Source organism: Budorcas taxicolor, chromosome 3 (assembly GCF_023091745.1).
Source record: "Budorcas taxicolor isolate Tak-1 chromosome 3, Takin1.1, whole genome shotgun sequence".
Classification (NCBI taxonomy): Eukaryota; Metazoa; Chordata; class Mammalia; order Artiodactyla; family Bovidae; genus Budorcas; species Budorcas taxicolor.
In genome coordinates this window covers 17,428,940-17,499,099 of record NC_068912.1, presented here as the reverse complement: position 1 = coordinate 17,499,099, position 70,160 = coordinate 17,428,940, and the positions used below count along the sequence as shown (strand labels likewise).

Sequence of the window (70,160 nt, the reverse complement as noted above, 5' to 3'; positions counted from 1 at the left end):
AGGGGGGCATTTCCTCCTCAACCTGGGGGGCCCTCCAGGCAGGGCCAGTGACCCCCCTTCAGTCTGAGGACTCCTGAGGGCAAAGTGCTAGTCTCCAACCTCAGGCTAGGGGGGCCTGAATTCACAGACTGCACCTCCCCTTCCTGGGTTTCTGGTCCCTCCCAGCAGCACTCCCACTTCCCCTTCCCCCTCTTCCCTCCCTGCCAAGGCCTAAGACAACCCACGCAGGTGTTCCTGTGTCTCAGCCCCAACCACCCCATCCCACCATTAAGTGCCTGGTCCCAAAAGAAACCCAGCTGGTCCTCAAACCTCCTCACCACTGAGACCCCGTTTGTCTTTTTCAATGAGCTGCGAGATGTTGCCAAGCAGGTCCTGAAGTCCCTCGGACAGGTGTTTATCTTGTGTTTTATCCCAGGAGGAATCACCTGTAAAGGAACACTCCATTTCGCATCAGCCCTCAGAGAGCCCCAGTACCAGTCCTTTCTGTGGCAGTGGCTCAGGCTCCTCTCCACAACCCTCTGCCTCCCCAGATCTCTGAGTGCTTTCAGAAAGCCCCTCTGGGGCCAGAGGACCACCTCCAGCAGTACCATGAGGCATGGTTTCCTCCAGGCAACGTCCTAGGAAGTTAGTTAAACAGACAAGGGCAGGGGGTCGGAAATATTGTCCTTTTCTCATGTGCCACATACAACTGGCAAAATCAACAATGACAAAAACCACTGGAAATGCATCCAGGCTCTTCAAAACCACAAAGTCTTTCCTTGTATGCATTTTGCCTAACGGAAGCAGTGGGACCGATTGTACCCAGAAGGGACTGGAATTCCCTGCACAAATCAAGTCAGTTCCTCTGGGATTGATTTTGGGGGCATTTGCTATGCCCATGCTCCTGTGGGCGGGACTCTGGGGATTTCAACAGACTCCCACCCTGAAGGAGCTTTCTCTTACTGACAACCATAAACCCCAATCATAGGGTGACATAATATTGCAAATAGAATCATTGCCCCATTGCTCAAGTACTAAGTCTTTCCAGCGCATTTTCCCATTCTATTCTTACAATAAATATAGATCATAACTTTATCTCAGGCTTCAAGTGGGAAAATTAAGCTTTCAAGAGGTGACTAACTTATTTAAAATCATTGCTGGAGGCAGGGCAAGGATTTGCACCCAGGTCTACGGACTCCAAGTTCTGTGCTCTAAATGCAAAGCTGTCTTCCTGCTCCTGCTCTGGCTTCCTACCAGCCTCCTAAGGGAGACCAGGCATTTAAAGATTTCTTGTTATGAGACTGTAGGATGATCCTTCTTAATTACTCTCTAAGCCAATGAAGAAAACTCACCCCAGGCCCCGAGACCCAGAGTAGAGAAGACAAGAAGCCACCACAGCATCTTCACGTGATTCCAGGACACTGACAGGAGAGACCTCGGCTCTACGGAAGACAATGATGTTTACTCCAACTGCGCTCACCCCTCAAACGGAGCCCCCTCCCTACTGCATGGCCCCGTCTGCCCTCCTGAAGGCTAGCACGTGGATAAGCTTCTCTGGGTCCCCAGCACACGTCAGGTGCTCATTGGATGGGGAAACACCCCCCCCCCCCGTTTCCCTGGGCAACCAGATCTCATTGAGTGCCTACCATGTGTGAGGCCTGAGTAGACACTCACATATGCTTTATTTAATCCTCGCACCAAGCCTGCAATCTAGGGTTGCTAACCCTCACTCTTATAGAAGAGGGCTGTAAGGTCCAGGGGTGAAAGTGAAAGTGAAGGTTGCTTAGTCATGTCCTACCCTTTGCGAGCCCATGGACTGTAGCCCACCAGGCTCCTCTGTCCCTGGGATTCTTCAGGCCAGAATACTGGAGTAAGTAGCCATTCCCTTCTCCAGGAGATCTTCCCAACCCAGGAATCGAATCTAACCAAGGTCTCCTGCATTGCAAGCGGATTCTTTACCAGTTGAGCTATCAGGGACAGGGGGTAGGAGAATGGAAAAATACAAACTCACTTCGATAGGTCTAATGCAGAGAATTTCTTCCCAGCTGGGGACAGACTGTGATTGGGAAGAGGATGGGATATAAGAGTTGAAGAGAGGGAGGGTCCTATTTCCAGAGCAGAGCAAAAATACTGATCTTTACACTCCATCTGGTGGAGTCCAGTCCTTCTGATAAGAGAGGGCTTTTCAAGAAGAAACACAGCTAACACACACACACTCAGAAATACCTGTGGGTCCCTTGCTGTCCCAGCTCCGCAGGTCAAGTTGCAGCCGGCTCACCCCTCATTGGCTGGCAGGGCCTCCTTTCAGGCTTGGCCTCCGGCCCTGCCCTCCTCCTCGGCCTTCACCCTCCCAGGCACTAGAGGGCACTCTCTCCCCAGGAAAGAAGACTGGGCCCTGGCTTTCCAGAGAGAAGAGAAAGGCCAGGAGCCCTAACCAAAGAGGGAGAGGAGGAGAAAGAGGAGGGCCAGGCTCTGCTCAGTCCACCGTCTACAGCACGGAGAGGGAATTAGTGAGACCAGAGAGGAGCTGACAGCAGGGACCCGCCCTGTGAATAATCCCAGGTACCTCCTCCCTGGGAAAGGGTGCGGCTGCCCAAGGCTCCCAGGAAGCCCGGCGAACCCAGGGGTGCCTGTGGGACCTGAGGGTCACATCCTGACCTCTGGGAACTTTCCGCCTGTGGGGACAGATCTGCTCCAGGAGTCTGAAGGTTCTGGATGGAGGTTGCTCCCCAACCCCCACTCCCACCCCTTTCCATCAGCCCCACCAGCAGCGGCAGATAAAGTAGAAAGGTACATCCCGGGAGGTGATGCACACACATGTCCTTATCGCTAGAACTGATTCCCACTCTGTGGCCAAGGGGCCCATTCACCCACCACCACCCCCACCTCTGCATCAGACTGTCACCCACCCAAGAAGCCTCCCGCAAGCCAAGACACTCCAGCCCCTCAGCCGCTCTCAGCTCAAAGCCACAGTTATCACCTCACATGTTCTGCATCTACTCACAGTCTGAGGCTCTGGTCTTGGGAGCCCTTGAGTCTTCGTGGAGGAAACTTCAGGAGACACCTTGTGTGCATGCAATAGGACATGTGTCTCCATGGGGACCATGGCTGGAGCAGCCTCCTGAGAGCACTGAACGGACCCTTTTGAGGGAACACCTCAAATCTGGACAGGTTGTCCTGAGTGAAGCTATGGAGTCACCCTGAGGCCTGGGGTCCCCAGAAAACCTCCCTCGAAGGGGCCCCTTGAATACCTTAGTTCCATCTACTGTTCTCCCTTGTGGACCCACAAAGGCCCAGGGCTGGGAAGAAGGGCCCTGGGGTGGTGGGCAGCAGAGTGGGGCGCTCCTGATCTCATTTTGGGCCACCGGTGCAAGAGGCAGCAGCCCCAGAGATACATGAGGGGAGAGAGACCTGCAGCCGGGGGACTCACACTGCAGGGCCTGGGGCTTTCCTGAACCTGTGGACTGTCTCCCAGGCCTCCACCTCCCAGGCCTGACCCAGAGTGAAGCTCTCAGAGAGGAGGCCTGTGGCCCCCAGAGCATCAAGTTAGGGAGAGGAGAATGGTTCCATTCTGCAGACGGGTTTGGGAGGTGGGAACCCTGAGAAGAGACTGGGTGGGTGGTGGCTGCCTGAGAGAGGAGGGCAAGCAGGTGAGCCCAGGTCCATCCTGAGACCAGCAAATTCCTGGAGACTAACAGGCTGAGGGGCTCCCTAAGAGAAAAACCCTGTTCTGGACAGAGGGTGTCAGGAGGGGGAAGAGAGACCTGAGCAGGCAGTTCTCTCTAGTTCTCTGCGCTCAGGACCAAAATCCTAACTGGCCTGCTAAGTTGAACAGCCCCACCCTGGCCATCTCACCCTCCTTGGCCAGAGCAGCTATCTTGCTGAGGGTCCTTGTCTCACTCCTCACCTGGGCCAGAAGGCCCCACATCCAGCCTGGCTTCTTCCAAGAGAACTTCTGTGGAAAAGAAGGAAGGATAAAGAAAAGCAGACAGATACACAGGCTGCTTCAAGGAACGTATTGCCTGAGACAGTGGTTCTCGAAGAATGTTCCAAGGAACCTGAGGGTTCCCAAGACCCTGCCAGGGCTCCATGAGGTCATGACTATTTCCAGTCATGATATAACACTGCAGTCCATAATAATATACCCTGAGCCACCCACCACAAGAAGCCTCCCACCAACCAAGTATCCCCAGACCCTCCCCTTCCTTACCGTGCGGATATTTACACCAGCGGCCCTAAAACAAATGCAGGTCAGGCTATTAGCACGTTAGCGGGCACCAGGGAGGTGGCAGCAAACCGCACCAGCGGCCATTGTATTCCTCATGCTGTATTCTTTCCACACGAAAATGTAAAGCGATGGAAGCTATTCATTTTATTAGATCTCCACCACAATCATCTCAGGGAAAAGCACTTGTGTGATTGAAGGGTAAGTCGAACTAGCCACTTTTTTCATAGAAACACCATTCTTACTTGAAAGAACAAATAACCGCTCGATTATGGATACTCATGCTGCAGTATATAAGGCAGACGTCTAGCCTGGAAATGAACGGAGTTAAACCTTCACTTCAAGGAAAACCAGCAGGATATGTTAGTGCAATAAAACTGAAACTTTCGAGCAAAAATTAGAATTTGAAAAATTTGGCTCAGCTACCATGAGTTTAACAGTCTCTCGAAACGTAAAGATTTTCTTGATGAGATCAGTGGTGATATCAATAAAGGTGATTTTTACATATGTGTATATATATATTAGATAATGAAATGTGCCAGCATTTGGAAGATGTGGATAACCCAGTAAATCAATCTTTTCCAAATGACCAGTATATTAAGTTACAGAATCATAAGAGACATATTTATATTTTGTGATAGACCAACAAATTCTAATGTAACAAAGAATTGATTAATATGGTCTGAGATTCTAGGATAACCCTTTCAAAACGTTTGCTTGTTGAGTTTTGGTGAATTATCAAAGAAGAATATTCACAACAAACTTTATTGTAATTATTTATGTGAGTGTAGGCTGTCATATCTAACTCTTTGCGACCCTGTGGACTATAGCCTGAGAGGCTCTTCTGTCCATGGGATTTTCCAGGCAAGACGACTGGAGTGGTTTGCCATTTCAACAACAACTTTTAAAGACTATTAATATGTTCTCCTCTTTCCAACTACTTATCTGTGTGAGGCTCGATTGTCTTCAAATCTTCAAACAAAAAACAAATATCGCATATTAACACATATATATGGAATCTAGAAAGACGGTGCTGATGAGCCTAATTGCGGGGCAGCAATGGAGACGCAGACACAGAGAGCAGACCTATGGACGTGGGATGGGGTGGGGAGGGAGGAGAAGGTGGGGCGGATGGAGAGAGAAACGTGGAAGCATAGACACCACCATACATAAAATAGATAGCCAATGGGCATTTGCTGTATGACTCAGGGAACCCAAACCAGGGCTCTGTAACAACCTAGAGGCCTGGGATGGGGAGGCAGGAGGGAGGGAGGTTCGAGACAGAGGGGACATATGTACACCTATGGCTAATTCATGTTGATATATGGCAGAAACCAGTACAATATCGTAAAGCAACTATCCTTCAATTAAAAATAAAGTTTAAAAAAGAAAAGAAAAAGAAAAAAACACATACAACACACTGATTACAGAAGTAGGAAAGTCCATTTGTCTTCATAGAAGCCATACATTAAAGAGGTGTGCAAAAAATGTAACAAATGATATCATTTTTCTCACTAGGCTTTTTTTGAAAATATATTATTTCTTACTTTAAAAATGTGTTAGATAATGGGTGTACTGATACTATTTTAAGTGAATTAGTAAGTATTTTAAATTGTATAATATTGTATATAATAGTAGATGTAACCCATATAATCAAAACCCATTAGATACTCAATAATTTGTCAAGTGTGAAAGGGCCTTGAAAACCGCAAGGTTAAGAATCAGCGCCCAAGGAACGCAGCAGACTGTGCTGACACAGGTAGGCCAAAAGGGGGCAGCACGAACTCTGATCATCCCAGGCTACCGTACACCCGCGGAGTCTCCCTCGTCTCCATGTCTCCTTCACCCCTCCCCACTTCCTTACTTGCCTTCTCTGCATTTTCCCGAGCTGCACAACTTCTTAATTACAGGAAATGATCATCTTCTCAGCGTAGTTTCTAGCAAAGCCGTCAGTCACATATTACTCTGCAGCCGTTTATCAGATGCCTCTCCGATGACGTTAATCACCCAGGGATGAGTAAAAGGAGTTAATAAGCTAGCGAGGGAGAGGGACCCCAAGGCCAGCCATTAGAACGCCAACGTGGTGATAATGTGACAGCCCTTTATTTCCTGTTTCAGGGGGATTCCCGCGAGGCAGAGGAAGTCAACAGGGACACACTGAGATATTCATCAGGAATTTCTGGAAGGCTCTGGAACTTCAGCGACACACTAAGAACAAAAACCAGGTTCCGCAAGAGATAGGAGAGGAGAAGGACTGGAAAAATGGGAGCCGGGGAACAGAAAATGGGGAAAGAAAATTCCCCAGAAATCACAGAGATTATGAGTGAAGACAGCAAGAGGGAGTCAGGGGCAAGGATTGAGACTTGGGAAGCCTGCAGAGTGGGGAGAGACACTGACCCCTCTTGGCCATGGCCTCAGGGGACCAAGCTCACTGATAGGTCTCCAGCTGCAGAGCGTCTGCCTCCTCACTTGTTTGCGTGTGTTTTTCACACAGCTGAGGAAGCCATGCCCACTGTCCAGAACCAGGAAAACTATCCCAATTCATGCCCACTCAGGCAGCTCTGAATGTCTCTCTAGAAGACCCCACTTCGCACCACCCTTTCCTTCCAACCTCTGGCCTTGGTTGGCAGTGAGGAGGCTGGGTGGGATCTGGGCACTTATTGACCAAGCCAGAAATAGCCTGCCCAGGTCACAGCCTCTACAAGTCAGCCTCAGCCTCACCCAGGCCTGGGTTAGCCTGGGACCATGAGGTCTGCCAACCAAGGCCTTTTTTTTCCTTTTTCTTTTGGCTGCACAGGCTCTGAGTTATGAGATCTTCGATCTTCACTGGGGCATGTAGTGTCTTTTAGCTGTGGCGTGAGAACTCTTAGCTGTGGCATGTGGGATCTAGTTCCCTGACTAGGGACCAAACCCAGGCCCCCTGCATTGGGAGCATGGAGACTTAGCCACTGGATCACCAGGGAAGTCCCCTGCCACAGCCGTCTGTCATGAGGGAACTCACTGCCAAAGCAGGACCCCCAAGTGTGGACTCCCTTCTGTTTCGATGCCCTGTCCAGCTGCTCACTCCACCAACCACGGACCCTCCTCTCCTCCCACCCAGTCACTTCCATCCTAACCAACACTGCATGGTCTCAGCCAACATCTCTACAGAAAGTCCCCGGGCAACAAACAGGCCTGTGTGTATTTCACACTCATTCATTTCCCCATTCCTGCACTTCTTAATCCAACAACTGTTCATTCTGCACCTACCGAGCAGGCTCTTGCTCCATCCTGGAACCGCAGAGGTGATTCAGGCCACACCCCTGGCTCGGGGAGCCTCCGCAGAGTCAAGGAGAGAGACCTGAAAAACAAGAACTTCAGGCGTTGGCCTGCAACCGTGCTTTGCTCAGCACATACCACGTTCCATAGTTAACGTTTTTATTTTCCTTTAAAAGTAGTTGGCGAGTCTTATAAGCAAGAGTTTTTACAGAAAAAAAAAAAACAGATTTCCTGAACCTTTGGGAGGTCCATTAAATGATCCACTCTCTCACGCGGCTGCCTTCCCCCGAGGATGAGTAACAGCGGCCCCCTCAAGTGAGGAATGCTCTCGTTTGCCACAGTCCCCACCGCTCTCTAGGCTCTCCAACCCTGAGACCCATGTCTGCTGTCACAAGTCGCACTACTGACGGTGCTCTGGGTGCCCTTCAGCCCTCACTGCTTCACCGCTTGGCCCCAGGTCTCTAGCTCCTGCGAGCTTGGGTCTCGGATCCTTGGTCCAGAGCGAAACATGCCCTGAGAGAGGCAGCAGAGGGCGCTGTGGATGCACACGCAAGGGGCACCCAGGCGAACTTGCCCCGACAGCCTAAAACGGAGATTCCCTAACTGAGGAGGGAACCACGCAGGGCGGCGGCAGGCTGTCCTCTGCACTTTCCATCAGTTCACACAGTGGAGGCAGACCCCTCGCCCTCTTAAAAGCCAGGCCAGACAGGCGCAGGAAGGCTCAGCCATCCCTGTTGGGCTGCCACAGCGGGAGCCAGAGTGGGTTGCCCGCCTCAGGGGTCCTCAGGCCACCACCGGTCCCTGGCTATCACAGGTGGGAAGCACAACCTCGGTGGCTTCCGAGGGGTCCCAGAAGAGAGGCAGCCTGCTTCCCACCTCACTCAGGGGGGACAGGGGTGTGGGGTGGAGGGGAAGTGGACTAAGCAACTAGCTTCCTCCCAAACCAGCTCCGGGCCAGGGCTGGGGAATTTCACAAAAAGTCAAAAAGAGCTCTGTGAACACTTCCTGTCCTGGCCCAGCCCCCTTCCTGGCAGTGAAACAGCCCAGCCTGGGCTTTCCACATAGGCTCACCTATGAAGCAATCTTCACGCGACAGGGCTGAGTGTCTCGATCAGTGGTGTATAAAAACTGGGCCCGCATCTTGCTGTCAAACCCTTCTGTGCGGCTCGGCTTGGGTAAGTGAGCTGCCAGCTACCCCGGGGCCGGAGCCTGCCCACTGACTCTTCGCTCCCCTTACCCATCTTCCTTTCAAAGCTGGAAGCCCTCCTTGACTGACTGCTCACTTTAACGCTTCCTTCCCTTTTTCTTAGGTCATGCTCTGCTGCAGTCTCCTATCCTCAAAGGCTCTCTTTGGGGCATTGCCTAGACATTGTATAACCCATTCCTCTCATGTCTGGAACTGGGTCATCTCCCAGTTCAGTTGCAGTCCCCAATTTCTTTTCATTCTGTATGTTCCTCTTCATTCCTGTGTGCAGACAGTAGGAGGGTCAAAGGAAGCTTGACAGTCTTCTAAGCGTCCAACTCCGTTGCTCAAACAGAAGGCAGAAAAATGGCGGACCAATTGTCACAAATGGAATGCAGCATAGAAACCATCATCAACATCTTCCACCAGTACTCTATACGGCTAAGGGACCCAGAAACCCTGATGCGGAAAGAATTCAAACAGCTGGTGCAAAAAGAGCTGCCAAACTTTCTCAAGGTAAGGCTGGATTCCCGGCAGACCTGACTCAGTCTGGGCTAAGGATGGAGAATGGGGATGCAATGTGCAACCATCAAGGAAAATGTTCCTGCCCCTCAACCCAGCCTCCAAAGGCAGTGGGCTCCATGTTTGGAGCAGGATTTGGACCCTGTCACTAGAGGTGGTCCACAGTAGGTGGCTCCAACAGCCTGAGCTTGTACAGGGTGCTAGGTTCCGTCCCAGGCAGGGCACGTAGTGGCCAACAGGGACCCACTGTCTTGAGGGGAGAGACACGTGGCAAACGTGTTGGCCAATCAAGAACACAGATAGATCCACCACCAGTAGAGTGCTGTGGGCAGTGTGGACTGGGCAGGAGAGAGGCAACTCATTAAATACGTGAAGGGTCCCTCCAAGGAGGTGACCTTTGAGCTGAAGCCTGAGTGTTGGGAAGGGGCTAGGGGAAGCAAGTGGCAACGACTCTTGGAAGGAAGCTAATGAGCCTGCAAGCATCAGATGAACTTAGAAGACCCAAGAGGACTTTTCTAATCCAAAGGCTCTCTGGTAGGAAACAAATAAACCGCATGCGGGAAGGGACCCAGCCCAGCACCAGGTTGACAAAGCGCTCCATAACATGTTAGTTTATTTCCCTGATCTGAAAATGATCCGGCAGTTCTAAGAAAAGGAAGATTCATTCCACTGGATCTTTTTGTTTTCTTTCCAAATTTGGTGACTTGGGGGACATAGATGCTGTGCTCAGAAGGCTGGGACATGTAAGTCCCAGTCTCAGTTCCATTTCTGGAGCAGGATAGCCCAAAATAGGTGGCCAGCCCTGCCGGGGGCCCCTTCCCACCTTGGTAAGGTGGAGAATTGCAGTGGACAGAGTCGGGGGGACGCTGACAGCTCCCTGCAGGGGCAGAACTCAGCAAGCCAGACTCTGGGTCCGGGGGGACAAGAGACGATACAGCCAAGAGGTTGTGTGGGCAAGGTTCTCCTCTGTGTGACCCCTACTCCACCCCATCCACCATCCCCCACATACAGAGCAGATAGGCCAGGAGGGAAAGCCAGGCCCCAGCCCGGGGGCTGCCCAGGAGTGAGAGCTCTGCCAGGACAATGGCAGAGGTACAGAAGAGGAGATCGTGGTGAAGCATTGCAAGAGGAGACTCAGCAAAAGTGCCCAGCCAGTGGGTGGCAGAGCTGGAGCCCAGGGGGGCCTGGATCCTCCCCTCATGCCCTTCCTTGCACACCTATCACACCGTCTCATTTCCCTCAGATGCTTCCCCACCCTACAGGCTGAAATGAGGGTCACTAGCCTGGAGAGGGAGGGGAGAGGAGGGCGCGATTCTGGCAGAAGCAGTGAGAACAGGACAAGACCAGGCTCTGGGTCAGATTGTAACATGGGTGTCCTCCCTTCCACTCCCAAGCCTTGGCAATCTGCACGAGCTAGTTACCCTCTGCAAGACCATTTTCTCAAGTGTTCCTCAAGGAAGATTCCAAGTCTCTCTATAATTGTTGTAAGAACCCAGTGAGGAGGCATCACTGTACTCACTGCGTGACCTCGGGCGAGTCACTTGACCTCGGATCCTCTCCTGTATAAGGGAGAGAATTGTGGTGCCGGGGCTGTGTGCAGAAGGCATTAGGAAGTGTCTAATAGATGCTGAAACTGAGGCCCAGAAGCCCAGTGTCCCTATGCCTCTGCCACTGAATCACTTGCAGTGCTCCACCCTGTCCCCAGCCCTGGCCACACCCAGCCCTGACGCCCGTGTCTCCCTCCTGCAGAAGCAGAATAAGGATGAAGAGGCCATCAGCGAGATCATGGAGGACCTGGACACAAACCAAGACAAGCAGCTGAGCTTCGAGGAGTTCATTATGCTGGTGGCCAGGCTGACGGTAGCCTCCCACGAGGAGATGCATAGGACCGCACCCCCGGGAAGAGGGCACCGGCACGGGCCAGGCTTCGACAAGGGTGGCGCAGGCCCGTGCCCTGGCCAGGGCAGCCCCGACCACAGCCACGGCGGTCACGGCCACAGCCACGGCGGTCACGGCCACAGCCACGGCGGTCACGGCCACAGCCACTGATCAGGAGGCCAGCCACTGCCCACCTAGGGCCTCAGGGCTGCCTTCGCTGTGGGGCAGGGCAATGGGGGTGAAATAAAGTCTTCCTCCAAGTCAGTGCTCTGTGTGCTTCTTCCCCCTCCCGCCTCCCAACCTGACCTTCCCAGAAGCCTGGGCGTCAGACAGTCCCGGGCCTTAACTGGGCCCCAACTTCTTCATGCAGTAATAACAAAAGAGAGAAGCAGAGAGACTGTGAGTCTCTTCTGGGTCCCTTGGGCTCATCTCCTGGACCATCTCCTCCCCCACGACTCCAGACTCCACTGCTCAGGTGCCCCTTACCCCACCCCAGCTCAGGACCTCCCAGTGAAGTCGGCCACTGTCACCGCAGAGAGAAACAGGTGTTATGCCTTCCTCTCGGCCTTCCAGCCACGTCCCAACCCAGCCTTCCCCTTCTCTGCCCAATGCCGCCCACACAGCCTTCTCTCTCCTACTAGAACCTCAAGTGTGTGAGTGTTGTGTGCTGTCACATCTGACCTTTTGTGACCCCATGGACTGTAGCCTGCCAGGCTCCTCTGTGCATGAGCTTTTCCCAGGCAAGAATACTAGAGCCAGTTGCCATTTCCTTCTCTGGGGGATCTTGCCGACCCAGGGGTCGAACCCGCATCTTCTGCACTGGCAGGTGGATTCTTTACCACTGAGCCACCTGGGAACCAGAACCTTAGGCCTCTGGAAGTCCTCCAGACACACACGCAGACAGAGTGTGTCTGAGGAGGAACGCTGGAGTCAAGGACAGATGGAGTTCTGAATCCACGGGGGTGTTGGGCATCTCTAGCAGACGCAGCGTCCTTCCCGTGGATACAAGGGAAGGTGTGCACACAGGTAGGGAGCAGGGCCCTGGCTCCAGGAGGATGGGAGCGTGAAAAGGGCCCAGCCTGTCCACTGGAAGAAACCAGAGCCATCCCTGGGTCTGCAGCCATGAGGCCCAACCACTGCAGTGAGGAGGGACACTGGGTCCAGGGAGCCTCTTGGGCCTGCAGGTTCTGATCCTAAGACTCCAGGGCAAGCTGAGCTCCTGGAGGGGACGGGAGTTCCTCCGGGCCTCGTTGGTAGCTAAGAGCGCAGGTCAGCAGAAGCCCTGACTGCCCTATGAAATGCAGCCTGGCCTGGCTCCCAGGTTCCCTGCCTCAGCAGCCTCCAGACCCAGGCACTCACTTCAGAGACACCCAAGTGACTCCCCTGCACTCGCTGCTTGCCCTGAGTGCAGCCTCTCCCGGGTCATCTCTGGCCTGGGGTGAGCCTTCCAAACCCCAGAGCCCAAATCAGGGTCGTCCTCCTGCCTGTGCTTTCAGCAGGGAGAGAACTCTGGCAGGGTTAGGATGGGGCACAGGGCAGGAAAAGATGGACAGCATCCATCCCCTGGGTTACAAGGAAAGAAAGCAAGGCACAGTGTGCAGAAGAGTCAGACAGTGATGGCTGGTGAAGATGGCAGAGAGCCTTGAATCCATCTTCTCTGCAGCCTGGATCTTGCAGCTCCTTCCCTAATGCTGAGCACAAAGCAATGAACCAGGCTCAGATTCCAGCTCCCTGCAGCCTGCCTGCCATGGGCCTTGCAAATCCTGTTTTAAGAGCCTTTGCTATGGCAACAGGGATGTCAGGGCTCCTGCCTGAGAGTATGGGGGTGTTTCCAGGAAGCACTCCAGGCTGTGAGCTTGGGGAGCAGGGTTCAGAGGGTCCCAGTCCCTTTCCTGCCTAGGAGACCCCGTAAGTGGGGAGACATCTCCTGACAGCCATTCTAAGCCACCCTCAAGTCCCTGCTGTGCAGCTTGGTACAGGAGAAAAAGAGCTGGCCTGGCAGTTGGGAGGTTTTTTCAGTCCCTAAGTCATGTCCGACTCTTTGCAACCCCATGGACTATAGCACGCCAGGCTTCTCTGTCCTTCACCATCTCCCAGAGTTTGTTCAAATTCATGTCCATTGAGTCGGTGATGCCAACCAACCATCTCATCCTCTGTGACCCCATTTTCCTCCTGCCCTCAATCTTTCCCAATGTCAGGGTCTTTTCCAATGAGTCAGGTCTTCACATCAGGTGGCCAAAATATTGGAGCTGGAGCTCCAGCTTCAATCCTTCCAATGAATATTCAAGGTTGATTTCTTTTAGGATTGACTTGTTTGATTTCCTTGCTGTCCAAGTGACTCTCAAGAGCCTTCTCCAACACCACAGCTCGAAAGCTCAACTCTTCAGTGCTGTTTCCTTTATGATCCAACTCTCACACCCATACATGACTACAGGAAAAACCACAGCCTGGGTACTGGCCCAGACTAGAGGCCTCGGATAGAGTAGGTTCCCCCCCGCCCCCGCCCCCCATCCCCTTCATCCACCGTTACCTATTGCAATGTGCCAGAAGTATGTCCTTGACTTTGCTTCCCCACTGCATTGGGAACTCCACGAGGGCAAGTCAGGGCATCTGTCTTATTTTCTAGTTTATTCCCAGCACCTGGCGTAGTGACTGATACACAGTAGGCTCTCAACCAATACTGACTTTACAGCTGTCCTAAAATACTCTACATGCTCACGATCCCTTCTTGGGGGGTAATGTGAAGAAAGGAAGGAGAGGACATAGGATTAAAACCAGCAAAATGTGCCCAAAGCCTTGATCACCAGGGAAAAATATTGAGGGTTCTGTATATCATCATGGCATCTCCAACTGGAAGATAAGGGCAGTGAGGCAATGGGACTCTGGAGCCCCTCCCCAGCTTTATTCAGTTCTTACCAGTTCTGCCTTCATCCTCTGCACACTAGAAGCTTCCACCTGAAAAAACGAGTTTTCCTGAAAAGTTTGAACATTACTGGTTTAACCCTCCCTGTCCCACTCTCACACTTGAGTGATTCTCTCCCTGCCAAGCGGTTGGCCCCAGCCTGCCCGAACTCCTCCAGGAAACGGAGTGTCCTCCTTTGGTGCTGACACTTAGAAAGTCTTCCACTACACCAGCCAAAATCTGTCTCCTCGTGCCTGCTGAGCATTAACCCTGTTTTCCTCCCACACCACTGGGGACGCAGAATAAATCTAACTCCATCTATGCACACAGCTACCCAGTCAGTTCTTCAAAACATTTTCCCTAAATCACATCCCGGCCTTCCCCACGCTCTACACAATTACACCAGGAATGCTCTCCTCGCCTTGAGGTCTCTAGTGTGTCCCTGGATGGCCATGAGGGCCTAGAGCCTGTGTCACCGCCCCCCCCCCCCTTTCCTGACCACCCCCTTCCTCAAGCACACGGGGGCTTGCTCCTCCAGGCCCGTAGGACTCTCCGATATGTCTGCACATGCACTAGGGACTGTAACCCCTTATCTAGAGGCAGGGGCAATGGCGATTGCCCCCAGGTGCCAGCATGGAATAAACTCTCAGGAGCACTTTGAATGAGCAAGGGAAGGTATGATGGTCCTAGGGCCCCGTGGGGCTGGAGGGTGACGTTGGGGCTGTCTTGGGGAGAAGGTGACGTGGGGACCGCTTTGGGCATGAGGGGTGTACCGATGGTCTGGCGACCTGAAGGCCGGAGATGGTAGAGCGGCTGGGCTCAAAACAATAGGGGACAGAGCTTCTTAGGTACCAAAGGCTCCACTTTTGCCTTATCTTTTTGTTAGCTCGGTCTGAGAGGGGCAGGCTGCCCTAGATCCCGGGAAGGTGTTACAGCAAACCGCTCTCGCAGAGCCCTGTGGAATTTTGTTAAAAGAGCTGACCTGATGGAAGGGTGACTTAGCCCTTCCAGCTGATTAGCTTCTCCTATTCCAAAGAAGTGGTTCTATGGAGTAGAGGGGAGTCATCTTCTTCCCTCAGACAAAGAATGAGAGCGTCAGGGTCAAGGTTAAGATTCACATTCCAGGTGAGAAATGCTGACTACCTCTATGATTAATGAGTCCTTTCAAGAAACAAATGCTGGGGTTTCCCCAGCATTATGCTGATTGAAGAACAGAAAGCCTGTTGTCAGATGCCATTCCCCCGATTCCTATAAGAGGGAGTTGCCCTCCTTGGCAGTGAAGCCTGAACTTCTGCATACCTTTCTGGGAGGGGTGAGGAAGTACAGGGGCACCCCCAGCTGCAGGACACTGCCCAGAGGCTTAACGATGCTCAGAATATGCTCTGGGACCTGGGCAGTGCCCAGAGGCTTAACGATGCTCAGAATATGCTCTGGGACCTGGGCAGTGCCCAGAGGCTTAACGATACTCAGAATATGCTCTGGGACCTGGGCGGTGTGAAATGCTTCCAGAACTGGGCATGGAGATTAATTTGTTTGTCATTCACTTGTCTTCTTATTCACTCGAGAGAAACTAACTACAGACTTATTGTATGTCAGGCTCTGTATAAGGCTCTGAGGGGCCCCTGCAATAAATAAGGCTTCACTCTGTCATTTAAGGAACTCCCAGGACTGCAGGGCAAAAAAGACAGTCTCTTAAATGAGTCTGATATAGAAAATCAAAGGTCAGAGAGGGATAAAGTTCTGTGGGGCTTTGGTGGGAGGGCTGCCATTCGCCTGGGTGGTCTCCGGGAGGGGTGAGTTAAGGCTGGTGGCTGCAGGCATCCTCATGTGCAAGTGCCTCAGAAAAAGGGCACTTGTGCAAAGGCCTGGACGTAGAAGAGAAGGATGCAGGCGATGAAGAGGAGAGCAGGGAGATATAGGCCAGGGAGCTACACTTTCCAGAAAACAGAGGGCAGATGCAGCAGTGGAGATCTGGGGAGGGAAATGAATACACTCATGCTTTGGAAAAGTCTGCTGGGTGGGGATGATTTGGTGCAGAAATGAGACAGGTTAGGAGGCAGCACGATGGTCCACGTGAGGCTAGGAGAGCCCGAGGCGGTGCTTCTCAGAGAAATGATGCTTTCAGCCAGGGTCTCAAACTACCCGGACCATGTCAACAAGGCACGTATGTCTCACCACCTCTACAGGAAAAAGAAGAGGATTGTGTGATGTTTCCCAAGACCTTGCTGGGAAGAAGGGCCTCCGCTTTCACCAGCCGGCTGAGGCAATCTTACACAAGCCTGACACAAGCCCTGCCATGAAGTAAAGTCCAGAATCCAACCTCAACGCCCTGCCCCCTCCCACAGTTGCTGAAAACCTGTAGTGTGGAAAGCTCTGTGTCATGGATTTTGACACTTCAATTACTAAAGTGACAGCAGGACCGAAACAATTGGTTGCTCAAGTCCTGCTTCCCCTTGGGACTCGGGCGGAAACAATTCCTCTACCCCAAGACTCTGGTCAATCCCCTCACTGAACTAGACCCCTGGCTTCTGTCCTCAGAGGTCCCTGCCTGCACACAATAAACAGGGAAAGTGGTCCCCGGGGTGGGAGGAGAGACTGGCTTCCAGTGAGTGTTTCCAGGGTCTCCCTTTCCTCTGTGAGTTCCCTCACTCTTGCCCATGGACCCAGAATTGTCTCATGTACCGTGAGACTGCACAGTGAGGAGGGGGATTTTTGCCAGTGTTGCAGGAAAGGGGGACGTCTTCCAGGGCCCTAAAGGGAGCCGTTGTCTAACACTCAGAAATGAATTGTCCAAGGAGTCACACGTTCCGACAAAGCAAGAGACTCTACTGGGAAGGGGCACCTGGGTGAGAGAAGCAGGGCGAGGGCACCCAGGGGAGCCACTCTGCCACGTGGGTTTCATGGTGATGGGATTAGTGTCCGGGTTGCCTCTGGCCAGTGCCTCTCACTCAGGGCCCTTCCTGGTGGTGCACACATTGCTCAGCCAAAATGTATTCCAAAGAGGAGGATTCTCAGAGGTGGGTAGGACGCTCCTCTCCTTTTGACCTTTCCTGAATTCTTCTGATTTGAAGTGGCTTGTTAATTTCATGTTCCTTACCAGGACCTCCTGTCATAAAAGAACTCACAGGAATGGTTACCACAGTGCCTGGCCAGGGGGGCAGTTTCAGCCTGTGTGTTTCCCCTAACACCAAAACTGGGGCGGGCGAGGGGTGAAGCAGAGAGTAGTGGGTGTTTGCACCAGGGCAGCAGGATTCCAGCATGGGGCGCAGGGCAGGGCAGCCCACTTCCCTCCATCCCCCTCCTCTCTTCCTTCTCCTCTTGGTCTGCCTCCTCTCTTTCTCTTCACTTTCTACAATATTCTCTCTGTGTCTCTTTCTGAATCTCCTTCACGTAGTGCTTTCTGCCTCTTGATCTCAGGCCTGAGGTGCAGTCTCAAGTAAGTAGGGTATTGTCAGGGAGGGGAATGCCTCTGAGGTATAATCAGTGTCATATCTCACCAGGGATGACGCCTCCTAAACAAAAGATGCTCAGCTTCTGAAATGCCCGTTAACAATGGAAGGAGATTACAATGGGAAACAGTTATAGATAGGGCTGAGGGTATTGAGCCTGGAAAAGAGAAGCTGGAGGGGATCGTGACAACTCCCTTCGAATATTGCCGAGGTCTGGAGAGAGGGGTCCTCTCCACAGCGAGGAGTCCAAAGCCCTCTGTGATGGGGTGTACTTGCCGTAGGGTCCCCCCACCCTCCCCTCCACCGCCACAAGCATCTCACTTTCATTTTATAAAAGCTGTTGTTCCCCTCTGTTAGCAAACAATAACTTGATTCTACTAAACCAGCAGGCACCCCTGAATAACAGAAGGGGCAGGACACTGCCACAAGCTCACAAAACGGAGCAGGTCCCAGCTCGGCTGGAGTTTCTGTTTAGGGAAACTCAGGCAAGAAGCAAGCCAAGGAAGAAAGAAGAGATCATTGCAGGTGTGGACGAGTGCCACAGTAAGAGGAAGACAAGCCAGAACAGCTGCTAACTGGGCTGGGGACCCAGACAGGGCTTCCCGGGAAGGTGACAATGAGAATGAGACCTGGATGACAAGAAGCGCTGGAGAAAGTCTGCAGGGCCTTCACCAGGTAGTGGAGCAATGTGACTTTTGTTTGGGCGTCACACTGGCTATTGCCTGGACAAGGGATTGGGGACCCAGAGTAGGAGAACAGGCATCAGGCTGGAGGCTGTTATAAGGGATTTGCCAAGCCCGATGTTTGTATCAAACGCTTTGCAGGTCCCCTGCCTGCAAGGTGCCTTCAACCTAACGTGGGCAACAGACACCCAAATAGCTATTTTCCATATTAAGTTGTGGCCGTAAAACAAAGGTGATGAGAAGCACGGGGTGCCTGGGAGCACAGAGGAGGTGCTTTTCATTAGTGTTCTTGGGTGGAGCAGGCGTGGGGAGGAAGGAGGATTAAGGAAAGATTCCTCAGATGAATGCTGAAAGGGCAAGAATTGAACTTCTGCTTAGCTGGGGCTGGGTTAAGTAACAAGGGAAATCAGAGAAGCAGAGGAAGTCAGGTCTTGCCCATCAGATAATTTTCACAATCTGGTTTGCTTCCTTTTAACATTGAAGACTTTTACATATGGGCCAAGTTAAATGACAAGTCCTAGCCATGCTAGCCCCAGGGGCTCTTGGTGGCCATCTCACTGAATCCAGATTCTTCTCCTGACTTCCAAGTCCCAGTGTGCAAGTAAGCTCACGGTGTGTGCCGGCCCAAGACATCCTCCTGAAGGGCAGGGGCGCACTCAGGGCACCTGGAAGAGTGCACTTTGTGTCCCTTATCACATAATACGGGCTCAGTCACACAGCCGTGTCTTACCCTCTGTGACCCCGTGGACTGTAACCCGCCAGGCTCCTCTGTCCATGGGATTTCCCAGGCAAGAATACTGGAGTGGGTTGCCATTTCCTTCTCCAGGGGATCTTCCCAACCCAGGAACTGAACCCACGTCTCCTGCATTGGCATGTGGCCTTCCCATATAAATTAGTATTTTACTACTTGTGTTAATACCTACTGAGTGCTTACATGGCATCAGATGCTGTGCTAAGTGCTTTGCAAGTTTTGCTAGGTTATCTAATCCTCACTTCAACTCTGGAAAAGATGCTGCTGTTATTTCCACTTCATTGATGGGGACACTGAGGTTTCGAGAGTTTAAGTAACTAGTTCAAGGTCTCACAATTAGTAAAAGGTAAAACTAGGATCTGAATCCAGAAATATAACTTTAATCCTCATACTTAGGCCACTACCCTTTCTTTGCCCAAGCATACCCTGATGCCCATCTTTCTAGATCTTACTTAAAGGTCTCCATCCCATCCAAGTATCTCAGAACATTAAAGTTGAATTATACCTGAGTGTTCACCTAGTCTGACCTCTTCAAATGAATTTCCAAAATTCCTTTGAATTCTTCAAAAATGAAGAAGACAGAGATCCAGAGAGGCAAAGTGATTTTCCCAAGGTCAGTCAGCACACGAGGGCTTTCCCTGAGAGGCCCTCCTTTCTCATTCAGTGATGGAAGCCTTCATTCCAAGACCACCTTCTCTGGGTCCCGAATGCCTTCATCTTCTGCCAATCCCACTCCATCCCCATCTTCATCCTCTGCCCCGGCCTCATCTCCAGGAGAGGTCTCCACAGGTTCCTGCCTTCCACAGTCCCCTCCAGCCTCAACTTTGCCCCAGCTCCACATCACAGACAGAGTGGTTTCCTCTGATGGACAGTCCAGCGAACCTCCAACCCTGGGGCCTCTGGGGCCAGGACTTATCACTTCCTGGCCTCAGTACTGAATCCCAGCTTTCTACACATTATCTCTGCCCGGCTTTGCACCAAAATACAAACCCACCCCTGCCCCAGTATGAAGTTTCTCTCCTTGTCATACCTGGGCTCCAGCAAGTTACCTAATCTTTTAAAATGGCGTCATAAACTCTGCCCTCCTGGCCTGTTCCTGCTGCTAAAGAGGAGGCAGGTGGGTCTGTCAGAGCCTAAGGCTGTACCCCAGCCTGCTCAGGCTGCTATAACAAGTACCCGAGACCAGAGGTCCCCAAAATTTTTGGCACCAGGGACCAGTTTCATGGAAGACAATTTTTCCATGAACAGGGTGTGGAGATGGTTTTAGGTTGATTCAAGCACATAACATCTGTTGTGCACTTTATTTTTAATCTAATTCTGCCACTGATCTGACAGGAGGTACCAGTTCACAGCCTAAAGGTTGGGGAGCCTTGTCATAAACTGGATGGCTTAAACAACAGACATTTAATCTCCCAGTTCTAGAGGATGAAGCCTGAGATCAGGCTGCCAAGTGGAGTTGGAGGTGTGGTGAGGGCTCTCTTCCAGGCTTGCAGACTTGCTGTGTGCTCAGATGACCTCCTCTCCATGTGTGTTCATAGAGAGAGAGAAATATTTATTCTTCTTATAAGGGCACTAATCCTACCATGAAGGTCCCACCCTCATGACTAATCTAATTACCTCCCAACGGGCCCATCTCCAAATACCAACACACTAGGGGTTAGAGCTTCATCAAATGAATTTGGGAGGGTACACACACCCATAATGTGGGGGTATTCTGACCTCTTGACAAAATGGACCTCTTGACATCTGGACTAAAGGGCCATGCCATCTATCCCAAACCTGACTCAGCACTCGACAGGGGATGGTGGACAGGGAGGGCCCCACTAACTTTTTCCCATTCAGATGGAATGCACTTTTCACTAGGGAACCCGACACTTGGCCCCTAGGAAGATTATTCCATGCTCCTTCCTGTTTTCCCCTGGACCTTTTATAGGGGATCAGATCAGTATCCTATTAATTTCCATGAGTTTTGAGCAAACTCCGAGAGATAGTGAAGGACAGGGAAGCCTGGTCCACTGCAGTCCACGGGGTCAGAAAGAGCTGGACATGACTGAGTGACTGACCAACAGTGATCTCCATTCATTCATTCTTTCTTTTTTTTTTTTAGCTGCACTGGGTATTTGTTTCAGGATGAGGGCTTTTTGTTGTGAGCCCTGTTGTGAGACCCAGGATGTACCTGGGTCCCCTGCCTGCAATGGAAGGCAGATTCTTAACCACTGGACCACCAGGGAAGCCCCCATACGTTCACTTCTATAAGAGATATTTCTGAAATAAACACTACATTCCAAGCACAGTGCTGATGACAGAGACGCTGCACCTGCTTGCACACACCCCCGTCAATGCAGGAGACAGACGTTAAACAAATAAGCACCCCAGGGGATACAGAATCTCAGCAGGAGAGAAGAGCCCGGCAGGAAAGCAGCACAGTCCTGGGGGAACATGTCATGAGGAACCTGGCCTAGATCAGCGTTGGGGGCAGAGTCTGGCCTGAGAAGTCTTCCCTCCCCCGTACCTCATGCTTGCCTCCCACTCCTGTCTCCCTTTTCCTCACACTTTTTCTAATCGGACCCAAGTTTCATGATCCATACAGGAAGCATAAGTGAAATCATCTCACTTGCTTGCTCAAAACCCCCGTGACTCCTTAGCACGCTTGGCACCAAGTCCAAGGTCCTCCACGCAGACTGTAAGCCCCTGCTCCCTACACCTGCTTCCTGTAGGTGCTCATCTCCCACCAGCCCCACCTCAGCTCTGCACCCGCCATCATACTGGCCATCGAGCAGGTCAGGCTCAAGCCTGTCTCAGGGCCTCCACCTCTCTCTACAGGAACTCTTGACTCCCAGACATCCGCAAGCTGCTCTCCATCCTTTTCAGATCTCTGCCCAGATGCATCCCTCGGTCAACATATTTAAACCAGAAACCCTGTCCTTCCCTCTACCCTATATTCCTTTGCGTCAGGTTTCTACATATCTCTTTTCATTACCTACCAGTGTATCACAGGATGCATTGGTCTCTAATACGTAGTCGCTTGCCGGTTGGTTCATTTTCAATTCCCTCCCTATTAGAATGAAAACCCCAGAAGGATGAGGACTCCATGTCTTTGATCTCTGGCTACTATAGATGCTCACTAAATATTTGTTAAATAAATGAATAAATGAACAAATTAGAGGATTTAATAAATTGTTGGTGAACAAATGAGCAGACAGAGAAGGGGGTCTCAGAGGTCTAAATGGGGCTTGTCGGAACAGCAGGGGTGAGGAAGGATCGAGTTTGGCAAAAGAAAAAAAAGACACAGCTTCTGCGGAGAACTTTGCCAAAGTACGTTTATTAATTCTCTCTTCCCTCAGGTAAGGCAGCCTCAGGGAGGAGAAGGGAAAGTCTTCTTGGGGACATTGCTGGAAGGAGCTTCCTACTCTTTGTGGATATTGTCGTGGGCTGTCTTCAGCACCCTGGACACCAGGACTATGAACTCCTCAAAGCTGACCTCTTTATCTTTATCGGTATCCAGATCTTGGAATATTTCATCAATGGTAGGTTGATCTTTGGTGTTCTGGGAAAAGAGAAAGCAGGGGCAGTGAGTTCCCCTTTCTTCAGGCCTTGCGTCCCTCAGAACTCAGCCCAGGGCAGCCGGGAACAGTAACTCAAGAGCCAAAACTATGTGGGAGAATCCAATATGAGAAAATGGAAGGCAGACAGAAGCAGCTGTCTTGAACCATCCTAGAACCAAGTCTTAACCTAGAAGATGTTGTATTGCTCAGTAATCCAACCCCGCCCGACCCTGCCTCTCTCCACTTTACAGAGAGAGGAAGGCGTGAAGCCTAAGGTGACGGACAGAGCTATTCAGAGAGAGCGGTGGGCCCCTGTACTGCAGCTGGGAGGGGCTGGGGCACATCCTTGGGAGCGCAAACTCGGGTGAACCCACCCCAGTCCTTGCCCCCGCCATCATCCTTCAACCACTGCCCTCAGCGCAAGAGGGTGGGAAACTGCCAAGAGAGGGGCCTCCCATACTTTGATGCAGTTGGGGAGTTCCTTTGTGATCAGCTGCTTCAGCTCATGCTTGATGAGGGTGTCGTAATGCCCCAGCCGAATGGAGTACTGGTGGAAGATGTTGATGATTCCCTCCAGGTGATCTTCCAGCTTAGTCATCCTGCCAAACTACGTTCACCTTCAGGAGACAAGGGAGGTCTAGAGCAGCGCCTCCCCAGCCCTGCGCTTCCACCATCTCCTCCTTCCTCGTTGATGGTTTAGACCAGGGCTACTATCCCGGGTCAGCTGCTCTGTTTGACCCACGGTGAATGTTCTTATTTGTGGATAGAATAGGGGAGAAAGACATAGCATACCACCTAAAGTATCAAAGAATTAGCTTTAACTGCCACCTGTTCCAGGTGCCCCCATCTCCCGGGGAGTATAATTCAGAGAGTACTGGCCACTCAGGCCCACTTGGGAAGGGTTCTGTGGTTGCCCAGGCTGTTTCCTTTCCCCAAGTGATGGTACTTTAGGGCCCTTAAACATGCTGGCCACCCCACCCACCTTGGCCATTCCCAAGTCCTGAGACTGGGTCTTCCTATCAGAGCAAGAGCTGGCACCCTTAGTCCCAAAGTGCAGTCAGCCAGAGGGGGTTCAGATGGCAGGGAGCTATAGCTCCCACCCTCCTGCCAAGTGGCCCCCCGGGGCTGAGTCAAGGAAAGGACACTTACCCCTCTGCACAGAAGTGTGGAACGCCAGAAGTGTGCACAGCAGTGGTGAGGAGCACTGGGCTAGGGAGGTTTTTATAAATCAGGCTGCACCTTTGACCTCTGGTGAAGAAACATCTCTGATTCATTTTGGGGTGAGCGCTGGTGGATACTCTGTTGCTCAAGAGAAGCTTCAGATCTGTGGCTTTGACTGCAATGCAGGCAGCTCAGATTGCACCCATGGCACATGCCACCTACCACCCCCCACTCAGCCTGAAGCAGAATGCCCATCCCTGCCAAACCCACACTCCCCCCAACACACACACACATGCCCATCATGTTTCTCAGCCCTGGGGCAGGACCCAGCCTGCAGGTTGAGCTCTGTTCCCTGCTTCCTGTTAAGAGGCTAAGAAAACAAGTTTCAATGCCTGCATGGCTGCTACCCAGAAAGGGAAGGGCTGGGGAGAGGCGTTTGCTAAGTATCTGTACAACAAAAATGAGCATGGTAATAAAAAACAATCAAAGTGGACGTGTAACCCTGAAACAGGAAAAGGACACTGGTTTAAAACTAAAGAAAGCTAGCTCAAGGGTCAGGCAGGTTGGGCTGTGGGAGCAACAGCTGCCCGAGCAGGAGGGCGCACACCTGTGTGTGCACCGCGGGCGTGGACGCTCCGCTCTCCTCACCTGTTGGCGGCCCCCCTCGTGCTTCCGCAGAGGAGGACCCTGGCCCAGGCTGGCTGCCAATGGCCCAGCATTTGGAAGAATACGTACAGAGTTGTTTCCTTTACGTTGTGTCCTGTTTGGTTTGCTCTGCTTTCGACAGTTTTGATTGATGCCCCCTTTTGGTTAGAACTGGACATGGAACAACAGACTGGTTCCAAATAGGAAAAGGAGGATGTCAAGGCTGTATATTGTCACCCTGCTTATTTAACTTCTATGCAGAGTACATCATGAGAAACACTGGGCTGGAGGAAGCACAAACTGGAATCAAGATTGCCAGGAGAAATATCAATAACCTCAGATATGCAGATGACACCACCCTTATGGCAGAAAGTGAAGAGGAACTAAAAAGCCTCTTGATAGAAGTGAAAGAGGGGAGTGAAAAAGTTGGTTTAAAGTCCAACATTCAGAAAACGAAGATCATGGCATCCGGTCCCATCACTTCATGGCAAATAGATGGGGAAACAGTGGAAACAGTGGCTGACTTTATTTCTGGGGGCTCGAAAATCACTGCATATGGTGACTGCAGCCATGAAATTAAAAGACGCTTGCTCCTTGGAAGAAAGGTTATGACCAACCTAGATAGCATATTCAAAAGCAGAGACATTACTTTGCCAACTAAGGTCTGTTTAGTCAAGGCTATGGTTTTTCTAGTAGTCATGTATGGATGTGAGAGTTGGACTGTGAAGAACACTGAGTGCCGAAGAATTGATGCTTTTGAACTGTGGTGTTGAAGACTCTTGAGGGTCCCTTGGACTGCAAGGAGATCCAACCAGTCCATTCTGAAGGAGATCAGCCCTGGGATTTCTTTGGAAGGAATGATGCTAAAGCTGAAACTCCAGTACTTTGGCCACCTCATGAGAAGAGTTGACTCATTGGAAAAGACTCTGATGCTGGGAGGGATTGGGGGCAGGAGGAGAAGGGGACGACAGAGGATGAGATGGCTGGATGGCATCACTGACTCGATGGACGTTGAGTCTGAGTGAACTCCGGGAGTTGGTGATGGACAGGGAGGCCTGGTGTGCTGCGATTCATGGGGTCGCAAAGAGTCGGACACGACTGAGCAACTGAATTGAACTGAACTGAACTGAACTTTGGCTATGTAAACTATTTCTGGTAATTATATATTTTTATTTATGAGTAAAGAATACCATTTCTTACACACACAAAAAAAAAACCTAAAGAAATCTGAATATAAAGCTTAAAAATCAGTTGATAATAAAGCGTCAAGAGTGATTGATTAATTGTAACATATGTACCACTCTATGTAAAATGCTAACAATAGGGGAGGCTATGAAGGACTATGGGAGCTCTTTATATTATTTTCGCAATTTTTCTCAATTTTTCCATACATCTAAAAATACTTCTGAACTAAAGTCTAACAAACAACTAAAGCTGTTTGTTTGTTTTAAAGTCTGAAGTCTTTGTTTTTGTTTTTTGGCCATGCTGCCCGGCTTCCGGGATCTTAGTTTCCCGACTAAGGGTTGAATCCAGGCTGAAGCAGTGACCAAGTCCTAACCACTGGACCACCAGGGAAATCCCCTCCTTTTAAAAGTGGGCTTGTGTTGGCCACTTACGTCATGCCAGGCACCGCCTTACACAAACCCTCACCTAATTCTCCAAACATTCTTCACTCCAACAGTGGGGTGAGTGCTAATGGTTTGCTCATTTGAAAATGAAGAAAAGGAGTTTGGAGAGTTAAGGAACTTTCCTAAGTGCCAAATTCAAGATTGTTTGCTTTCAAAACCTTTGCCGTTTTCTAATTGTTCCTTAAAATGAGAATGGTTGTTTTTTCAATATATGTTTCTCAATATATGTTTTTAAAATAATACATGCTCATACTTTTTATAGGAAAAAAAACTAATTTTTGGTAAATGATGCCAACTTGTATCAGACTGATCTTTTTCTTCTATTTTTTTTTAACACAGCCAATTCTTGATTCGCCTTTTTAAAAATCCTTTCTTCTGCGCCCCTCCACACCCCCAACTCACTGTGCCAGACTTGGCCACAGAGCAGCATGAATTCCGTGGCTGCCCTCCAGGAATTTGGAGTCTAATGGGTTCAGACACCTTCCTGAATCATAACACACACAGTTCACCGCACATGAAGGTGGGAGATTTCTGAGCACTAATCCAGCCAAGACTAGTGACTTGCATTCCACACTGGAATGGGGCCTTGGGCAAACCAGGACTGCCTGGCAGGCCACAGTGAGAAGGGTGCCAGGGGCCACAGTGTGCCCTTGGGCAAGCCCTTGAGTTCCGCGGGCCTGCTTCTTCATTTGCATGTCAGTCAACTCACCAGCGTCCTTTAGTTCCCAGAGTAGTTCTGAGGCTCGCTGATAAAATACGTGAGATAAGGCTTGAAAACAGTAAACAGCAATCTTTAAGTTGGTTTTTCTTTTACCCTTACCCTCCCAGCATAGATATGGGTCATTTAACCCAGCAGGCATGAACCTGAGTCCAGAGCCAGCCCTCCAGGACCCCGCCACTGGACCCTGGGAGACCTGGAACAGAGGCCTTCCTCGCCTGTGTCCTGACAAGCGTCCACTGATAGGGGAGGCCACACCCCAGCTTCCCCTCTGAGCACCAGCCCCTGCATCTGTGCCTGACCAGCAACGCCTTTCAGAAGGCAAGGGAGCCCATGCAGCAGGCGAGTGGCACGGTCCTGGTGTGCAGGGTGATGCTACTTGCCTTGCCTTCCTCCGTTCTCCCACCTGACCCCGCTGAAAAGGTAGGACTGGCCCCCAGGGGCCAGGCCAAGCCTGGGCAGTGTTCCCTCCTGCCGCTGGCCTTGGTGCTTCCAAGGGTATTCCAGAGACTGGTGGCCTCCTGACTGTCCCTTGGGCTGGCCCTGCCTCCCCATCGACAGGACCTCCTCAAGTCAGGACTGTGTAGGAAGGCTGATGCTCATGGCAGCCAAGGAGGATGAAGAGGATGGGGGGCAACTCCTCTGTTGACAGTTTGACATAGACGATACAGCAATGGTGGATACATGTCGTTATACATTTGTCGAAACCCATAGAATGTACAACACGAAAATGGAACAGTAATGTGAATTATGGACCTTGGTCAAAAACAAGGCATTAATGTTGGCTCATCATCTGTAGCAAATGTTGTTGTTCAGTTGCTCAGTCGTGTCCAACTCTTTGCGACCCCATGGATTACAGCACGCCAGGCTTCCCTGTCCTTCACTATCTCCCAGAGTTTGCTCAAACTCATGTCCGTTGAGTCGGTGATGCCATCCAACCATCTCATCCTCTGCCAGATGTCAGTAACCGTGGAGCTGGGGGAGGGAAGGCTAAGGAGTATATGAGAACTCTCTGGACTTTCTGCTCAATTTTGCTGTAAACCTAAAACCTCCCTAAAAAATAAAGTTTATTAATAAAAAAAATACTACTGCCTCTAAAGTCACTATGTAAAAAAAGTAATAGGATACTGTACTACAAGAAACAACCTTTTCAAATAAATGCTGAGCCAGATAGAGATTCACCCGCACAACTCCCTCTATGAAGTTAGTCAAAATACCATGGCAACAGTGGGAAGCCAGCACATTAAAGAAAATGGTAACCAACAAAACCATGAATTCATTCTAACTCTTCTAACCTCAATGAGAAATAAATACGTGCTCCAAAGTAGAAGATAAGATCTTCAAGAGACTTCAACTGAATGTGATCATGTAAACACCTTGATGATGTATATTCTCATAATGCAAAGAAACAGTGAATTAAGCTGATAAATCTGAGTAAAGCGTATATGGGAATTTCTTGTACTTCACCTGTAATTTCTCTGTGAGTTTGGAATGATCAAAGTAAATTACACCAAACTGAAATTATATCCAAGTCTAAAATTACCCACAAAGTACTCATAGCCGCTGAAATGACTTTGTTAGTCACACTCAAGACATGGGGAGGGGCACACACAGAGCTGAAGGTGAGGCAGCGTGATCTGTAGGGGCAGGTTGCAGCCCACCAAGATGGGATCCCCCTCCAAGTTATCCCAGAGCCCAGCTCTGGTTGCTGCTGCTGCTGCTAAGTCACGTCAGTCGTGTCCGACTCTGTGCAACCCCATAGACGGAAGCCCACCAGGCTCCTCTGTCCCTGGGATTCTCCAGGCAAGAACACTGGAGTGGGTTGCCATTTCCTTCTCCAATGCATGAAAGTGAAAAATGAAAGTGAATTCGCTCAGTCGTGTCCGACTCTTCAGCTCTGGTTAGAGACAATAAATACGAGTGCTTGCTCTCACAGAGGCACCCTCTCTAAAAGATGCTTCTCTGGGAGGGAAACATACTCCCAGGTAAGCAAGGAGAGGGGGAAAAAGAGGATGACATTGCTTTAAGGCAGTGGTCCCCAACCTTTCTGCCATCAGGAGTTGGTTTTGTAGAAGACAATTTTTCCATGGACCAGGGTAGGGGGACGGTTTCAGAATGATTCAAGCTCATTACATTTATTGTGCATTTTATTTCTATTATTATTACATCAGCTCCACCTCAGATCATCAGGCATTAGGTTCCAAAGGTTGAGGACTCCTGCTCTAAAGGATGGAAAGTTCTGGGTCTAAAGGGATTCCATTCCCGGAGATGTGGAAGCAGGCTCAGATCAACTCTAACCTCTGTGCAGTGGTGAGCAGAAGGGCAGCGTGGGTTCCTCCACCTGGCAAACACCTCCTAGCCCTTCATATCTGCTGGTCACTGCTGGCCAGGCACTGGGGGAAGCAGCCACGAACAGAACAGACAGGAACCCGCCCTCACTGAACAGTCTCTGGAGCTCTAGGATGGGAAAGGCTCTCTGATAAGGTGGTGACGGAGCTAAAAAGGGCAGGGAAGCAAGCAATTGCTTCTTGCTGTTTGAACAAAATAAATTATCAGCCTTGTCTTCAGTTTTGGCAAGTGGACAAAATTCTTTTCTGTCTGTAAGGGAAGGGAGACCTCTCCCTCAGTTTTTTCTAGAATGCAAAGCTAATCACTGGAGCATTTGTCAAAAGGGATCCAAGGGTTTTCAGGAACTGAGACACCAATCCCTCTACGCCTTCCCCTGACTTTCCCATCACAATTCCCAAATTTGGCTGTTAGAAAAGCTTTCAAGTTGGGCTATGATGACCAGGATCAAAGCCCCAAGGTAGGAAGAGGTTATCAAGGACTCTGAAATAAAATCTTTTGAAATCTAGCCTAGTGATCTCCGTTCGGTACTCTAGACTCCACTACATGCTTTGTGTTAACATGGTTACCATAGCAACAGGTACTGCCTAAATGAGGACCCAGACCACTCCTGTAGCGCATCTCTGCAGTAGTGGGCTAGCAATTTGTCCCTAAAACTGCCCAGACCAGGAGGTTTCAGTGGCTACACCTTACAAGCGCAAGAAGCAATTGCTTCGGGGGGATAACTAGTGAGACCCTAGCTCCCTATCTCCTTGGCTTGTGGAGGCAGAACAGATCCTACCAATGAAGTAAGAAAGCCACCGGGGTGTTTGGGCATTTCGGGAATGGGAAGGCTGCAGGAGGGGGAGAAACTGGACGGGTAGGAGCATGAAATGGCGATAAAATAAGAGACTTGTAGTGCTGTGTTCATCCTGAACTGAACAAACCATGTCACAATTCTATTTTGAAATCACATCCAGATTACTCAGTGTCATGGGCTACTTTACCCCTTCTGAATTAGACAACCGATGTTGGTACAAGGCTGTGATTATGTTAGGAAATTGGGTGTGGCAGAGCCTGTCCAAGGTCACTGCTCCCTTTCTTTTTACTTTTTCAGGTGAAATTAACTCTATTTTTTAAACAGTTTTATTGAGGCATAACTGATGTACAAAAATTGCACATATTTAATGTGTAAAACTTAATGAATTTAGACCTTTTCAAACACTGGTGATACCACCACACCACACCACAATACCATACCACCATGCCATCAGCACATCCATTACCCCTGAAAACTTCCTTGAGTGCCTTTGGCTTTGTTTTTAATTTTTGTGGTAAGAACACGTAGGGTGAGATTACCATCTTAACAAACATTTAAGTGCACGATGTCATTGTTCAGTCACTCAGTCATGTCCAGCTCTTTGTGACCCCATGAACTACAGCACACTAGGCTTCCCTGTCCTTCACTGCCTCCTGGAGTTTCCTCAGATTCGTGTCCATTGGGTTGGTGATGCTATCTAAGCATCTCATCCTCTGCCGCCCTCTTCTCCTTTTATCCTTCCTACCATCAGGGTCTTTTTCAATGAGTCAGCTCTTCACATCTGGTGGCCAAAGTATTGGAGTTTCAGTATCAGTACTTCCAATGAATATTCAGGGTTGATTTCCTTTAGAATTGATTGATTTTATCTCCTTGGAGTCCAAAGGACTCTCAAGAGTCTTCTCCATCACCACAGTTCGAAAGCATTAATTTTCCGGTGTTTAGCCTTCTTTATGGTCCAACTCTCACATCCATACATGACGACTGGAAAAACCATAGCTTTGACTACATGGACCTTTGACTATATCACCAAAGTAATGTCTCTGCTTTTTAATATGCTGTCTAGGTTTGTCGTAGCTTTCCTTCTAAGGAGCAAGTGAACTCACTCAGTCATGTCTGACTCTTAGCGACCCGTGGACTGCAGCCTACCAGGCTCCTCCGTCCATGGGATTTTCCAGGCAAGAGTGCTGGAGTGCGGTGCCATCGCCTTGCTCTAAGGAGCAAGCATCTTTTAATTTCATGGCTGCAGTCACTGTCCACAGTAATTTTGGAGCCCCAGAAAATAAAATCTGCCACTACTTCTGCTTTCCCCTTTCTATTTGCCATGAATTAATGGGACCAAATGCCATATTCTTAGTTTTTTGAATGTTGAGTTTCAAGCCAGCTTTTTACTCTCGTCTTTCATCCTCATTAAGAGGCTCCTTAGTTCCTCTTTACTTTCTACTTTCTGCCTTTAGAGTGGTATCATCTGCATATCTGAGGTTGTTGATATTTCTCCCAGGAATCCTGCTTGATTCCAGCTTGTGATTCAGTGCGTGATGCCGTCTCTGTAACCGTAGGCACTATATAGGCACTGAAGCTGAAACTCCAGTATTTTGGCCACCTGATGCGAAGAACTGACTCATTGGAAAAGACCCTGATGCTGGGAAAGATTGAGGGCAGGAGGAGAAGGGGACGACAGAGGGTGAGTTGGTTGGATGGCATCACTGACTCAACGGGCATGAGTCTGAGTAAACTCTGGGAGTTGGTGATGGACAGGGAGGCCTGGCGTGCTGCAGTCCGTGGGGTCACAGAGAGTCGGACATGGCTGAGCGACTGATCTGAACTGATTGTGTTGTACAGCAGATCTCTAGGTCTTGTTCATCTCACAGGACTGTCACTTTAAACTGCTGAACAGTAGTAGTCACTGCTGCCTAGGAGGATACAGCTCAAAGGGGCAAGACTGCTTGAAGAACTCCAGAAGAGCGTTTCTTTTTTGTTTTTGTTCCCCCGCTTACTACTGCATTCCATATCATTTTGAGACATGCGAAAGACTATACATAGCTTATAAGTTCATTATAAGGCAAAATAAAGCAGCAAATACCTGTGAATCTCTAGGAAGCCTTTAGTACCCCGGACAGAAACCAAGTGATTGGTAAAGTATTCCAGAAAGCAGAGAAGGAAGAAACTAAATAACTTTTTTGTTTGCTGAAAAATGTAATTCTCTGAGAGTGGCCAGACACACTAGCAGAGTAGCCAAGTATGTTTTAAGAATGCTTGTTACCAGCCAAGACATGTCCATGGACAGATGAGTGGATAAACAAGATGTGGTATGTACATACAATGGAATGCTTCTCAACCATAAAAATGAATGAAATAATGTCATTTGCAGCAACATGGATGGAACTAGAGATTTTCATATTAAGTGAAGGAAGTCAGAAAAAGAAAGACAAATACCATACTGTCTCACTGACATGTGGAATTTAAACTATGACCCAAATGAGCCTACCTATGGAACAGAAACAGGCTCACAGAGGTAGAAATAGACTTGTGGTTGCCAAGCGGGAGGGGTGGGGGAGGCGTGGACTGAGAGTTTGGGATTCACAGATGCAAATTTATGACAAAAACAACAAGGCCCTACTGTGTAGCACAGGGAACTGTATTCAATATCCTGAGAAAAAAATCATGATAAGGGGGAAGAGAATATATGGGTGTGTGTATGGCCGAATCACTTAGCTGTACAATAGAAACTGATACAGCATTGTGAATCAACTATCCTTCAATTTAATAAAATAAAATGCCTTTTAATGAAAATAAAAGTGATTTGCTACTACAAAAAAAAAATCAGTAATTTTTTAAAATTTTCATTTATTATTTTGGCTGCCCTGGATCTTTGTTGCTACACAAGGGCTTTCTCTAGGCTGTGGCAAGCAGGGGTCGCTCTCCAGCTGCAGCTTCTTGTGGTCATGCCTTCTCTTGTTGCAGAATGTGGGCTCTCAGAGCCTGGGCTCAGCTTAGTTGTGGCACATGGCCTTAGCTGCCCAGCAGCATGTGGAATTTTCCAAGACCAGGGATCAAACCCATGTCCTCCACATTGGCAGGCAGATTCTTAACCACTGGATACCAGGGAAATCCAAAATCAGTCATTTTACATAGAGCAAATACTACATTTTATGCTGGGTAGGGCGTGGGGGAGAATGATTTGTTAGCCTCTCTACCTCAGACTGAATTTCTTAAGACTCTGAGCCTCTTCCTAGAAGGGGGCAGGCCCACACTGCTTGAATCAGTGGGTTCTGGGAATGAGGCTACCCTGAGGCTCTGACCCAACCTAGAGTGATTGGTGGAGCCAGTTCGTTGTGAAGAGGGAGTGTGGTTGATGAAAGCTGACATTACAGCCTCAGGGGAGCATGCATTCCAGACAGGACTGGGAACCTGGCTGAAAATTGTAAGAGAAAAAAAAAAAAGAGAGAGAGAGAGATGAAGGAGGTCAAGAGGCTCTGCAAGAACCATATGGGCTTCATGTAGAAAAAGCATCCGTAACTGTGCTGGAGAAGCAGAGGCCACAAAAGGTGTACTTGGAGCTGCGAAGAGTTGCATGGCCCCAGTGGGATTTCCCAGAAACCTGAGAAGGTGACTGTTGTTGCTAGACTGTGCTCCAGAAACTGCTGGAGGAGGCATCAGGGCCCAAGGATGCACCAGGCAGGCTCGACCTGTTCAAGTCAGGGGAAAGGGGGACACCTGTCACAAAAGTCTCTGGGTTGAGGCCCTCCAGACTGACTGGTGTCCCTGAGGCTAGTTCTAGAGGTGGGATGGGTGGGGGAGCAGGCAGGAGTCTCTGGTCCATGGCAGGAGGGAAAAGAGAGACAGACACATCTCATTGGAGAAAGCAGCTAAGGGCCCCATACAGGCCAAGGCACCTGACTGGGACTTTGAATTCCACTCAGGGCATCAGTCAATGGGAAATTCCAAAGCTCTGAAAGTAGGCCTGAGAAGGAGCTTTTTCTGAGACAACTTCTAAAAACCTTGAAAAAATGAAAATGGCCATCCTCTCACCTATCTGTGGACAAGGTGGCTGTTTTCTGGTGACCTGATCCCATATGGTGAATCTGTCTATAGTGTCTCAGAAGCTGAGGCTGACATACACGGGAGATGAGGCCTCTTGGAAAGCTTTCAGCCCTGCAGGATTCAGCTCAGTAATCACCAGGGCCTTTTCCTACTCCAGTGCAGAAACACTAGAGGAAGGCAATAAAAACTCAGGTCGGAGAAAGGCAGACATCCAAAAGAAATTCAGAAGAGGTCTCTGCTTCCTCCAGCTGCATCCCCCATCAGAGAACGAGAGAGGAAGCGAGAGGGAGCAAGGGCCGCCCCTTCCCAGCCTGGAGAGCCCCAGAACTGGAGAATTCCACAACCCTGCAGGTGAGGACTGCATGAATGATGGATCAGCCACAAGTGCCCAAATACAGATGGATTAAAGCCTGAATCAGGAGCTGTTTACCTGTTTTCAGAATAGGGAAAACAGAGAGCTGTCTTGAAGCAGTTCTGCTTTGCTCCGTGGGGCAATGGCACTGAGATATCTGCCCTCTGACACTCCCCACCCGCCCTGACCCTCCCCTACCCCCACCCCAGTAGGCAGTTAGTCAACATCACTACTGGCCCAATTGGGGAAGAGAAATCTCCTAGAGATATGAGGCAAGAGAGACATTTGGCCCCAGTCAAATCCACAGGCAGGAAAACTTTCCTGAAACCAAATTAATATAGTGAGCAAAAGAGGAGATCATGCCAGTGACAAGGAAACACAAGAACAATAAAACTGATGGAAACTCTCCCAAACCCAACCTTCCCGTATGCTTTGGGTGACAGTGTCCTCCATAAAGGTCGCATTGCCTGGCCTTTATAGAGGGCTTCCCAGCAGCTTGCTAGAAACGCATCATCCACAGAATTGTGCAGACTGGCCTTCAACAACAGCTTTTATAACAAATAGGAAAAAACACAAGAGACTACTGCTGTTCATGAGAGCAGAAATTATCCTCAGACTCCCCACTGGCCTGAGTGAGCACCAGGCTCAAGGAGACACCAGACACCCTCTTAGTAGGAGATGTGGAAACTTGAGCAGTTAACTGGGAAAAGAAAAACATGTAGTTGTAAATTATTAAATCATACTTATTGCATTTGGAAGTTCCTTGGAAGATCCCCACCTGCCTTGTGGATCAATTGATTTTCCTGGAATTGGAGCCATTTGCTTTTTGAAACAGTAGCTGGAATTGTGTCAGAAATCTGGTTGATGGGGCAGATGTGATGTTGACTGTCAACTGTCTGTGCTGGAATTGGCTGAGTTTGAAGGATTTGTACAGGATATCTCCAAACCCTTCAACATCATGGAATAGTTGGCAGAATATTTCTGGAGTAAAAAGAAAGCAGATAAAGCATTTTTTTTTTAAATTATTGAAAAGGTAATTCTCTGTGAGACCCAGAATAGGTAACTGAAGAGGGGAGTGCATCAGAAATGATTTCTGAGGTCCTTACCTCAGACTGCAAATTTCTAAATTTCTGAACCTTTTCCTAGAGGAGGGGACTCAGTATTAATATCTGATGACCTCTGGAGTCCCAGAGTATAGCACCCTCTATTCTTTTCCAAGCCTGAGGGTTCCAGATGCAGGCTGCAGAAAAAGCCCTTCAGCCTGCAGAGAAAACTAAGAAACACCAGCTAATCAGTGTGTTTTCCAGAAATGACATTAATAGCCTCAAGAGAAGAACTAAGTCCAGCTTGGCTGGACACATTCCTGAAAAAATGTACAAGAGTAGCAGGTATTCAGAAGGAGAAACAGAGCAGGTAATGAAATGCAGAGACAAGAGTGCCCTGTGGGGTACTGGTTTGCTCTACAAGCTCAGTGTCTCCAGATCTCCCATCACCTCTCATTTAGTTTTTCTTGTCTTATAGCATTGGCTAGGGCCCCACAATACTAATATTAGATAGAAGTGGTAATGGAGGCATCCCTGCGTTTTTCCTGTTATTAAAGAGTAATGTCTGTGGAAACAACTTAAATGTCCATCAGAAGGTGATGGATAAGGAAGGCGTGGCACGTATATATAATGGAATATTACTTGGCAGTGAAAAAGAATGAAATGGTGCCATTTGCATCAACATGGAGGGATCTAGAGATTATCGTACCAACTGAAATATATCAGACAGAGGAAGACAAATATTATACAATATTACTTATCTCTGGACTCTTTAAAAAATGATACTAATAAATTTATTTATGAAACAGAAATAGACCCACAGACATAGAAAACAAACTCATGGTTACCAAAGGGGAAGTAGAGGGGAGGGATAAATTGGAAGTTTGGGATTAACATATGCACACAACTATATATGGAGTAGATGACCGATGAGGACTTACTGTGTAGCACACAGGAACTATACTCAATATTTTGTCATATCCAAGGGGGGAAAGGAACCTGAAAAATAATATATATGTATGTATAACTGAATCACTGTGCTATACGCCTGAAACTAACACACCATTGTAAATTAACTATACTTCAAAAAAAAGATAAATGTCTAATGTTTTCCCATTAAGTATGACACTTATGATGGGGTCTTAATGAATTACATTATAGTGGAGAGTTCTGGGACCAAAGCAGGAAAGGAATCCAGAGCATTTTATTTGTGTTTGGTATTTTGCTCCAGAAAGCAGAGAAGGGAAATGTACTGTAACAAAACAAGATGCTGAGCAAGCTGAACTGATTGGAGCCCTTGCTGGGCTAGGCTGATGAAGACTCTATGACTCTGGATGCAGGATATAGTTCTATGCTTTCTGCTGCTAATGAGGTCCCTGCAGGAGGAAGAAGAAACGTCTGCCCGGTGACAGAGCAATGGTTACAAATCATTTGAAAGAGTTGCTGAAGGTCTATGCCCTGACCTAAGCAGCCAGTTCAGACCATGATTTTGCAAACAAGTGAATTATTCACATGGAAATTTCCACCACTCCTAAAACTGGAAGGAAAACTCCCCAACCCAAAAAGAGGGACAGTCCCTAAGAGCTTATGGAACTCAAAATGCTAATCCCCACTTCTACAGTCATTGTCTGGAGGATTGCTCATACCAGGAAAAAAAATAACCATAGTAATTCAGGCCCAAGTGAGGGTGAGGACCTGGAGACAGGAGAAAGAAGTCCAAGAGAGAAAGTTCATTCTGGTAACTGCAGGGGACAAGGACAAAGAGACCAAGAAGGCCAGAAGAGGAATGGCAGGCCCTCTGCAAACGCAGGTTGGAAATCAGCTAGAAGAGAAGCACTTTCATGTCAGAACCAGGGTTTCCTGCCTGGAGACAACCGCAGATCTAATCCTGGCTTTGCCACTTGCCAGATTAGTAAATTTTGTTGAGTTTCTTAACTTCTCTGAACCTCCGTATGTGCAAAATGGAAATAGCAATTATCAGTCTTATAGGGGTGTTATAAGAAACAAAAGAAATAAGCTATCACAAAGTCTAGTGCTTAAAAGCAAAATTAATAAACAAATATAGTGAGCCTGTGTCAAAATTCTTGCTTTAATTCATTAATGAGAGAATCAGCAAAGAAGATTTTTAAAAGCTGGTTTGAAGAATATTTGAGAATATATAAAGACATTCAGGAAAGGAGTGACTAACTAAGATTCTTAAATATGACTCAACTTTTAATAGGGAAATAAAAATTAAAGCAGCAACCTCAAATGTGAATGTCTTGATTTTATTTTTATGATGACTGTATCTATAACAGTTCTGTTTTCAAAGCTAAACACTGGAATAATACTGAATTGTCACTCAACTTAAGATAAGTAATTGCTTCTAATGACTATTTTGTTTCAGTGTCATGTATATATTTGAGTTTCTCTCTTCTGCATAATATTATTTGAACAAATGTAGATAGTTTATATGGGGCTTCCCAGGTGGCGCGAGTGGTAAAGAACCCGCCTGCCAATGCAGGAGATGTAAGAGACACAGGTTCCATCCCTGGGTCAGGAAGATCCCCTGCAGGAGGGCATGGCAACCCACTCCAGTATTCTTGCCTGGAGAATCCCATGAAGAGACGGGCCTGGTGGGCTACAGTCCATGGAGTCACGAAGACTCAGACACGACTGAGCCACTAAGCACACACACACACACAGAGCCTATATGCTGCCTTTTTCAGTTCAACTGTGCATGGCCTCAAAGTTGGCTAGGGATTATGTCTCAGGTGGAAATATACAGAGGTTTAACAGCTCTGCCAACCTATAGAATCATAGTACCACACCAGGCAGATGTAAACCGCCTACTTCTTTATCCATTGTGATCTGTTAACCAAACATACTGTGCTGACCATGTTACACTTCCCAAAGTGCCAGATGATGGAAGGTTAAGAGCAGCAGAGACCTGCTTCTACTCAGGCAAACTCTAGCCTGAGATCAAAGATTTAAGCAATCACCATTTTGTCCTTCTCCTCAGGTTTGAGATGAATTTTTTTTTCCCTTTCACACTGCCTTCCAGAAGGATAGCACCTTCCCTCCCCTACTGGACTTCCCTTGTGGCTCAATGGTAAAGAATCCACCTGCCAATGCAGGAGACAAGGGTTCTGTCCCTCGGTTGGGAAGATCCCCTGGAGAAGGGAATGGCTACCCACTCCAGTATTCTTGCCTGGAGAATTCCATGGACAGAGAAGCCTGGTGGGCTACAGTCCATGGGGTCACAGAGAGGCGACACAACTGAGCAAATAACATTTTTTCCCCCTTCTCAGCCCATCTGAATTTAGGCTGAATTCCCTAGGTCAGGAGGCCAGAATCTAGGCTGATATCTGGACCCAGCCAGAATCACCGTGGCTCCCAAGTAGAAGGATGTAGAAGGAAGTCTTCTCCGCTGGAATAAGCTGTGTGTTCAGCTTCTAGACACCAGTTGCCCAATTCCAGATACTCCCCTGCTCTTTAATAATTCCGTCACAACTGCAAGGCACTTGGCTGAAGTCAGGAGTCTTGGGTCTTGGGTAGGGAACCTGGGTGGAGAACCTGGGTGGAGAAGTGGGATTTCAGACAGGTCATCCTTTAAGGCCGGATCTGCCTCAATCGGTGAGCCAAGTTCTCCTTTGTGGGTTCAAAATGACATGAGGCTTCCTACTAAACCACCTATTTCTCAACTTTCCCCCACCTTGTTCTTCTTTTGTTGCTGCGGCAACAGGAGCCCGAAACACCTTGCTCTGGGCTACAAGCCCTGCCTGACTCTGCCCAGTAGGTCCTGTGATGGGCACAGCCTTGTTTGCACATTACAATCTGCAAGCCTGCCTCCTCCACAGACCTTCCAACAATGGCTTCTCTCATCTCCAGCTCATTCTTCAGGTGGCCAGCTGGTCTACCTCCCACATTCAACCATGAGCTCGGGTATCAACCATTTGACATCTCAGGGTCAATGCAGTTCTTCACAGTCACTGGCCCATCACTTACGGTGAAACTCCAGAGGGCATTCTGGGCTGCCTTCCCCAGGGTCCTCTGAGAGGACTCAGAGAAAGCAGACTCATTGGACTTTCAACCAGCAGAACACAGTTAACAATGGTAAATCCCCACCATTACCCCACCCAAAAGAATCCGTTAGCAACAAGTCTAACATGCATTTTCAAGGAGAGTGAAAGGCACTGGGATATGTCGCCCCTCACCCCCACTCAGACACATACAAATATCCACACAAATACACACATACACACATATACACACCACCACCACCAATGTGGATAACTGAGGCAGAATGGGGCTGCCCTCTCCTTTTATCCATTCACCAATTATGTTCCCTAAATATTGAGTGAGGCCTGAAATGCTTCTTGGTGAACCATGACAACCTTTCCCATCTCTTTTTGGCCTGGGCCACATTTGGACCAGCTGCTCACGTTTAAAGGTGCCTCTCAAATCTGCAATGAGAGCCTCCTCGATGTAGAGAGTGCGTTCACACTCCTGAGTTAGGTGAGAGTCAGACACGGCTGACCGACTGAGCACGCACCCACTTGGCTTTGGGGAATAAAGAGATCCTCCAGGAAAACTGAGAAGGAAGAACTTTTGTCCCCAGCCTTCCCACTTCTGCCCAGAGGGAGTCCACCTCCATATTTAGTGACTAGATCCCCCATCCCATTCTATGTCCCAGCCTCAGTTCTCTGCTGGCTGCCAACCATTTTCACTAATACATTAGCTGATAATAATACTAGCTGGTAATGAAAGCCTTGCTCTGTGAATAAGGGTTTAAGCTGTAATCTTTCCCTGTTCATCTGCATTTCTGTATGAGTAATCACTACCGCAAAGGAAAAGCCCAGTGATCTGGGGTGAGTAATCTTCAGCACTGGGACCCAGTTCATCTGAGTGGCATTTTGTTGGGTGAGGGAGAAGCTTGCTCCTCCTGGAATCCGGCAGGGGGCGGGGGGGTAGGGTGGGAGGAATTGGCCAACTCCTTTTCTCCTCCTGGGGTTGAAGCATTTCCGCCTTCACCAAGGATCCCCTCCTTCCCCCACCTCCACCCTCACAGAGTTGGGTGCCTCTACAGCCCAGGCTCCTGGAGTTAGAGGCACGCAATCATCCCAGAGAGGGTTAGAGGCACACAATCATCCCAGAAGGCTCCCTGCTGTTTATGCAGTGGTTCAGTGCCTGATGCCCACAGAGGGACCCCAAGCCAGCATCCATCTCCTGGGACACAGTGCCCCCAGCCCAGCTTCACAGAGCAGAAGAGTTGTGCAGGGGTGGGGCAGCCGCAAAGAAACTAATTTAGCCCTTAGCAGCACATGTTCCCCACCCCTACCCACCCCACCAAGTCTAGCCACAAACAAAACAACAATAATGGAAATACACACTCTACCTTTCATTACTAAAACTCCAGAAGCCAGAACAAATGTTCTTAATACTTGAGGGGTGTCTGCATCCTTTTTTAGGGATGAAAGACTCAGGGGAATGAGCATATACGCATACAGTCAGAATGGTGTACTCAACTTCAGTTCTGTTCCAGAGATGTACCATGCATGCGAACTTGCTCAGTCATTCCAGTTGTATCTGATTCTTTGTGACTCTATGGACTGTAGCCCGCCAGGCTCTTCTGTCCATGGGGATCCTCCAGGCAAGAATTCTGAAGTGGGTTGCCATGCTCTCCTCCAGGGGATCTTCCCGACCACGTCTCTTACATGTCCTGCGTTAACAGGCAGGTTATTTACCCATAGCGCCACCTAGGAAGCCCCAGGATGTACCATAGTAAAGTAAAGTAGCTCAGTCGTGTCCGACTCTTTGCAATCCCATGGACTGTAGCCTACCAGCCTCCTCTGTCCATGGGATTTTCAAGGCAAGATAGACCAAGTCAAAATCCCTGGTGTAGAGACTCTGGTGACAGCTCCCAACCCCCTTCTCCATAACTCTCCTGCTAAGTGAGGACAATGGTAAGTAAATGTCCCAAAGACGCCGCGTGGAAGCTCAGCTTGCTAGGTGGGTTCTGGTGAGAGATGCCCGTTCATTTTCTGGCCCCCCTGTTTCACCAGACCCTTGGAAACCCGGAGTAATGACGGGGAGAGTATTTTAGATAAGTCACTGATTATCGAAGCATTCACCCCACAGGGAAACAATTGAACACCCTATTCTTCACACTGAGTTTTATTAATGTATTAGCCTATCTTCCCTTTCCTTTGTTGTTTAGTATCTATTTATTTATTTCGCTGTGTTGAGCCTCAGTTGGAGTGCCAGGGCTTCTCGCTAGCTGGGGCTTGGGAGCCCTAGAGAGCATGGGCTCAGTAGTTGTGGTGCGTGGGCTTAGCTGCCCTGCAGCGTGTGTTATCTTCCTGGACCAGGGATCAAATCTGTGTCTCCTGCATTGGTAGGCAAATTCTTAACCACTGGGCCACCAGGGAAGTCTTCCCTTTATTACTGAATAAAGTTAAGAGGTTGGAAATGGAGAGAGAAGGAAAGCTTCCTAAACCTCTTTAGAAGAAATCACAAGCGCGGAGGCCAGGGGGCTTATTAGTGTTACTTAATGTAGCATCCACCTAAAGTCACACCACAGCATAGAATCACTCTCTCTCTCTCATACACACACACACTTCTACATAGTTATCTCCCTAACTTCCTGAAAGTTACATCTAAGACATTTTGCTGGAAATTAAAATTTAGAGAATACTCTGAGTTTTCTTTATGTCACCCTGTTCTCAAATCACCCATATCATATATTACCCATATCACTTATACTACAGCTATAGCATCTTGGACTTTCTAGAATCCTTCAATCCTGGAACTCAGGACTCGGGACTGTGGGACTGGAATGCTCAGGAATCGCTTGGGAAGAACACGGGGAGGAGAGCAGAGCGGTGGTAAGCACAGAGGGCTGCTGACGGATGGGTAGTGGGGGCAACACTGGTTTGTTTCTCTTCCTTTGGGTTTTCCAACCCTCCCTCCACCCCCACAGGAGCCTCATTCCACAAACGGAAAGCAAGCAATCAGGAGAGACCTGAGGTATGAACTAGTTTATTACTCTGCGGGGACGAGTCCAGGGACCTAGCCCCAGGCCCGATAGCTCTGCTATTCTTTGTGAATGTCTTCATGGGCTGCCAGGCCCACCTTTATCACCAGCACAAGGAACTCCTCGAAGTTAATTCCACCATCCTGATTGATGTCCAACTCTTTGAACCAAGTGTCCGCATCCTTTTTCTGTGAAGATTGGAGAGAGAGAAGTCAGAGGGTAAAGATCTCAGGGAAGCTGAGATATGGCTGTCTGTACAGAGCAACGCAGGAGATCAGCGACCCAGGGCTTCATCAGAGGCAGGCCGAGAACCCCAACCACACCCAGGCCCTCCTCACCTTCAGAAACTTAGGACACTCTGTCTCTAACAGCCTCTTCAAGTCATCCCTATAGACGGCGTGGTAATTCCCTTTCAGCAGGGAGTATTTGTGGTAGACGTCAATCAGGGAGTTAATGGCACTCTCCAGATCAGTCAGCATGGTGTCCAAGGATTTGCCCCACCTGGAAGACAGATGCCCGGGCAAGCCCAAAGTGGGGAAGGTGCCTATGGGGACACTCAGGAAGCTCCTACCCCAGGGGACGGCTTTGTCTTGGATGACACCACCCAAGTAACTAAAGGCAGCAGAAGGCTATGGCTACAAGGGGAAGGGGTGGGACGGTGTAGATGAGGGTGTGGGAGGGAGCAGGGCACCCAAGCACACACAGCGCCTGCCAGCTCTCCCCATGTCCTCATCCTCTGCCCAGGAAGGGCCCAAACGTGCCCTCACTCAAAAGTCCCAGAGCCCTCGGCCCCTTCAACCCCAGGCTCATGTTCCTCTGGACCCTGTCCAGATCCAGCGAGCTTTCTCTCCCCTCCTCGGAGAAGACTGCTGCACTCCTCAGCCCACCCCAGGGGAAGCCTGCAGTGTGGGACAGACCACAGTTTCACTTACCAGGTCTCCCCAAAACAGAGTTGCCAAAGGACATGCAGGGCTCAGTGTCAGCTCCCTTTTATAGCAACCAGGATTGGCCAGCTGCCCAGGGCCTCAGGCCACTCAGAGGCAGCTACTCCCTTCCAATGTTGCTACAGCCTCCAGTTTCCCAACAAGGAGAATGGGGCAATCACGGTGCAGAATGAGAAGTCCTGAGGGGCAGCACAGGAAAGGTAGAGGAGGAAGGCAAGTGCCAGGCAGTGATGCCAGGGAGGAGAAATCAGGAAGAGGGCATGGTAAAGATTCTGCCTGTGGGCTGCTAGCTTCCCCTGGCATGGCCAACCATGGAAGCTCTCTCCCAAGTCCTTCTCACTGTTGCTGTGGTTATTCGCATGGCTTCTCTATGCATCTCAGAAATAGAACTGAAGTTAAATGCCTCATTTTGAGGGCATTCAAATAAGCTCATTCCTCCATAGCATTCATCACATTGTCGAAAGGGTCCAAAGGCCTCTAAAAGGTTAAGAACACTTATCCTAGTTGCTGGATTTTTAGGAATAGAAGGTGGAGTATTTCCATCATTGTTGTTATGTGTGTGGCTGGACTCAGTAGGGATGTGGGCTGCTAAGGGTTAAGTCGGTTTCTCTGCTGCTGTCCCCACACCTTCACAATGCCTCTGTTCTGTGAGGCTCGGGTGGGGCGGCACTGTGTCCCAGGAGATGGACGCTGGCTTGGAGTCCCCCTACGAGCATGAGGCACTGAGGCGCTGCATAAACAGCAGCGACCCTTCCATCCTCTCTGGGATGATTATGTGCCTGTGAGTCTGGGTTATAGAGGAAAACCACTCTGTGGGGGTGGGGAAGGAGGGCACTTTTGGAGAGGGCAGAAATGCTTCAACCCTAGGAGGAGAAGAGGAGGTGGGCAATTCCCCCCGGATTTCAGGAGGAGCGAGTCCTTCCCCTCAACCTGGGTCCCAGTGCTGAAGATTTGTGATCATTTCCTTATACAGAGCACTTGACATTCGTGTAACCTATTCAGACCCACAGAACATGTCTGTCAGAAAGTCGGGGCACAGAGCCCCCTCAGTCTATACACACGGAAGCTGAGACCTAGAAAGGTGAAGCGGTTCACACAGTGCAGACGTGTCAGAGCGCAGACAGGATCCCAGAGCACCAGGCTCCAGGGCATGATCTGACAAGAACAGGACTCTGCTGAGAAAGCCCCTCCCATCTCTCCATCCTTCATACATTGAACCAATATTTTCCTTATGCTTCTCCAAGACCTAAGCCATCATCGCCTCCTAGAGGAAGCAGATGGGATTAGCCTCTCTCTACTTCATGTTCCTGCAGCCCTTTGGGCTTTATTCTGTCATTAACTTTGTAGCTGTGTGACCTTGGGCTAATTACTTACCCTCTCTGTGCTTTAGTTAGCTCAGTTATTAAATAGAGATTACAATAAAGTCTACCTCCAACCTACAGGAGAGAATATTTGCAAATCGTATATATGAGAAAGGGTTAACATCCAGAATACAGAAAGAACTCCTACAACTCAACTCCAAAAGGAAACAAATAACCCAGTGAAAACTGAGGTGGGAGGGAGGTTCAGGATGGAGGGGATATATGTATATATGTATACGTCTACTGCCAACAAAACCAGAAAATAACAAGTCTTGAAAAGGACGTGGGCACTGCTGGTGGGAATGTAAACTAGTGAAGCCCCTGAGGGAAAATAATAGAGTGGTCCCTCAAAAAGTTAAAAACCAAATTACCATTTGATGCAGCAATTCCACTTCTGGGTATATACCCAAAATAGTTGAAAGCAGAGTCTCAAAAAGATGTTTGTGCCTTCATGTTCACAGAAGCGTTATTCACAGCAGCCAAAATGTGGAAGCAACCCAAGTGTCCATCCTCAGGTGAATGGATAAATAAATGTGATATGTACATACAATGGAATATTATTCAGCCTTTAAAAAGGAAGAAAAGTCTTGACACATGATACGACATGGGTGAACCTTGAGGACAGACAGTGAAGTAAGTCAGACATTCAAAAAGACCAATATCTCCATTTATATGAGGTACTGGAGTAGCTGAACTCATAGAAACAGAAAGTAGAGCCGTGGTTGCCAAGGTCTAGGAGGAGGGGGCTGTGCGGGTAATTGTTCATTGGGTACAGAGTTTCAGTTCCAAGAGGATGAGAGTTTTGGAGACTGGACTCACAGCAATGGGAATACATTTAACATGGCTGAACTGGACACTTAAAAACTGGTTAGGATGGTACATTTTATTTTATATATATATATATATATATATATATATATATATATATATATATATATATAATCACCACAATTTAAATATTTTAAAATCCTAAATGCTTTCACTCCCCCAAAATAAAATCTGCCTGATAGTGTTGTTGTGAGCATTAAAAATAGATGCAAAATATTTATGACTTGTGGGCTTTTATTAATAGATATTATGTTTTAATTAAAAGTTTACACACAAAAAAACACGTGAGGCTTTTAAAGCAGCACATAGTAAGCAAGCACTGTATGAGTGTGTACTGTGATCACTGCCTTGTCAATAAGTCTGATTCCCCAGCTGGGCTGTGAACCCTTGAGGACCCAGACTGGGTCACCTGTCTCTGCCTCCCTGGGACCCAGCTCCGTGTCAGCTATACACTATAACAGCAATGACAATCAATAAGAACCAACAATAGCAAAATAATGGTTGGTATTTATTGGGCTCTTATGTGCCAGGAACCATTGTCATTGTTTAAGAGCTTTATTTACATCAATCCATTTAACCCTCACAATAATCCAATGAAGTATGTTCTATCATAATTTCCACCTTACAGATGAGGAAACTGAGGCCCATAGAGACACAACATTCGGAGCCTCAAGTGACCCGGGTGACGTGACCTACTGTGACATCATCCATTTCCTGCACTTGACTGGAATACTTCTTTGCCAATAAAGTGCTTCTCATCCTTCCTGACCCAGTCCAGGCACCATCTGCTCTGGCCCGTTGCTGACTGTCTGTCCCCCACCTCTGTCAACACTGAGTGAATTCTCACCTCCATGCTACGAAGCTCTTCTGCATCACGCATTTGCTCTGCTATATTGGAGTTCATCTGTTTATTGCCTGTCTTTTCTTTGGGACTAAGGGCCCCTTTAGAGCAGAAACCACATCACACCCTGGGGTCTGGTACATACTAGGTACTCAGTTAATACTTACTGAGGGAATAAATGAATGAAGAATTGAACACGTGATCGAGCCCTTATCCCATGCAGAAATTCCCTTTATCATACCCAGCCACTTTTTTTTTTTCACTTTACTTTACTTTACAATACTGTATTGGTTTTGCCATACATTGACATGAATCCACCACGGGTGTACATGCATTCCCAAACATGAACCCCCCTCCCACCTCCCTCCCCATAACGTCTCTCTGGGTCATCACCGTGCACCAGCCCCAAGCATGCTGTATCCTGCGTCGGACATAGACTGGCGATTCGATTCTTACATGATAGTATACATGTTACAATGCCATTCTCCCAAATCATCCCACCCTCTCCCTCTCCCTCTGAGTCCAAAAGTCCGTTATACACATCTGTGTCTTTTTTGCTGTCTTGCATACAGGGTCGTCATTGCCATCTTTCTAAATTCCATATCTATGTGTTAGTATACTGTATTGGTGTTTTTCTTTCTGGCTTACTTCACTCTGTATAATCGGCTCCAGTTTCATCCATCTCATCAGAACTGATTCAAATGTATTCTTTTTAACGCATACCCAGCCACTTTAAATGACAGTGTTTTGGGAACAAAGGAGGATACAGACCCACCCACCAAATACAGGCTGCCTTCCTTGATAGTCAATCTCCTGATAGGAAAATAGGGCTGTTTATGACATCAAATATGACAAGTTTTCAACCAATGATCAAGCACTCGGCGCCTACCTGTGGTTGTCCAGGCCCACTTCTCAATGACCTGCACAATCACATCTTACCTGAAATAGCACATCATATTTCCAGAGTATTTTTGCATCCACTCACTCAGCTGATAGCACTGTGAAGTGGACATCACAGATATAACTCTCCCTATGTGACAGGTGAGGAAACTGAGGCCTGAGGTCCTACGGGCACGTGTCCTGCTTTGTTTCGGTGCTTACGTGCCAAAAGCACACTTTAGAACAAGCTGGCTTTTTCCGAGATTCTTCTTAGGGTTTGTTCACCAGCCCAGGATGGCATTCACGCTGACCTCTCTCAAGGAGGGTGATGGCGAGATTAACGGAGATGATGTTCTTCCAGGCCCCAACCCCTCAGGAGATGCCTGCCTTGAAGCCACTCCTGAGAACGTCTGGGGGAAACAGCTTTCTTCATCCAGAAAGGACGGAAAACAGGCCCCAGGTCCAGGAAGGGAATCATAAACCATGATCCCCTCCAGCATCGTGTGCTTCTCAGTGGAGCCTGCTGGTCAGCCAAGGCCATGAAACGCCGCCCCAGAGAAGCTCTCCCTGGACAGGCAGCCTTGGGGGCTTCCAGGAGAGCAGGAGCCAGGCTGAGCTGACCCGGAAGGAGATAGTGTCAGGAACTGGGCAAGCACAAGGGGAAAAAGTAGCGTCTGTAATCAGACTGACGGACATGGGGCAACCCAGGGGGAACGAAACTTAGTCCTGTTTGCAGGAAAGAGCTCAGCCCTGGCTGTGTGTCTCAACACCAGGCCCGAGCCCGTGGCTGAGGAAATGAGGCCAGAGCATGCAGGGCCGGTGGAGAAACCCCCAGGAAGGGACAGGAGGACTGGGCTGAGCTGCCGCTTTGTAATCAAAAGCCTGTGCAACCCAGTGCATTTCAGGTGAGACAGGCAGGGAGGATCCACCTGGGCCTGAGGCAAGGGTGGCCTGAGTCACCCTGCCAACTGTCTCCCAGTCTCTGGATGTGACTTAGGGTCTGCACGAGGCAACGCAGACCCCAGTCGTGGGATTCCAGTCCACAGGCCCCACTCCTGCACACCCCCTGCTCCACTCTGTGTGCTGACGTTGGGCCGTGTCATGGAGATGACAGGACGGGGTCCCTGTCTTGGTAGAGGATACAGACAGCCACACATAACCTCAGTGCAGCAGGACAAGCACCTCCACAGGAGAGGTCCAGAGGGAAAGTGGGGCCAGTGAGACTGACCCCTAAATGATGAGGATTGAAGATCAGCCTGTATGTGAATGTGGCGTCCACGGAGGGCCTGCTTCTGAGCTCCGCTGATCAGGAACAAATGTCTCCAGTTCAGCCTGCAGGGCGCTGCTTCCCATGTTTGGTTCACAGATCCAGTTGGCAGAGGGTCCCAAACCAAGTTCTTTAAATGATACCCCCAATCACCTGCATAGGGGTGCAGACAATTACCCATCACTCTTTCAAATAGCTCTTTGTTTCTATCACAGTGCACTCAGGACATGGGTTCTCAGACCATCCTCAGAGAAGAAACCCACCAAGATGGACCCAGCAGGACCTAAGGGCAGACGAGACCTTCCCCCAGGAGATTGTGCATCAGCTTCCTGGGCTTCCAGAGAGAGACAAAAACAAACAACACAGAGAGAGGGCAGGGGCAGGTCTGAGCTGGGAGGGATGAGGGAGTCACAAATAGCCCAGAGTCAGAACAACACCCACATCCATCATCATTTATTTATTAACAAAAACAAAACCAAACCCTCCTCTCCCCAGGAAGCCTTCCCTGACCGATAGTCACCCACGTTCCACTCATCATTCTTCCCATTGACAGGCTGCATTGCCAACTTGAAGTTTGACCCATCTCTGACTCAATGTGTGGAAAACCCACCTCACAATCTTCCCTCACCGACTGCCCGTGGACCTGCCACCCATGTCAATTACCAGCATCATCTTCCCCACCCTGTTCTGGCCCCTTCCCAGTCCCGGCTGCTCCGCCTTTGTTGGAGCTCTCTGTTGAAGCTGGGAGAACTTCTGCCCTCGTGGCTCCTGTCCAATCAGGTATGAGTAGTGAATGAGTGACCAGAACATCACTGGTGAGGCCTGGCTTCCTTGTCAGAGAGCTGACTCCCCGAGAGAAGAGACTCCACCCTCTCAGACCAAAAGCTGAGGGTAAGGGCTGTCTCCCCGCTCAGACAGGGGCTCCCGGGGGCAGGGGCTGTCTCCCTGCTCAGACAGGGCTCCTGGGGCACAGACTACCCAAAATGACTGACCCTCCAAGTAGGACCAGACCTTTCTTTCTGGGCCCAGAGCCGATGCATGGAACCAGGAAATGAGCAACACCCAGAAGTCTTTACAAAGTTGCTTTATTCTCTTCCCTCACAGCGTCCACTCCGCGCGCGCGCACACACACACACACGCTGTGTCTTCAGCGGCCCACAGCTGGGTCACACCTGCTCCCTAGGAGGCCCCTGCACCCCCCTAGTAGAGGCTGTGCTGGGTGCAGTGGTGGGCACACAGCTGCCGGTGGTACTGCAAGTGGTAGTCCTTCACCAGCTTGCCCAAGATGTAGAGGAACTCCTCAAAGCAGATCTGGTTGTCCTGGTTCTTGTCTGCCGCCCGGAACAACTGTGTGATGTAGCACGGCTCCTTCCGGCCCTGAGGAGTGAGCAGAGGGTCAACCCCGCACCCCAGCACCACCCCGCAGTGAAGGCCAGGCGCTCCTCGGCCTGCTGGTGGGAGGACAGGGGCAGTCGGTGGGGAGAGTGTGGCCTGGCCCTGTCTGGAGGGGGTTTGCAGGAGACAGCTCCTCATTCAGTCAGTGGCCAGGACCCTCTGCGCTGCAGAATGTTCAGGCAGCAGTGTTGGGGGCACCTCGGCTAACTGGACCTGGGGCTGCATGGGAGACAGAGAGTGCAGGCAGGGCTCCATGTGCTGGTTGACTGGGCACCCCCAACACAATTCACCTTTGCCCATCCTCAGTGGCTGTGGGCTAAGTCAGTTCAGTCATATCTGACTCTGTGCAACCCCATGGACTGTAACTCACCAGGCTCCTCTGTCCATGGGGATTCTCCAGGCAAGAATACTGGAGTGGGTTGCCATGCCCTCCTCCAGGGGATCTTCCCAACCCAGGGATGGAACCCAGGTCTCTTGCATCAGCCAGCCGACTCTTTACCATTAGCACCACTTGCCTATCTCTTCGCTAGCTAAAGTGCCAGCTCCCCTGCAGGGACAGCCCAGCCCAGGGGCGTCAGGGTGGAAGGCTATGCCTCCCTCCTCCACAGTGGGAGCCTCCAGGGCAGAGCCCCCTGCCCCTCGCGTCTGCGTCTCCAGGGCTGCTGCAGGGCCAGCACCGGGTGGGGTCAGGGATCTCCATGCAGTGCCATCTGCCTGGGGACTGTTTAGGACTCTGCCCGGGTCACCTCCAGAAAGAACAAAGAAGGGAAAGGCCAGAGCTAGGGGCCCTGGCGTCGCTGGGATGTCCTGAGTAGGCAGCCCTCAGGGCTGGCAGAGGGAGGAAAGGGGCGTTTGAGGTGGAGGGGACAGCAGGGAGGAGTCCAGCTCAGAGGGTAGGTGCAGGCAGGCGGTTCACTGAGCAGTGCTGGAGAAGCAGGTGTCAGCAGGATTTCGTTGGTGGGCACGGGAAAGCTGGGGTGAAGCTCTCAGAAAGCCTCCAGGAAGGAGGCCGCTGCAATTGGAAGCAGCCGTGGGCCTGGGAGCAGTCCTCATCCCTGTGGAAATTCTCCCCTTCCATCTCCCCCATGGCTCCACCATCTACTTATTACCTTATATCCTCTGCAAATTTGGTTGACCTTAGAAACTGGAGGCCTCCGGCCTGGGACAGGCACGTCCCGGCTTCCCTCCTCTCAGACCACTGCCCAGGCTGCTATGTTTGCCCAGTGAGTCCTCCAGTGCAGGTTCTGGGGGTCCTTGCACAGCCCCCTGACATTGGCAACTGGCCTTGGAAAGAAAAAGTTTTCCCAGAAACAGGGACTAGCCAGTCACCCTGGTCCCACTGCCCTGTGACTCTCGAGGCTGCACTCCAATAAACAGAAGGTGAGGCTCTCTCCTCTGACGTGTCCCAGAGGCAGGCAGGGGACACAACATGAGATGCGACCAGGGGAGGCGCCTCTCCTGGAATGGAGGGCCTTGAGTTGGGCACCACCTGAAGTACTCTGGACGTGACAGTCCAGAGACCCCGGGGCTGGACACCAAGGGCCAAGAGACAAACTTCTGCCAGCCTTGCAGTCCCCAAGGAGCTAGGTAGTCACAGGGCTGGGCCTGATGACAGAGGAGAGGCACAAGCCTGAGGAGGTGGCTGAGCCTAGCCTGAGTTCCGGGGCTGGGCCCCCAGACTGCTCGGAGGGACTCTGTGGGCCTCTCAGATGGGAGAGGAAATGACATTCCCAGCCCCGCAGGTCAGCAGCAGCCACCACAGCCCAAACTGTCCTTCACTGGGACTGGGAGGTGGATGAGGCTTATACAGACCCCAGGAGAAGGGCCTAGGGTTCAAAGGTCAGGTGTGGGGCAAGGTCGCTTGGGCAGAGGAAGGATTTAGGTCCTTTTCTTTCCAGAAGCAGGTCAAGCAGAAGAACAAACAGGTTTGGGGTTAGGACTGAGTTTCAGGGATTAGCTAGCTGTGCTTGGTCTGGAGTGGGGCCAGGCAGAGAGTTTCAGGAGAGGGAAGGACAGGAAATAAAGCTAGGCTGGGCCACACTTCCCCCACCAAACCTCCTGCCCTCCGCCCTCCTGCACACCCCCTCCCCTAGCTGGAAGTGCTCCTAAGAGATGGCTTCCTGTACCTCCACCCGCACCACTTGCTTCCAGCCCCACAAGCAACACCACACTTTACGTATCCCCACCCAACCCCACGCACCAAGGTCTCCATGAAGCGGGGCACGTTGTCCGTAAGCAGGGCTTTCAGCTCCTCCAGCGACAGTGTCTCCACATCCCCTTCCAGGGCAGCATACTCGTGGTAGCAGTGGATGATTTGGAAGAGGGATTCCTCCACTGGTGTGTCCGTCATGGTGGCTGGGCCTGGGCCCAGGATGGGGGCAACTCAGGAGATGCAGGGAGAAGCAACTGGGGACAGTGGAGAATCTGGGGCCAGGGAGCACAGCAGAGCAGGCCAGGCAGAGGCCAGGCCACAACAGGTGGGTGCTTCCTCCAGGAATCTTCTGCCCACTTGTGTAAGGGCCCCTCTCTGCCCTCCCCACCTGATCCCTTGCAAACTTGGCTCAGCCTCCCTGCCCTGCAGGAAACTGCCACAAACTCAGGACAGGGCTCTGTCCCTTCCCTGAGCCAGCAGCCTCCCAGGAGACAGGATCTGTGTCCTGTCCCACCCCCAACCATGCCCTCAGCTTAGGAGCCCTCAAAATCGAGAAATCAAGGAGCCCTCGAAATCAAGAATGAGAAGAAATTAGACTCTTGGAAGCAAGATGACATATCCCAATGGAAATATTTTTAAACCCCTTGAGAAGACAAGATACCCACTACCATAAACTATTTTGTAACACAAACAAAATATTGAGATAATTACCCCACCCAGAACCCCAGACGTGCTCAAATATTGTTTCCCTTTTGGGGCTGAGTACAGACAGCACAGGGGCCCCCATCTTGCTCCCACTCCTGCCCTGACTGGCCCTCTCTGAAGGAGTCTGTGTGCCATCTGCACGCCCCCGGGGCCCCCAGAGTCTCTGTGGTGGGGCTGTTCAGTCCCCAGGGTCAGGAGCAGGCAGGGGTGCCGCGGCCTCTTCCAGTCACCCCAAAGCCCCATCCAGGTGCTCTACATGGGTGAAGGCAGGTGCCCTCAAGCCCCTGCTCCCCACTTCTTTTAGAGACGAGATCCCTGTTTTCAGGAGGCAGGGCTATACTAGAGCATCAGCTGTCCTCCCTGGATTCTGGGCAGATAAGATTCAGGACAACTGGTTCCAGCTCTTACAGAGCCAGTCAGGCCCTAGGCAAAGCAGTTTATGCACAGGATCCCATGCAGTCCTCTCAATGGCCTTCTAAAGCCGGCATCACGCCCCTGCCCCATTTTCCGGAGGAGTAAACGAAATCCAAAAGGCCTAAGTGAATTTTCCCCAAATCACACAACTGACCATCTGGAGCTGGAATCAGTCAGTGTCTTTGGCGTTATAAGACATGTTTTTGATTTGGAAGTCCTTAACCCTTTTGAGGCCACAGTATGCTCTTGGGACATCCATCTACAAGGCACACATCCTCCAAAATGGGTAAGCAACTCCTTTCAGCTATCCCGGACCCACACAACCCAGCCACCCCCGCAGCTCTCTCAGACAAGGCGCTGACCTGTTGCTGCTGCTGATCCACAGTCTTGATCTGTGTTTTATCCTAGAGACTCCTCGGTGCTCAGGCTGGAGGCAGTTGTGAGAGCAGGGGCTCCTCTGCCAAGTCCCACATCCTGCCCAGCCTCAGTACCTCCAATTATGGCAGCCAATGCTGTGACTCTTAACTGGTTCCTCAGCAGCACAACTGACCCTTAATTGCATTCCTGAGATGACATCACAGGACACTGCTTTCTGTGGTTAACTCAGTCAGTTTCAGGGACCCACCTGCCCTCAGAGCCTGATCTAAAGCGTCTCAGAACCACAGAAGATCATGTTATCCATCTCCCCACCTCAGAGCTCATCATCACAGCTCCAGGGCTCATTCGGGGTCAGACACACCACTTAAATACATCTTTGGGGATGTCCTCCCACAATTAGCAGAACCGCAGACTCCAGAGTCAAGCAGCACAGTCATTCATCCAACAAATATTTCTCAAGCAGTAGGCCCTCTCCAGGCAATAAAGAGTAAGACATGAGGCCAAGTCACAGGGTGGGGACGCTTGGGGGGGACAGAGTCACACAGTCAGGGAGCACTGGGAACATGACCAATTTAGTGGCATAAACAGGGTCCCCTGGGCAGCCAAGGAGCACTTCTGCCTGCCTGGAAAGCTGAGGAAGGTTTCCTTGGGAGATGCTATTTGCCATGGCCACTTGATAATATGGTTGCAAGGAGATGCATGGAGAACCAGGCTCTCCAGACAGAGGAAAAGGCTTTGCCCAGGGGCAAAGACTCAGGTGCATGAGAGAGAGTGGCTTGCTTGGGGGGTGAAGTCCACAGGGCATCCGATGAGCAGTTAGAAGAAACAAGACTGGACAAGGCAGGATGGAGACCAAATGTGAAAGGCCTTGTGTGCCAGGCTAGAGCTGCAGCTTTATCCTGCGCAGAGAAAGTAGCTGACGAGGGATTCTTAAACGGGTTGGGTGATGGATGAGAGGTGACAGGAGTAGTAGGGCCACCTTTTTTATAAGGAAGTAACCCACTGCAAAGAGGCGGTGATCTACTGCAAAGGGGTCCTGACGTGTAAGCGTGGGCTCCATTCAGGTGCCATCCAGCTGACAGGTTCTTGAGTGACAGGTGAACTGCCTCACCACCACACTCCCCCACTCCCACCCCCAAGCCTTCTCTCAGCCACCCCCTTCCACTTCTGTCTCACCCATGCATCTTCCATGGGAGGAGGCACACAGGCTGATGAGTAAATCTCCCAGAAGGGAGCGCCAAAGGACAGTTAATTAACCAGAGATTGTGTCTTGATGTGCCTGAAGATTTGAGAGAAAAATAGATATATAGTTAAAGCAAAATGTTTTTCAGTTTACAGGGTGAGCCTTCATCTGCCCAACTTAATGATTTCCTCAGTAAACAAGTGGTTCATCAATACACTTTTATATTTTGAAAATAAAAGCAGGGCTCAAACTTCTAAACGGTAAAACAATTTGACAATGTCAAGCTGAAGTCACAGAGATATGTTTGATCCAGCCATTCCCTGGGAATTGATTCCCATTCTCCTGGGAATTTATTTTACAAAAGTAATCAGAGAGACGTTTAAAAGCAATAAATAAGAAAATGTTCACAACTCCGATATCTATAGCCAAGGGACAATATAGAAGTGAAAACCTTGAAAACAACTACTTATCAAACTTCAGATGGAGATACATCCTTGGACAATCTCCACATGATAATTTGTTACTCAAAAGGAACTCCATTTTTGGCCCATGGCATGAAGTCGGTAGAAGGTCATTTGCACCCCTCTTCACCCTGCCTTTGTTCAACCTGGGAAAAAGCAACTCTCTACACCATCACACTACACAATGATGACCTCCTTCCCCAGCTCTGCTGCAACTAATTTGTCTCTTATTATTATGCTGTGGGCATCTTCTCACACTACTAATCAATGTGAGCCCAGTTTTTAATAACTGTGAAGTGATCATTGGTTTCATGTATCAAAATTTATTTTATTAATCTATTATTGGCAGACATTTAAAAGACTCCACTTTAATCAACTCTTCCTTAATGCTGATATTTCTTCAGAATTTTGGCATGTGTGCTAGGTTCTGGGGAGAAGGGGAACAGAACTGAATTGATATTCCCTTCCCCTGCCAGAGCCAACACTCTGTATCCACCCAAAGCCCACCACCAGAGCCACCACCCACATCTCATGACAACAAGCAAATCCCTAAACACCAGCCCACACATACACACACCTGAACATAGGCATCGCTGCTACAGTGAGATCTCCCATGTACTAGACCCAAGAGGGCTCCCCTCAGCCATGACTTCCTTCTGTGAGAGCAAAGGCCCACCCCAGCAGCCTTCCCCATCTTAATATAAAAATCAGTAGACTCCTTTACAGTGTTGCATCGGACTGCATGTATCTAGATATTTACCTTTACCTGTGAGATTTATGCTGCCCTATGTTTTCACATTGCTGTTTAGTGAGTTGTCATTTCAACTGAAGAACTTTCTTAAGCATTTCTTGTGAGGCAGTTCTACTGACAACCAAGTCCCTTAGTTTTGTTTGTCTGGGAAAAGAAAAGAAAGAAAAGCCTACAATCTAATGATTTCATGGGTGAATTCTACCAAACATTCAGAAAAGAATACCACCAGTGCTTCTTAAACTCTTCCAGAAAATAGAAGAAAGGGGAGCACTTCCAAACTCAGTTCTTGAGCATCACCCCAATACCAAAATCAGGTAAAGAGTCTACAAGAAAATAAAACTACAGGCCAATACCCCCTGATGAATGTATATGCAAAAATCCTGAGTAAATACTAGCTAACTGAATTTAAAAATACATTAAAAGGATCACGTACCATAACTAAATGAGGTTTATCCCAGGGATGCAAGGAAGGTTTCACATGTATAAGTCAATCAAGGTGGTATAATACATTAATACAATGAAAGGAAAAGAAAAACATGATTATTTCAATAAATGCAGAAAAGGCGCTTGACAAAGTTTAACTTTCATTTACAATTAAAACTCTCAACAATGTAGGTATAGAAGCATCTTATCTCAACACAATAAATGGCATATATAAGAAGCCCACAGGTAACTTCATAGTTAATGGGGGAAACTGAAAGCTTTCCCTCTAAGATCTGGCATAAGGCAAGGAGGCTTACTCTTGTCCCTTCTTATCAACATAATAATGGAAGTTCTAATTAGAGAAATTAGACCAGAAGAGGAAATAAAAGGCATCCAAATAGGAAAAGCAGAAATAAAAGTATCTGTTTGCAGATAGCAAGATGATACACATAGAAAACTCTAAAGACTAAACAAGTACAAAAATCCTGTTATAAATAATAAACTAATTCAGTAAAGCTACAGGATATGAAATAAACATGAAGTTCACTGTATCTCTACACAAACAGTAAACTATCCAAAAGGGAAATGAAGAAAATAATCTCACTCACAACAGCAGTAAAAAGAATTAAGTACTTAGGGAACAACAAGAAGCGGAAACCTTGCACTCTGAAAACTCACAAAAATATTTATTAAGAAATGTTTTAAAACACAGACAAAAGGAAAGACATCCTTTGCTCATGGATTGCCAGAATTAATATTGTCAAAATGTCCATTCTAACCAGAGTGATCTATGGATTCAATGCAATCCCTATCAAAATCCTAGTTGTATAGAACTGTAAAGGACCCTGAGTAACCAAAGCAATCTTGAGCAACAAGAACAAAGCTAAAGACATTTGATGACTTCAAAATTCATTACAACACTACAGTAATCAAAACAGTATGATGCTGGCATAAGAACAGACATAGAGATGAATGGAACAGAATACAGAGTTCAGAAATAAAGCCACCTTAAAGTCATCTGATCTTCAACAAGTGCCAAGAGCACAAAATGAGGAAAAATCAGTCTCTTCAATAAATGGTGTTGGGAAAATTGAATATCAACATGCAGAAAAAGGAACCATGATCTCACCATATACAAAAATCAACTGAAAGAAGGATTTAAGACTTAAATATAAGTCCTGAAACTGTAAAAACTACTAGAAAAAAACATAGGGGGAAAGCTTCTTGATATTGGTCTGGGTAATAATTTTTTAATATGAACCCCCTAATCACAGCCAACAAAAGCTAAAATAGACAAATGGGATTGCATTAAATTAAAAAGCTCTGCACAGCAAAGGAAACAACCAACAGAGTGAAAAGGAAACCAGAATAGGAGAAAATATTTGCAAGCCATATATTTGATAAAGGGTTAATATCAAAAATAAATAAGAAACTCATACAACTCCACAGCCAAAAAACTAATGTCCCACGGGCAAAGAATCTGAATAGATACTTCTCAAAAGAATACATACAAATAGCCAGAAGGTATATGAAGAAGCTTTCAACTTCAATAGTTGAATAGGAAATGCACCTCAAAACCACAATGACATGAAACCTCATACCTGTCAGAGTGGTTACTATCAGAAAGACAAAAGGTAACAAAGGCTGGTGAAGATGTGGAGAAAAGCAAATCCTTATATACTGTTTTGGGGAATATATATTGGAACAGACTTCATGGAAAATAATGAAGGTTTCCTCAAAACTCAAAAAATAAGATTACCTATGACCCAGCAATCCTACTTCTGGATATATATTCAAAGGAAATGAAACCAGGATCTCAAAGAGATATCTGCATTCCTGTGTTTATTTCAGCATTATTCATGTAGCCAAAATATGCTAAAACCTAAATGTCCATAGACATGGATTCCTGGTGGTACAATGGATAAGAATCCACCTGCCAATGCTGGGGACACGGGTTCGATCCCTGGTCTGGGAAGATTCCACATGCCAATCAGCAACTAAGCCCCAGCGTCACCAGCTGAAGCCTGTGCGCAGTAGAGCCCACCCACACCCTACAACTACTGCAGCCCACGCGCCTAATGCCTGTGCTCCCCAGCAGAGGGGCCACCACAGAGAAGCCAGGGCACTGTAGTTAAGAGCAGCCCTCGTGCGCCAAACCAGAGAAAGCCCGCACGCAGCAACCCAGCACAACCACAAACAAATAAATGACTTAAAAAATGCCCATGGACAAATGAGCGGACAAAGAAAACATGATATGTGTATGCAAAGGAACACCGTCCGGCCACTAAACAAGAAAGGGAGCCTGCCATTTTCAGCCACATGAATGAGCCTAGAGAAGGTCATGCTAAATGAAACAAAGCAGACAGAGGGACAGACACTGCGTGATCGCACTATATGAGTAATCTTAAAGGGCTGGGATGCGAAGTCAAATGGCCCTTAGGAAGCATCACTACAAACAAAGCTAGTGGAGGTGATGGAATTCCAGCTGAGCTATTTCAAATCCTAAAAGATGATGCTGTGAAAGTGCTCCACTCAGTATGTTAGCAAATTTGGAAAACTCAGCAGTGGCCACAGGACTGGAAAAGGTCAGTTTTCATTCCAATCCCAAAGAAAGGCAATGCCAAAGAATGCTCAAACTACCACACAATTGCTTCTCACACACTAGTAAAGTAATGCTTAAAATTCTCCAAGCCAGGCTTCAGCAGTACATGAACGGTGAACTTCCAGATGTTCAAGCTCGTTTTAGAAAAGGCAGAGGAACCAGAGATCAAATTGCCAACATCCGCTGGATCATCAAAAAAGCAAGAGAGTTCCAGAAAAACATCTATTTCTGCTTTATTGACTATGCCAAAGCCTTTGACTGTGTGGATCACAAGAAACTGGAAAATTCTTCAAGAGATGGGAATACCAGACCACCTGACCTGTCTCTTCAGAAACCTGTATGCAGGTCAGGAAGCAACAGTTAGAACTGGAAATGGAACAACAGACTGGTTCCAAATAGGAAAAGGAGGTCAAGGCTGTATATTGTCACCCTGCTTATTTAACTTATATGCAGAGTACATCATGAGAAACGCTGGGCTGGATGAAGCACAAGGTAGAATCAAGATTGCCGGGAGAAATATCAATAACCTCAGATATGCAGATGATACCACCCTTATGGCAGAAAGTGAAGAAGAACTAAAGAGCTTTTTGATGAAAGTGAAAGAGGAGAATGAAAAAGTTGGCTTAAAGCTCAACACTCAGAAAACTAAGATCATGGCATCTGGTCCCATCACTTCATGGGAAATAGATGGGAAAACAGTGGAAACAGTGGCAGACTTTATTTTTCTGGGCTCCAAAATCACTGCAGATAGTGATTACAGCCATGAAATTAAAAGATGCTTACTCACTGGAAGGAAAGTTATGACCAATCTAGACAGCATATTGAAAAGCAGAGACATTACTTTGTCAACAAAGGTCCGTCTAGTCAAGGCTATGGTTTTTCCAGTGGTCATGTATGGATGTGAGAGTTGGACTATAAAGAAAGCTAAGCACCAAAGAATTGATGCTTTTGAACTGTGGTGTTAGAGAAGACTCTTGAGAGTCCCTTGGACTGCAAGGAGATCCAACCAGTCCATCCTAAAGGAGATCAGTCCTGAATGTTCATTGGATGGACTGATGCTGAAGCTGAAACTCCAAATCTTTGGCCACTTGATGCAAAGAGCTGACTCATTTGAAAAGACCCTGATGCTGGGAAATATTGAGGGCAGGAGGAGAAGGGGATGACAGGGATGAGACAGTTGAATGGCATCACGGACTCAACTAGTGGACATGCGTTTGGGTGGACTCCGGGAGTTGGTGATGACAGGAAGGTCTGGCGTGCTGCGGTTCATGGAGTCGCAAAGAGTCAGATACGACTGAGTGACTGAACTGAACTAAACTGAAAAGGGCTGAACTCAAAGAAAAGGAGTAGAAAGGTGGTTACCAAGAAATTAAGGGAGAGGGAAATGGGAAGAAGTTGGTCAAGGGATACAAAGTTTCACCCATGCAAAATGAGTAAATTCTAAAGAGCTAATGCAAAAAAATGTGGCTACGGTTAACAGTTCTTTACTGTACACTTGAAGTTTGCTTAGAAGGTCGATGATAAGTGTTCTCATGCAGGAAAAATAAAGAAATATTTGTATATATATTTATTAATATTATATATGTGTGTGCTCAGTCGTGTCCGACTCTTTGCAACTCTTTGCACTGTAGCCCTCTAGATTCCTGTCCATGGGATTTTCCAGGCAAGAATACTGGGGTGGGTTGCCATTTCCTCCTCCAGGGGATCTTCTCTACCCAGAGAACGAACCCACACCTCTTGTGTCTCCTGCATTGCAGGCAGATTCTTTACTGCTAAGCCATTGGCAAAGCAAATATATATAATATATATGATTAATATGTTAATTATCTTGATTATGGTGGTTATTTCAAAAATGCATTATGTATATCAAGTCAACAAATTGCACACCTTAAATATATATCATTTTTGTCAAATATTCCTCAGTAATAAATTGTTTAACATTCTGCCTTCTAGAAGCTCATAGTCTGGAGGTAGAGACAGATCCCTACACAAATCTTCAAGGTAGTGTACTTAGAAAAGAACCGCAAACTTGGTGCCAAACACGTATGTCTATCACCACCAGGACACAATCCCAGCCTTCACAAACATCCCGGCTTTCAACATCTTTCCGATTGTGGAGCCCAGTCATTGAAAACGACACCTTGTGGCAGCCAGCAGTCACTGCATCAAAGGACTTGGGTTGAAAAAGATTCACCCCCATTGGCATTGAAGGACTCAGGGTTTTAGACAATTCAAGGATAGGTAAAGACCCCAAGGGAATAATACTAGATTTCTGGTTGGGTGAGGAGAGGAATTCAAACAATTACTTTTAAAAGTAAATAAATATGGCCACTTTAATACCCAAGATGATGAATCTGATTACACTGGTTAAGTATGAGGCTCCGTTTGGGATTTGTGCCAGTTCTCATTATAAATGAATGAATGAACGAATGTTAATCACTCAGTCGTGTCCAGCTCTTTGCAACCTCATGGACTGTAGCCCACCAGTCTCCTCTGTCCTTGGAATTCTCCAGGCAAGAATACTGGAGTTGGTTGCCATTCCCTTCTTCAGGGGCTCTTCCCAACCCAGGGCTCAAACCAGGGTCTCCTGCATTACAGGTAGATTCTTTACTGTCTGAGCCACCAGGAAAGCCAAACTTTCTATTTTACAGGCCAATTTTATGTTTATAATTAAAGCAAACTGATATCATAGTCAATGACTTCACTGGTACCTGAAACGTGGGATGGGCTGTGCTTGAAGGGAGATTACAAGATGGTTTGGAATCAGGGGGAATGCTTAGGATGAAAGAGAACAGAAGTGTGATAGTGAAAGGCAACTTAGTTTCTTTACTATATAGAAAGTAAGAATAGTATCAGAGTAAGGGGAGTGCCTTCTGTAGGATTGAGAGGTTTCTGCTGCTGCTGCTGCTGCTGCTGCGGCGGCGGCGGCGCTTCAGCCGTGTCCCACTCTGTGCAGCCCCATAGACGGCAGCCCGCCAGGCTCCGCCGCCCCTGGGATTCTCCAGGCAAGAACGCTGGAGTGGGTAGAGACTGGCGAAATAACTAAAAGTACAAAATAACTTTACAAATGCCTCCTCTGTGCTGAGTACTGTCCCCATGGACTTTCCATTTGTCTCATCTTTATAACAGTTGCTGATCAGGAATCTAAGGAAAAACAAGGTAAAGGAATGTGCTCAAGGTGACTCGGCTAATAAATGCAGAAGCATGATTCAAACGCAGCTCCACGTACAGCTCCATGGAGCCCATACTTCAAAAAAAAAAAAGCTTCATTGAGATATCATTGACATATAAAAGTTGTATATATGTAAAGTATACAACTTGATGTTTTGATACACGTACACTTTGCAAAATGATCACCAGAATCAAGCTAATTCACACATCCATCACCTCACATAGTTGCTATTGCTTATATGTGTTAAGACTTAAGATTTATCCTCTTGTAGTATACCTGTGACTACAAGTATACAGTACAGTACTGTTAACTATTATCACCATGTGGTACATTAACTACATTACCTTGCTTCTAAACAACGAGAGATCCAGCCGGGGAAGAGTCCTGCCATTAGAGTGTAAATGTCATACAAAAGCACACTTGGATGGGAGCCAGTCTGACGTGTTCAAGGGACAGAAAGAAGGGCTGGAATGATGTAAAAGAAAAGCAGAGAGAGAGAGATGAGAGATAGGCTCTGGTTTTAACAGAAAGTCAGAGATGAGAAAAGGTCAGAGAAGGGGGGACTTTGAAAATTTGGAGTTTATGCTCAGTAGCATGGGAAACTACAGAAAGACATGCTGTGGTCATGAACTAGAAGACTATGCACTCAGTTCCCCCAAAAGTGATCTATAGACTCAGGACAATCCTATCAAAATTCTAGCCAGAATTTTTATAGACATTGACAAGTTACTTTTTGAAAAATGCATGGGACCATTATATCTACTACTGTGGGCAAGAATCCCTTAGAAGAAATGGAGTAGCCATCATAGCAAACAATAGAGTCTGAAATGCAATACTTGGATGCAATCTCAGAAACGACAGAATGATCTCTGTTCGTTTCCAAGGCAAACCATTCAATATCACGGTAATCTAAGTCTATTCCCAGACCAGTAATGTTGAAGAAGCTGAAGTTGAAAAGTACTATGAAGACCTACAAGACCTTCTAGAACTAACACCCAAAAAAGATGTCTTTTCATTATACGGGACTGGAATGCAAAAGTAGGAAATCAAGAGACACCTGGAGTAACAGGCAAATTTGGCCTTGGAATGCGGAATAAAGCAGGGCAAAGACTAATAGAGTTCTGCCAACAGAATGCACTGGTCATAGCCAACACCCTCTTCCAACAACACAAGGGAAGACTCTACACATGGACATCACCAGATGGTCAACACCAAAATCAGATTGATTATATTCTTTGCAGCCAAAGATGGAGAAGCTCTATACAGTCATCAAAAATAAGACCAGGAGCTGATTGTGGCTCAGATCGTGAACTCCTTGTTGTCAAATTCAGACTGAAATTGAAGTAAGTAGGGAAAACCACTAGACCATTCAGATATGACCTAAATCAAATCCCTTATGATGATACAGTGGAAGTGAGAAATAGATTTAAGGGACTAGATCTGATAGACAGAGTGCCCGATGAACTATGGATGGAGGTTCGTGACATTGTACAGGAGACAGGGAGCAAGACCATCCCCAAGAAAAAGAAATGCCAAAAAAGCAAAATGGCTGTCTGAGGAGGCCTTACAAATAGCTGTGAAAAAAAGAGAAGCCAAAAGCAAAGGAGAAAAGGAAAGATATACCCATTTGAATGCAGACTTTCAAAGAATAGCAAGAAGAGAGAAGAAAGCCTTCCTCGTGATCAGTGCAAAGGAATAGAGGAAAAAAATAGAATGGGAAAGACTAGAGAGCTCTTCAAGAAAATTAGAGATACCAAGGGAACATTTCATGCAAAGATGGGCTTAATAATGGACAGAAATGGTATGGACCTAACAGAAGCAGAAGCTATTAAGAAGAGGTGGCAAGAATACACAGAAGAACTACACAAAAAAGAATCACAATGGTGTGATCACGCACCTAGAGCCAGACATCCTGGAATGCGAAGTCAAGTCGGCCTTAGGAAGCACTACTACAAACAAAGCTAGTGGAATACCAGTTGAGCTATTTCAAATCCTAAAACATGATGCTGTGAAAGTGCTGCACTCAATATGCCAGCACATTTGGAAGTGGCCACAGGACTGGAAAAGGTCAGTTTTCATTCCAATCCCAAAGAAAAGCAATGACAAAGAATACTCAAACTACTGCACAATTGCACTCATCTCATATGCTAGCAAAGTAATGCTCAAAATTCTCCAAGCCAGGCTTCAACAATACGTGAACCGTGAACTTCCAGATGTTCAAGCTAGTTTTGGAAAAGGCAGAAGAACCAGAGATCAAATTGCCAACATCCAATGGATCATCAAAAAAAGCAAGAAAGTTCCAGAAAAACATCTATTTCTGCTTTATTGACTATGCCAAAGCCTTTGACTGTGTGGATCACAAGAAACTGTGGAAAATTCCTCAAGATATGGGAATACCAGACCACCTGACCAACCTCTTGAGAAACCTATATGCAGGTCAGGAAGCAACAGTTAGAACTGGACATGGAACAACAGACTGGTTCTAAATAGGAACAGGAGTATGTCAAGGCTGTATATTGTCACCCTGCTTATTTAACTTATATGCAGAGTACATCATGAGAAACAGTGGGCTGGAGGAAGCACAAGGTAGAATCAAGATTGCCGGGAGAAATATCAATCACCTCAGATATGCAGATGACACCACCCTTATGGCGGAAAGTGAAGAAGAACTAAAGAGCCTCTTGATGAAAGTGAAAGAGGAGAGTGAAAAAGTTGGCTTAAAGCTCAACACTCAGAAAACGAAGATCATGGTATGTGGTCCCATCACTTCATGGGAAATAGATGGAGAAACAGTGGAAAGAGTAGCTGACTTTATTTTGGGGGACTCCAAAATCACTGCAGATGTTCACTGCAGCCATGAAATAAAAAGACACTTACTCCTTGGAAGGAAAGTTAAGACCAACCTAGACAGCACATTAAAAAGCAGAGACATTACTTTGCCAACAAAAGTGCATCCAGTCAAGGCTATGGTTTTTCCAGTGGTCATGTATGGATGTGACAGTTGGACTATAAAGAAAATTGAGTGCCGAAGAATTGATGCTTTTCAACTGTAATACTGGAGAAGACTCTTGAGAGTCCCTTGGCCTGCAAGGAGATCCAACCAGTCCGTCCTAAAGGAGATCAGTCCTGAATTTTCACTGGAAGGACTGAAGTTTAAGCTGAAACTCCAATCCTTTGGCCGCCTGATGCGAAGAGGTGACTCATTTGAAAAGACCCTGATGATGGGAAAGATTGAACGAGAGAGGAAAAGGGGATGACAGAGGATGAGATGGTTTGATGGCATCACCGACTCAATGGACATGAGTTTGAGTAAACTCCAGGAGTTGGTGATGAACAGGGAGGCCTGGCGTGCTGCAGTCCATGGGGTTGCACAGAGTCGGATATGACTGAGTGACTGAACTGAACTGATGGAATTGAAAAAAGCTTAGAATAGCCAAAGTGTTAGTTGCTCAGTTGCGTCCACCTCTATGCAAACCCATGTACTGTCACCCGCCAGGCTGCTCTGTCCATGGGGATTCTCCAGGCAAGAATACTGGAGAGGGTTGCCATTCCCTTCTCCAAGGGATCTTCCCAACCCAAGGATCAAACCCGGGTCTCCTGCATTGCAGGCAGATTCTTTACTGTCTGAGCCACCAGGGAAGCCCCAAGAATGGCCAAAGCAATGATGAAAAGGAGAGTTAGATGTTAGTTAAGGTTTATTATAATAGCTGCCATAACTAAGACACTGTGAATCTGGTTCAGGGGTAGCCAAATAGACCGACAGAATATTAAAAAAAAAAAAAAGCCGATAAACAGAAACCTCGATTAAGTAGAGTTGGGACACCAGCAGGGGGAGCCCTCAGACTGTGACAATGGCAGAGCCTAACCCACTCCAGTGCTCTTGCCTGGAAAATGCCATGGACGGAGGAGCCTGGGAGGCTGCAGTCCATGGGGTTGCGAAGACTCGGACACGACTGAGCAACTTCACTTTCACTTTTCACTTTCATGCATTGGAGAAGGAAATGGCAACCCACTCCAGTGTTCTTGCCTGGAGAATCCCAGGGACGGGGGAACCTGGTGGACTGCCGTCTATGGGGTCGCACAGAGTCGGACACGACTGAAGCGACTTAGCAGCAGCAGCAGCAGCAACATTAAGACTTCTTTCCTGTCAAGGACTTAACTATGGAAAAGGCCTATTCTCTTTTATTTTGCTACAGTTTCCCAACTTCTTTCTCTTCCCCTTCTTCACTTGGTGTCAGGAACTTGCCCATGACTCTCTATGGTTGCAGACTGAACTGCAATTTGCTGCTGATCCCAAAAAAACACAGCTTTGCTGGAGAAATATCTGGTTGTTTCAGGTCAACAGAACTAAATGGAGACCCGAGAAAAAGGCATATGTAATACAATATACTTGTTCTGTGACAAAAGCAGCACTGCTGAGCCATAGGAAAATGAAAGCTTTTCAACACATTGGACTGTAAAAAAAAGAGAGAGAAACTTGACCTCATAAGTCAACAAAAATTCCAAGTGGATTGCAGGTCTAAAGGTGAAAAGGCACCCCACTCCAGTACTCTTGCCTGAAAACTCCCATGGATGGAGAAGCCTGGTGGGCTGCAGTCCATGGGGTCGCGAAGAGTCAGACAGGACTGAGCAACTTCAATTTCACTTTTCACTTTCATGCACTGGAGAAGGAAATGGCAACCCACTCCAGTGTTCTTGCCTGGAGAATCCCAGGGATGGGGGAGCCTGGTGGGCTGCCGTCTACGGGGTTGCACAGAGTCGGACATGACTGACACAACTTAGCAGCAGCAGCAACATAGGAAAATATGAAGACCGTGGAGTAGGTAGGCAAAGATTCCTTAAACAAGACAAAAGGAACACTATTCCCACAGAGGTGCTGGGATGGCAAGTGGGGCTCAGGAGCAGCCAGGCAGGCGCTCAACCTGAGGGTTGCTCGGTGAACCCAGATTCTCTGAGGGCCAGACCAATGCCTCTAGCCCACCTCCCTCTCTGGGGGTCTCTGAGAGACAGACCCCCCAGACCCAACCATACCCCACTCACAGAGATAACTAGATAGTCAAGAAAATGGCCTTACTTCAGACTTTTCCTCTCTGACCGATTTGGGCTTCTTTTCCATGCATTTGTGGGAAAGGGTGACCAGGTCCCTTCGATACAGTGTGACTCGCCTTTGCCGTCTACAGGCTGAGGCTGACAAAGCAGCGGCACGGGTGTGTATACCAAACTGAGAACCTGTCGGAAAGAAGAATGAGAGGCGAGGGGTGTGGAGGGGTTAGAAGCAGAGCTAAAAAGAAAGACCATAGACTTGCTTTTCCTTTGATCCAGATGATTTGCTGGAAGCTCCGTAAATAGGAGGGATGAGGGATGAAGGCTGGAGGCCTGGAACTCTGAGCCCAGGAGAAGACGGTGCCCGCCATGGAAGAGTTGGAGTAGGGGAGCCAGGCTGAGCTGTGGGGTTGGGAATTGTAGGTTGTGGGTGCAGGGTACACAGGGCTGAGGAGGGGCCATGGAGATAAGAACACCACCCCTTAGAGCCAGAACCTGCAAATCAGTACCCAGCTTCCCCTGCTGCCACCCTAACTTGTCATCCTATCACCTACTAACCCAGGGCACTTGAGTCTGGGGTGCTCAAGGGATGACCCAAGCTATGGTCAGAACAGAACCAGAATTCTTAGGAAGTGCACCACCCTGCTTGGAGGCTTATATCATGGGAAGGTCACATCAAGAATAAGCGGGACAGGCTCAAGGGGCATACTAGGGAGCAGACCCACCCATATAACAAAGTCATTGTAGGGCACTGGTTTTAACAGAAAGCAAGTGGAGGCAGAGACACCTTCCTTACATTCCCACCCTTGTACACAAGGCTCAAGATAGAAGAGAGGGAGAGAAGGAATGATTCATTAGAGAGCAAAGTCTCCCGTTTCTGCAGAAGTGTTTGCAGCTAGCTTCTGTCGGTAGAAGAGCTAAAAAGAAAAAGATCTTGGCACAGAATTTTTCAATCAGCATAAGGACAAGCACTTAAAGGACAAGACAGCTGGCCTTTGGGTGGAGGATTAAATCAAAAGGCAGATGCAGTTATTTTAATTTATTTTTTATATACGTATAGTTGAATTGCAATGTTGTATTAATTAATGCTATACAGCAAAGTGACTCAGTTATATATATATAAACATTCTTTTCCACTATAGTTTATCACAGGATATTAAATGTAATTCCCTTTGCCATACAGTAGGACCTTGTTGCTTATCCATTTTATATATACCAGTTTATATCTGCTAATCCCAAACTCGCAAGTTGTCCTTCCCCCACAGGAGCATCCCTCCCCCTTGGCAACCATAAGTCTATTTTCTGTGTCTGTGAATCTGTTTCTCTTTCATAGATAGGTTTATTTAGAGAATATTTTAGATTTCACAAAGAAGTAATATCATATGGTATTTGTTGTTCTCTTTCTGACATGTCAGTATGATAATCTCTAGTTGCATCCATGCTGCTTCAAATGGCATTAGTTTGCTCTTTTTCGTGGCTGAGTAGTATTCCATTGTATATATGTACCACATCTTCTTTACCCATTCATCTATCGATGGACATTTAGGCTGTTTCCATGTCTTGGCTATTGTGAATAGTGCTGCTATGACTATAGAAACGCATGTTCTTATGTTCATAGCAGCACTGTTGAATTCTATTTTTGAATTATAGTTTTATCTGGACATATGCACAGGAGTGGAATTGCTGGATCCCATGGTAATTCCATTTTTACTTTTCTAAGGAACTTCTATACTGTTTTCCACAGTGGCTGCACCAACATACATTCCCACTAAACTGTAAGAGGGCTCCCTTTACTCCAGACAATGTCCAGCATTTGGCATTTGTAAACTGTTTGATGATGACCATCCTGACCAGTGCAAGGTGGTATCTTGTAGTTTTGATCTGCATTTCTCTAATGACTAGCAATGTTGAGCACCTTTTCTTGTGCCTATCGGCCATCTGTATTTCTTCTTTGGAGAAATGTCTCTTTAGGTCTGCTGTCCATTTTTCAACTGGCTTTGTTGTTATTGTTGATGTTGTTGTCAAGTTGCATGAGCCGTTTGTATATTTTAAAAATCAAGCCCTTGGTTGGTCACATCATTTACTAATATTTTCTCCCATTCTGCAGGTTGTCTTTTCATTTTGTTTATGATTTCCTTTGCTGTGAAAACGCTTGTAAGTTTGGTTAGATCCCACTTGTTTATTTTTGCTATTTCTATTCTTTTGGGAGGTTGATATGAGAAAATATTGGTATGATTTATGTCAGAGGATATTTTTCGTATACTCTCTTCTAGTTTTCTGTTGTCACGTCTTATGTTTAAGTCTTTATGCCATTTTGAATCTATTTTATTTTTGTGTATGGTGTGAGGGTGTGTTCTAACTTCATTGATTTACATGTGTCTATCCAACTTTCCCAACATGATTTGCTGAAGAGACTGTGTTTTTCTTTTCTAGGTTCCCCATTCTCTTCCATTGATTCATATGTCTGTTTTTGTGCCAGTACCATGCTATTTTGATTACTGTAGCTTTGCAGTATTGTCTAAAGTCTGAGATGATTATACCTCCTGCTTTATTCTTTTTCTTCAGGTTTGGTTTGGCAATTCTTGGTCTTTTATGGGTCCATATGAATTTCAGGATTATTTTTTCTAGTTTTGTGGAAAATATCAGGGATAATTTGATAGGGATCACACTAAAACTGTAGATTGCTTTTAGTGCATGTGTGCTTGCTAAGTCCCTCAGTCGTGGCTAAGTCCCTCAGTCGTGGCTAACTCTTTGTGATTCCATGGACTGTAGCCCACGAGGCTCCCCCATCCATGGGATTCTCCAGGGAAGAATACTGGAGTGGGTTGCCATTCCCTACTCCATTTCTTTGGGTACTATGGCATTTTTAAATTTGTATTGGCGTATAAGTACTTTACAATGTTGTCTTAATTTTTGCTGTATAAGAAAGGGAATCGGTTGCATGTATGTATACATGCCCTCTTTTTTAGATTTCCTTCCCATTTGGGTCACCACAGAGTACCGAGTAGAGTTCCCTGTGCTGTGCTGCAGGTTCCCATTGATTCCCTATTGTCTACACTTGTTGTTGTTGTTGTTCAGTCACTAAGTCACACCTGATTCTTTGTGACCCCATGGACTGCAGCATGCCAGACTCCTCTGACCTCCACTATCCTCCAGATTTTGTTCAAATTACTTCCACTGAGTCAGTAATTCTATCTAACCATCTCATCCTCTGCTGCCAACTTCTCCTTTTGTCTTC

At 48.1% G+C, this 70,160-nt stretch overlaps 5 protein-coding genes across 5 annotated transcripts in view; 1 reads left to right on the top strand and 4 right to left on the bottom strand.

Annotated features, from left to right (window-relative positions):
* PGLYRP4 (peptidoglycan recognition protein 4) overlaps nucleotides 1-1,380 on the bottom strand; it is a 16,506-nt gene extending 15,126 nt beyond the window's left edge. Inside the window, 2 exon segments of the mRNA XM_052637948.1 lie at nucleotides 318-425; nucleotides 1,332-1,380. Coding sequence (XP_052493908.1) covers nucleotides 318-425; nucleotides 1,332-1,380 — 157 coding nt within the window.
* A 7,160-nt stretch (nucleotides 1,381-8,540) lies between these two features.
* On the top strand, nucleotides 8,541-11,302 carry S100A9 (S100 calcium binding protein A9). The gene is made up of 3 exons (XM_052637957.1): nucleotides 8,541-8,637; nucleotides 8,938-9,161; nucleotides 10,917-11,302. The coding sequence occupies exons 2-3, from the start codon at nucleotides 9,012-9,014 to the stop codon at nucleotides 11,214-11,216; spliced, it is 450 nt and encodes a 149-aa protein (XP_052493917.1). The 5' UTR covers nucleotides 8,541-8,637; nucleotides 8,938-9,011; the 3' UTR covers nucleotides 11,217-11,302.
* Nucleotides 11,303-22,151: 10,849 nt separating this feature from the next.
* LOC128045455 (protein S100-A12-like) lies at nucleotides 22,152-23,585 on the bottom strand. Its single transcript, XM_052637950.1, has 3 exons — nucleotides 23,525-23,585; nucleotides 22,836-22,992; nucleotides 22,152-22,377 (listed from the first exon to the last, which is right to left on the bottom strand). Exons 2-3 carry the CDS (start codon nucleotides 22,971-22,973, stop codon nucleotides 22,237-22,239), a joined length of 279 nt encoding a protein of 92 aa, XP_052493910.1. The 5' UTR covers nucleotides 22,974-22,992; nucleotides 23,525-23,585; the 3' UTR covers nucleotides 22,152-22,236.
* Nucleotides 23,586-42,119: 18,534 nt separating this feature from the next.
* On the bottom strand, nucleotides 42,120-43,073 carry S100A8 (S100 calcium binding protein A8). The gene is made up of 3 exons (XM_052637945.1): nucleotides 43,056-43,073; nucleotides 42,462-42,624; nucleotides 42,120-42,311 (listed from the first exon to the last, which is right to left on the bottom strand). The coding sequence occupies exons 2-3, from the start codon at nucleotides 42,600-42,602 to the stop codon at nucleotides 42,183-42,185; spliced, it is 270 nt and encodes an 89-aa protein (XP_052493905.1). The 5' UTR covers nucleotides 42,603-42,624; nucleotides 43,056-43,073; the 3' UTR covers nucleotides 42,120-42,182.
* A 6,370-nt stretch (nucleotides 43,074-49,443) lies between these two features.
* Nucleotides 49,444-51,988, bottom strand: LOC128044366 (protein S100-A15A). Its single transcript, XM_052636541.1, has 2 exons — nucleotides 51,839-51,988; nucleotides 49,444-49,620 (listed from the first exon to the last, which is right to left on the bottom strand). Exons 1-2 carry the CDS (start codon nucleotides 51,986-51,988, stop codon nucleotides 49,444-49,446), a joined length of 327 nt encoding a protein of 108 aa, XP_052492501.1.
* Between the last annotated feature and the right edge of the window lie 18,172 nt (nucleotides 51,989-70,160).

Excerpts from the sequence above, each read along its gene's own strand:
- S100A9 (XM_052637957.1), top strand. The coding sequence starts at position 9,012 with ATGGCGGACCAATTGTCACAAATGGAATGCAGCATAGAAACCATCATC. Across the intron at positions 9,162-10,916 it reads AGCTGCCAAACTTTCTCAAG|AAGCAGAATAAGGATGAAGA; the intron begins GTAAGGCTGGAT and ends TCCCTCCTGCAG.
- LOC128045455 (XM_052637950.1), bottom strand. The coding sequence starts at position 22,973 with ATGACTAAGCTGGAAGATCACCTGGAGGGAATCATCAACATCTTCCAC. Across the intron at positions 22,378-22,835 it reads AACTCCCCAACTGCATCAAA|AACACCAAAGATCAACCTAC; the intron begins GTATGGGAGGCC and ends CTCTTTTCCCAG.
- S100A8 (XM_052637945.1), bottom strand. The coding sequence starts at position 42,602 with ATGCTGACTGATCTGGAGAGTGCCATTAACTCCCTGATTGACGTCTAC. Across the intron at positions 42,312-42,461 it reads AGTGTCCTAAGTTTCTGAAG|AAAAAGGATGCGGACACTTG; the intron begins GTGAGGAGGGCC and ends CAATCTTCACAG.
- LOC128044366 (XM_052636541.1), bottom strand. The coding sequence starts at position 51,988 with ATGACGGACACACCAGTGGAGGAATCCCTCTTCCAAATCATCCACTGC. Across the intron at positions 49,621-51,838 it reads CCCGCTTCATGGAGACCTTG|GGCCGGAAGGAGCCGTGCTA; the intron begins GTGCGTGGGGTT and ends CTCACTCCTCAG.